Below are 72,089 nucleotides of genomic sequence, written 5' to 3' on the forward strand. Positions count from 1 at the left end.
ACTTAGACAGTTCATGATTGACATCAAACCAACAGAATTAACAGAGAAACCTTTTTTCGGCTTTGATGGAGGAGAGCTACTTCTCAGGGGGAGTAGTTGGTTATAACAATTGGTTATTGTAATTAGTTGTATCTAGTATTTATATTGCTTTGGCATTTGATGTCAAAGGGGGAGAGATATCTATGGAAAAACATTATCCTTTGGGGAGAGATTATTCATTGGGAGAGATATATATACTCTCTGCATTTGTATTTTGATTTTTGGTATTGATCTATTCTGGAGATTGTTGGTTTTTTATTTTTGGCATTCTGTTTTGGCACTTAGATGTTTTTTCATCTTGTGTTGCCATCAATGCCAAAGAGGGAGATTGTTCGTATTATGGATATGTTGCATTGGTTTTGTCATTGATGTCAACACTTATTAGCACTTATCCTTTTGGAGATCTTTGGTTATGTTGAACCGACACATTATGTTCACCGACAAGTTCAGTGACTTTTACATAGTCACCGGTATATCACTCATTGACAGGTTATATTGTTCACCAACACTGAGGATGACTTGTTATCTTCTGGAGATCACTTGGTTATGTCGAAGATATGGTTTGGACACCTCGTTTTGGTATTTTGGTTATTGGTCTAATCGAGTTAACATATTTGCTGTTACCAATAATTTGGTCTAGGTTATAGACCGACATACATTATCTATTCCAGATCAGCACGACACATCATGGAGATGATTTAATCAATTGGATATTGTTGTAAATGTATTGAGCCAACATGATGCATCACATCTTGACTTATTTGTAATTGATTTAAATTGCAACATTCTTAGTGAGCCGACCTACACATTTGGTCCTAGGTTTTGGTATATATGTAAGATCTCATTTATGAGATAAATGTAACAAGCAGAGGAACATGTAATAGGTATATGGTATATGGTTTTGTGACATGGTATGTGCAAATATTGAAGATCATATGAGCAGAGCATAGAGAAGGTTCAAGGAAGGTTTGAAGGTGATTATTAGAGCTTAACCAGTACTGAATCCAACATTGGAGATGCTACTTTGAACAGTACATTGTCATTGGATTTAATCATCCAATTGTAGTCAATGTGACTCCTATTTTGTGATTGAGCAGTGAGCTCTAGGCAGTTGGCCTTTCTACATGTGCAGACCCCATTTGTATACACATACTATCTGCAGTAGTATCATCTGATTGTGGGTAAGTTTTTCCATCGTGGTTTTTCCCCTTACAGGGTTTCCACGTACAAATCTCTATGTTATGTGTTGTGGATGTTGTTTCTCTTTCTGTTATATGCATTGAGTTTCACTGGTATTGATATTAACTGTTAATCTGTTAACTGACATTAAGTTTGGTTTACCAGTATTAAGTATCAAGTTTGATTAAATCATATTTGGGTTGAAATTAAGAGACAACTGATTCAACCCCCCCTCTCAGTTGCCTCCGGGTCCTAACATATTCACCATAAAATTCTTCCCTCATTGTTGGGATCCTCTTCTTAACATATAGTTCAGTAGTAAGTTGATTCCATCTATAATATATTTCATCGGGATCCCCTATTTCAACTCTCAATGACAAAGGAACAATCTGCTCCATGTCTAGGTATTTCCTAGCTTGCTCACTTCAATTATTCTCATTCTGAATGTAGGACATAAATGCCCTAAGGTGAATGTCTTTAATTTAGATTAGTGTATTCTACTGTGGAGTATATGGGATGGCCTAATTATGAAGATAAAATTCACATAGAAAATTCTTCTGCTGGGGAGAGGAGGTGTTATAAGCATTGATAAATTCTTCAGGGGTCATTAGTGATGAACTTAATCCAGACAAATCCTTGATTATCTTGTAAGAAAGATCTAATTCCTTCAAATATAGGGAGTATACCCTAGGAGGTGGCCTACACTCAATTGCTTGAGGTAGAAGAGTAGCAATATTGTCTATTCTATCCTCTAACCTATTTATTTCTACATCTTTCTTGTTGAGTTTTTCTTCTAACGTTTCCTTCTCTTTTTTCCATTCTTCCTCCCTCTTGTCTAATAACTTCCAAAATTCAATAGCAATTGAAGCCCAAGAAAATGAGGGAGGATTGTGTTTACTTACCACAATATTTTTCCTTTGTTTCTCTAGATTCACTTTTTTAGTAGCTTTAGCCAAATTCACTAACCCAGATGTAGTAGTCTGCTTCTTAATAGTAGGTTCCTCATGGCGGGTCTGCTAAGGGTTAGGAGTGTCTCCAATATTTAGGTCAATATGAATTTCTCCAGAATGAACCGACGCCTCCTCTTCTGCATCTTCTTCTTCTGCTATTTTTCTTCTTCTTTTGCATCATCCTGTGCCTCTTTTTCTATCATGAACTAAGTGATATCATGAGCTACATTCCTTGCTTCATAGAATGCCACATCTCATGATTCTCCTTCCTCTTCAGATAAGTCTTCAGAGGGACATTTTTTGCTCTTGGTTTTCTTCCGCATTAGAAGAGGAAGGTGGAGATGGAATTTTAGGAGAATCCTTTTGAGGAGCCTCTTCCTTTTTCAAATCTGAGCTCGGGATATTGATCTTCTCTCCTTCAACTATTTTTCTCTTGCATTTATTTTTCAACCCGTGACTGGTTCTAATAGGTCATTTGCTTGCAAAGGGTTTCTCTGTTTGTTTCCTTTTTTGGCTGGATTAGCTCGCTTCAACAATTGGTTTCTCCATTTTCTAGGTTGCTGTAGGGGTTTTAGATTTCTTCCCTTTTTAATTTTTAGAGACGTCTGTCTATGATACTGGTTCTCTCAAAGTAACACCATGGAGCTTATCCTTCTTTTTTTTAACCATAGTTTCCTGTGCTAGCTTCTCCTTCTTTTTACCCTTAGTTGCAAGCCCTCGTGCCACATGAGTTTTCCCTGCAACCTTTGGAGTGACATCCTCATCTTCACTAGAAGAACTTTCACTAGGAATTTCAGTAGGCTAGGAGAATGAAGCACCTGCACCTTCCCAAACGGTAGGTACCTACCTTAATGGCTAAGCCCTAGTTATAGCAAGAAAGTATACCCACTGCATTCCAAGATTTGTTTCCACTAGGATTTTTTTGATCAATAATTGAATTAAACAATGGTGGGAAACCGATTGGGGATTACCTTTTTGTACTTGAGCCGCCATCTGTTTCAACATGTTATAAATAAAATTGGGGACATTCATTCATTGACCATGCCTTAAATGACTTAGTAATTTGAAATGTATAGAGTGCAATTGTGATTGCCTTCCTTCATAGGTGATATACTTAATAACATAAGTTACTCCGTGAGCCCAAAGAGGTGGACATGACAACTTTGTCGTTCCTTGCTTAGTGACATACAGTTGAGGGCCACCATTTTCTATGAATTGAGCTTGAGCTAACCTCACATCTTTAGTTTCAAAGAAAGGTTCTCCATCCATTGGTAGGCCTAAAACTTGTACAATGCGTTCCTCTATGACATGAACCTTTAATCCTTTTACTACTACCATATTATCCTTTAACGATTGTGCAAATTCTAGAGCAACATCTTCATCATAGGCTTGCAACTTTAGAAAATAGTCTAGCCATCCATAACCTCTGAACTGAGGTTCACAATCTTGATCATTTAATTTCAGACTATGACATATAGGTTCTCATTTGATTGGAGGACCCCCCTATACCTTAAAGAAAACCCTTTTGTTATACTAAAATTCAAAATATGAATTTGTTTGTTTCCCCAAGTCTCAGGAAGAAAAAGAAGAAGATTCTTAGCTAAAAGAAAATTTAATTTTTGCTAAAAATTGAATAGACTAGACTTTAAATATTGGGGTAAAGTAAAAATTGACTCAAAAACTGACCTGAGTTAACATGTCTACTCGGATTTGTACAAACCTAATAATGAAAATATATTTTTAACATAATCTATCCTCCCCCGACTATAGTTAGACACAAGTGTCCACACATGCAGATAGGTAGGAGAGTGGAATGCAAGTATAAATATTTACAATCAATGCTATGATAGGAAATGCAGAACAAAAAGAATGAATCATGAAAGCAATTGAAAAGTACTTACGTTATTTGAAGATATTATGCTAGCGTGCTCATAAGACTGTTGACACATGCAAAGTGAAAGGATTGTATTTTCAAATATTCAAATAATGAGTGTGGCGACGAAACCGAAAATGGAAGAAAAGAAATATGAGTGAAATGGAGGTCACATGGAATGGAACAAAGGAAAGAACTCCATGTAGACATGGAGTTATTTATTATGATTATTGTGAACTGTGGTAAAACTGATAGTGAATCCAGAGGATCACTAGCAATGGCTGCAGGAGGATTGTGAAGTTCTTCAAATTGTTACAAAAATTCCTCATTATTGGGCTTGTGATAAAGACGAAGATGGTGGCCATTGACTAATAGTTTGAATCTTGCATTATCAATAGTTGCTAGTTTGACTGCACTATTAGAAAACACCTATTCAATTTCATATGGACAAAGTGTTGGCATGATTGGCATAACTGATGCAGATGAAGAATGACGACTAGACCGGTAAAGGACTGTTTGTGATGACATTGTGATGAAGAGATTGAGATTGCATGATTGAATGACTTTGATTAGTTATTTGTGTTTTCATTAATGGCAACTGACGTTTACTATGTTGTATTTTGTCATCTTAGTCTTTTTGGTCTATCGAAAAGAGCTTACCGACAAAGAAACATGAAACTGGGATTTAGGATCTTAACCGGTAAATGAGGAAATGTTTTGATTAGATTTGGCGATTGGTGATTATTGAAGTGTTGTGATTTGGAATGTGAGTTTGTATCATTGCAATATGTATCTGATTGGAACTGCATCATGTTTTGGTTACTGGAAGTCATGTTTATGATTTCTATTGTATTTTTGCTAGGGTTTAAGGACTGGTAAAGAATTATCTTGATTGGTAACAATTTTTGGTTTGGTAGTGATCTACATCAAGTCCAAATATTGGAGGTGACGTGGCACAACCCGTGTGGAAAGTTGAATTGCTGTTTTGGCACGTTTGAAGATGGAATTTCTTGGGAATCAATGAAGTGATTAGAAGAGTGTTCTAAGAGTTTAACTTTCTATCAGATTGAGTTGTTGTGATGAGTTACAATCACTCAACGGTTGATATTGTCTTGGAAAATTTTGAAATGATCTATATGATGATCTGATATGATCTGTATTGTAAAATTCTTGATGTATCTAGGGTTTAGTAAATGACACTATAGTAAAGGATATTTATGTTGGTATAGTTGTGTAAAGCGGAAAATCGAACCCTAGGTGTTCCCCCCACTCCAAGGAGAGAGAAAGGAGGTCACTAGGATTGACGGTTTTCACTTAGGAGAGACTTTACATTCAAAAGAGGGGATGAAACTCACAAGATCCAATCCCACACAATGCAAGATTGAATTCTAAATGAGTTTCAAGGGTTGAGACAACAAGGATACTCTCTTTTGTAAATAATGTAGATAGAAGGATTGAACTAGGAGTGTATGTGAAAGTAAGAAAGATTTGCTTGTAGATAGAGATAGAAACATGGGATGAAGCTACATACCTGAAATAGTAGTAAAATGTCGAGACGATGCTGTCCTGCAAGTTTGAGCGAAAGTTGACGGGATGATGGTGCTCGGAGTGCACACGGTCCTCCGAAAAATCTGCGAAACGAAGGGGGATCTGTTCGTCTCTGCACAAGGATTCCAGATCTTCAATTACAGTCGCGTACCTGCAACCTACACACAGAAAAGAGAGGAGGATTGGGGGGTTAGGGATTAGGGGTTTGCCTTCAGGTCAAACCCCAGTTTTGGAATTAACCAAGAAATAAGAATGCTGTAAATGTAAATGTTTGTAATGTAATCAAGTACTGATACCTTGTTGTAAGAATGTTTGTATTCTTACATGCGAAGGTGTAATGATGTTGTATGTTGTATGTTGTGTGTTGTAGGTAATCTCCTCTTCAATGGTTGAATGCTTGTCTTGAATGCAACACCTAGCCTTGAATGGAGACCTAGAATGCTCAATTGCTTGAAGGAATGCTTGAATGCTTGAATGTTTGAATGTTTGAATGTTTGCCTATCGCTTCCGCCTCTTGCACACATATGTTTTTCCTACTTTTTCTGAGAGGGGAAATGTAGTTTATATACTTGTCAATTAGGGTTAGAAGACTGATTTTTCCGACCTTAGGCTGACCTAGAAGCATTATTTTTCAAATTGCAAACTTGAAGACCCGATGCCCAACAAGAGACCGGGCCCAAAATAGGGCCAGGGACTAGGGCGCTGGGCGCCATGGTCCCACCTCCTGGGACAGCAGGGTGCAAGGAGGATCAGGCCAAGGTGTAGAAAGATGCAGTTTTTAATGTCATAAACAGGTTTCGGGGTCTCCATTCAGGTTCAACGTTGCGCCACCATCGTGAAGACCCAAATGCAGTCGAAATTGCAAGTGTCACAATTTTACGATGCTACATTTAGCCCCCACTTTAGTGGGAGTATAAGCGTACACCCATACTTCCGATAAAGTACAAGGAAACAACATTGAAAGACTTTCACCACGTCAAGGAGGCAAGATACACCAAGCCCCCAGTGGACTAAGGATCTTACGACTTCGATTGACAAAGTAAAAGGGAAGATCATGAGGGAGAACCATGACTGATAGTAGTACGGTTCCCTCACTATGAGTCATGCAAGAATAAATACCAAAAATTTTCAAGGCAAAGCTAAGTTCGCCAAGAAATTTTTAAGAATCTTGAAGAGATATGGACGGAGTGTATGCCCCCTACGTTAAAGCGATCGCACATGCCTCATCGGGGGTGATTGCTTTAAGGTAGTGATACACATAAGAAATGAGAAGGGAAAGGAGCATGTTATCACAAAGATTTAGCCCCCAAGTGTGAGATAAACCCAAGGATAATAGACACAAATCACGAGGTGACTTCGCTTTCCTTGGGGTCAGTATGCTGTATGATAATTCGTGTATATCATATGTATGTATGCATAATTGTTCTTCATTCCCCAATCAAGGAAGGTCACCTAGAAGAAGGGAACACATGTGTCTTTTGAGTCAACATGAGAGAGACCAAAAGAGATCTCAATGCTTTGCATCGTCCTCAAGTAGACAACACTAAGGACAACAAATAGAAGAATGAGAATAACACATAGAAGAAGTACCAAAAGATATCAAGAGAGGAGGAGAGAGTCTGCTGTGCTAATGAACTAGTCTAGCACGTCATCCACCCCCCGATCTTGCTGATCAATATTTTGGGAAGGCAGGAAACACGCTAGAGGAGGAACATCCGACACAGCAGATGGAGCTATCACAAGATCCAAACAAGGGCTATGTTCATGTTCCAAGCCACGTTGTTCTTGTCTAGGAGCTAAGATAAGTGCTTTAGAAAATTCGTTAGATAAATGGTTATCAATATCAACGTATTCATATTCACTATCAAAAGCAAGAGAAGTAACATTTTCATCATGAATAACATTTTCATCTATATCATCATCAAGATTTATAAAAATAGGATCTTTAACTCGCACAGGATCAAAACCATCATGCATCTTATACTTAGGAGATTTTGGCTCAATTTTCGGCTGAGGAGAAAATGGAATAATACTAGCTGAAGGTGTTTTTGGGGATTGCAAAGTTTGAGAAGCAGCTGCATGAGCTCTAAGACGACACTTTCGTCGGCGTTCATGTGCAGAATGATTTTGTCTAGTCTTAGTAGGAAGTTGAGAAGATTGAGGAGGAGGAATGTTCTCATCCTTATCACTTGGGTGTTTAGGTTGTGGTTTCTTAGGTTGGATAATAGGAGAAGAGGAAGGTCTCTTCTCTTTATAAGAGGAAGGAGGAGGAACTGCTCCATATAAAGGAGGAATATTTGGTTTAGGAAGGAGACCAAGTCCATCATGACGAGGAGGTATAGGTCTACTTTTAGAAAGTTTATTAGACAAGACATAGTCACATCCGTAGGAATGGGTTGGGAATCTTCTTGAGGAAAGACATTAGTTTTATCTTTCAAAGGAAGAACTTCCTTCTCAAGAACGATAGGAATATCAATTTTGGGTGTTTGAGGTTCACTTACAGATAGGATCATATCTTTTTTCCACTTTTGATAAGATTTGAAAAGATGATCACTTCGTGGTGGAAGAGATTGGAATTGTTTAGGCCAAAAATAATCAATAGGAACACTAGAAGTTCTTTCAACTGGTTTAAAGAGAGTATGATTGACAGTAACAACTTCACCATTATGGGGAAATTTCAAACACTTGTGAATAGGAGAAGCAATAGCTTTCATGGAAGATAGCCAAGGATAGCCTAGCTTCACATGGAATTGTTCGGATGAGGGAATAATAGCAAAGCTCACATCAAGGGATTTGTTATGGACCTCAATAGGTAATGTAATAGAACCAATTGCAGGAGAAGAAAATGCATCAAATAATTTCACAACCACATTTGTTTTGTCATAGATCACTTGATTCAATTGCAAAGTAAAAAGAAATTCTTCAGTAATGACATTAACCATGCAAGAAGGATCAATAAGCACTCCACGACAAGGTGTATTCTTGACTTTTGCAACTATATATAAAGGACCATCAGGTGCCCTGATAGTTTCACTAGAATCAAATGTGATGGAAGGTTCTTTAGGGATTCTCTTGTGCTCTACAAAGTTAATCACATTCGGAGTCATAGACACAAGACCATCAGGTGAGAAAGAGGAATCATTAGTCTCAATCACATTAGAGGTATGAGAAGGTAATGGATCAGTAAAAATCTTAAGATTTTGGTTAGGAAGAGCTACAGATGTGTTGCCTTTATCATTCACACCTGAAACAGAGATAGTATTATTATCAATCAAATCTTGAATTTTACCCTTTAAAGCAAAACATTTTTTAGTATCATGCCTAGGTTGACGATGAAATTGACAAAAAGATTTGTTATCAAAATAGGGTGAATTAATCTTTGCAGGATCTATTTGCTTTACAGTAGGGAGAGTAAGCACATTTTGTTCCAATAACTTATTCATAATACTATGCAATAATTCATTCAAAGGAGTAAACTCTCTTTCTTTCTTGAAAAACTTAGAAATAGGAGGCACACCTGATGCTGCATTCACATTGTTGTTGATGATGTTTTCATTGAACTTAACTAACCCTCTGTTCGGTTTAAACTTCCCAAATGGTTGTTGACTACTATCACCCTTATCACTCGGAGCCATAGGATTTGCTTGTTCCATTTGACTCACAGCCAGTTGATAATTGTGAAGAGTTGCACACAACTGTTGGAAAGAAGTAAACTCAGAAAACAGAAGTTTTTCTCTAATATCTTTTTGTAAATTAGAAATAAAGATTCTTTGAATATCATTGTCAGGTACTGGAAAAGAAATTTGAGCACACAAATGCTTATATCTACCAATGAAATCAATCACTTTTTCTTTAACACCTTGTTTACAATGCATTAAATCAATCAAAGTAACTTTAGGACTTATATTGTTTTGAAATTGTTGAATAAAAGCATTTGCAAGTTGTTGGAAAGAAGTAATAGAATAGGAAGGCAACGAGCAATACCATTGCAGAGCCTTATCTCTTAATGTTCTAGTAAACAGTTTTGCAAGCAACCTTTGGTCATGAGCAAAATCGGTACATATTGTTTGAAAGGTCTTAACATGTGTTAGTGGATCACCTTTACCATTACAAAGCTCCAACTGTGGGATTTCAACATGCTTAGGGGGGATAGCTCGAACAATGTCAAGAGAAAGTGGGCTTGCAACATCAAATGTGGGCACACTAAACTTAGATTGATTCATAGAGGCAGTTTGTTGCTGTAAAGAAGAGACAGTTTGTGCAAGATTGTTAATGGTCACTTCAGTCGAAGAGTTCATATTAGACATGTTAGATTGTGATGGAGGTATTCTGTTATTGAAAGAAGGTATTGATTGAGAGTAAGGTGGTGGGACACTATGATAGTTAGTCATAGGAGATGATTGGAAAAAAGGAGCACTACAAGGAGGAATGGAATGGTTGAATGAATTGCCACCTTGCGTCATGTTCATTTGTGGAGATGTAATAGGGACACTCATTGAAGGAATGAATGAAGAAGTCGGATTGAATGAAGGAAGAGGGTTGATTGAAGAGTAAGGATTGCCCCCATGACTGGTGATCATAGGTGGAATGTTTTGTATTAAAGTAGTTATTATGTTTGATGTAAAAGTAGGTATACTAGCAATAGAAGTTGTCAAAGGGATAGAATGATTGACTTGAGTAGGAGGTTGTGTATAACCTAAAGTTTCGGCACAACTCTTCATAGGCATCACATTCGAATCCACAATGTGTGCAATACTATGCAAAATATCAATTCCATTCTTATCACTTTGAACCATATGTTTTAGACCCTCAATTAATGAAAGAGCTTGGCTATCAGGGTATTCTTGAGACATCCATTGCTGAAAATCATCAAATTGGTTATCCAATTTCGAAAGTTGTTCTACAGAAACCTCATGGAGAGCTTCTTCATCATTAAGAGGATTAGAGGAATTACCCGTGTCCTCGTTAAAAAGGCCATTCAAATTAGGTTCCATCTCCTTGGTAATTAAACCTTGGAAAGACTTAATTCTAAGGCTTCATCTAACGGGAATAGTGTAAGTATGGCTTATTGTTGTAAAACTCATGCACTAGAGAGAGAGAGAAGATTTTGAATTTTGAAAATAAAGTTGGCAAAATTGAACAATGAGATAATGATTATCCAATTTGAACTTTGTGAAAGAAAAGGGAAACACAACTTCCAAGAAAGGTAGACACAATTGAAAAATTAGGGCCAAGGGGGTGGTAGCTCTTAATTTTAATTGTTATCTTGAAAATTGAAATCTTGAATTTTGAATTTATTTTCAAATTTAGAGTTAGCAAATTTCAATAAAATCAGTCAATCTCCTAGATTTAAGCTGTTAAATGCAATCATGACAATCTCCCGAAATTTTGAAAAAAATGTCGGGGACCGTGGCCAACGGAGTGCACACCGTCCTTGCAACTTTTTTGAAATTTTCAGGGATGAAGGTTATGATGATTTTAAAGCTAATTTGAAAAAATTGAGTGATTTTACGATCTGTAGATAGGCCAAATTAAAGTTGCAATCTCAAAATTGAATCCTACCAAGATTGTTGAAAAATGCACAATTTGAATTTTGAAAAAGAGAGGGAAACTGAAATTTTGAATTTTATGATTTTAGAGGGAATACTAAAAGCAATGCAAGCTTTGAAATTTAAAAGTTGACTCAATTTCATGCAAAATTCAATTTTGAAAGCGGAAATCAAAGTTGTTGCAATTAAACACTTAATTTCAAAAGTCACAAATTGCAAAAAATTGAATAAAGCACTGAAACTTTGAATGAATGCCAACACTTTTCAGATTTAGGATAGTGAGAAACACAAATTTGACACAAAATTTCAATTTCAACAATTTTTGAATGATTAGAAGCCTTAATCCAAGCAATCACTAGACCAACTTTGACTTTAATTTTGAAAGTATTAGAATTGATGAAATCAGCCAAAATTCTGGATTCTAGCAGAAAAATATAGTAAGATCTAGCTCCCGAAATTTCGAAAAAAATGTTGGGGACAATGGCGCTCGGGGTGCACACGGTCCTCGCAACTTTTTTCAAAATTTTCAGGGATGAAAGATATTATGATTTTGTTGCAGAATCCAAAGTTACAACCGATTTGGAGGTGTTCTGATTAGTGAAATCATCGGTCAAAGGTTGAATCAAGAGGGTTTTAAAAATTAGGGTTTTGACACTTAACCACTTAATTTTCAGAATTAAAGCACAAATATGAATTGACAATTTGCAATAGAAGGGTATATCTGAAACAAGCATTAACAATTAAACATTTCACAAGCTCAATTACTAAAAAGAAAATTTAGGGTTTTTATGCAATTAACCTCTAAAATTTGCAAAAGATCAAACATGGAAATGTAATTAAGGAAGCAATTTTTTTTTCAGATCTAATCATGAATAATCAGAATTAGGATGTTCACGTCGGGTTCACCAAAATGTAAAGCGGAAAATCGAACCCTAGGTGTTCCCCCCACTCCAAGGAGAGAGAAAGGAGGTCACTAGGATTGACGGTTTTCACTTAGGAGAGACTTTACATTCAAAAGAGGGGTTGAAACTCACAAGATCCAATCCCACACAATGCAAGATTGAATTCTAAATGAGTTTCAAGGGTTGAGACAACAAGGATACCCTCTTTTGTAAAGAATGTAGATAGAAGGATTGAACTAGGAGTGTATGTGAAAGTAAGAAAGATTTGCTTGTAGACGGAGATAGAAACACGGGATGAAGCTACGAACCTGAAATTAGCAGTAAAATGTCGAGACGATGTTGTCCTGCAAGTTTGAGCGAAAGTTGATAGGACGATGGCACCCGGAGTGCACACGGTCCTCCAAAAAATCCGCGAAACGAAGGGGGATCTGTTCGTCTCTGCACAAGGATTCCAAATCTTCAATTACAGTCGCGTACCTGCAACCTACACACAGAAAAGAGAGGACGATTGGGGGGTTAGGGATTAGGGGTTTGCCTTCAGGTCAAACCCTGGTTTTGGAATTAACCAAGAAATGAGAATGCTGTAAATGTAAATGTTTGTAATGTAATTAAGTACTGATACCTTGTTGTAAGAATGTTTGTATTTTTACATGCGAAGGTGTAATGATGTTGTATGTTGTATGTTGTGTGTTGTAAGTGATCTCCTCTTCAATGGTTGAATCCTTGTCTTGAATGCAACACCTAGCCTTGAATGGAGACCTAGAATGCTCAATTGATTGAAGGAATGCTTGAATGCTTGAATGTTTGAATGTTTGAATGTTTGCCTATCGCTTCCGCCTCTTGCACACATATGTTTTTCCTACTTTTTTTGAGAGGGGAAATGTAGTTTATATACTTGTCAATTAGGGTTAGAAGACTGATTTTTCCGACCTTAGGCCGACCTCGAAGCATTATTTTCCAAATTGCAAACTTGAAGACCCGATGCCCAACAAGAGACCGGGCCCAAAATAGGGCCAGGGACCAGGGCGCTGGGTGCCATGGTCCCACCTCCCGGGACAGCAGGGTGCAAGGAGGATTAGGCCAAGGTGTAGAAAGATGCAGTTTTTGATGTCATAAACAGGTTTTGGGGTCTCCATTCAGGTTCAATGTTGCACCGCCATCGTGAATACCCAAATGTAGTAGAAATTGCAAGTGTCACAATTTTGCGACACTACAAGTTGATGTTTGGAGTGTCGGTGGTTTTGAGAAGAGTGTGAAGCCGAAACAAAGTGTGAGAGATCTGCCAGAGAGTAGCAAATTTGGAGCAAAAATTGGATTTGATCAAGCAAGCAGTTAAGTTCTATACCTAGATCCCTAATAGTTGCAGTAGTCAAAATCCCTTAACCGAGTAGGTCCTAACAGGCCTTACATTTTAAATCCCCTAACATGGTGGCTCAACATATGAGTCCTAAATTGTTAGAACATAATGTTATTAGGGATCACATCCTTATAACATTTATATATAATGTTCTAATATAAGGTTATAAAACCTAATATATTATATGCTTTATAAGCATATCCCATTTGAAATAATTATAATCTACTAACTATTAGATTATTAATTATTTATGAGTGGGGGTTATTGAAAAGGTGTGACTAGTGAAGTCACCCTTCCTCCTATATTTAAGGAGGTTCTCTCTCATTTGAGAGGGGTGAGAATTTGGAGCTTTATGGTGAGTTGTATCACTATGCATATGAGGTATTATTGGCCATGTGGAAGTATTGGAGGAGTATCCCCAGGTTCATGTCTATTTTATTATAGACTATATTTGTAAGTGTTTTAATTAAATGATGCTTTATGGGGTTTTTTACCCGAAAGGGTTTTCCCCATGTATATCTTGTTTAATGTGTACATTTATGCATCTATGTTTCTCATTTCATTTACTTTATGATCTTATTTATAATGATTAGTATCCTAAGATCCTAATTTCTAACATAAATCCTCTTGCGAGGTTCATCCTAACAGATCAAAGCTCCTAACAGGGCTCATCATCTAAGTCTCTTAACTAGGTGACTCCTAATAGGGTCTGCTCCTAACAGGACATCATCGTAAGCTCCTAACCAGGCTAGGCTCCTAACAGGTCGCATTCCGAAAGAGTGCAAAATTCTTGTGGGTATCGATTCCCACCGTGGTTTTGTCCTATTTTGGGTTTCCACGTGAAAAACATGGTGTTCATCTGGTGAATGTTTTTATGTGTTGTTATGTTTCACTTTCAGTTAATGCACGGTTAATGAACATTTAATGTACATACTTGATAAATCAGATTAGCAAATGATTATTAGTAGATACCAGTACTGGTAAATAGTTTGTTGTTGGTTATTGTTTCATTTGGTGAAAGTTTTATAAGGTTGAGTTTTAGATTTGAATTTGTTGTTAATACTGATTCAACTCCCCCCCTCTCAGTATTAATTAGATCCTCTAAGATTAAAAATTGGTATTAGAGCATTGGTCCTCTGTGTGAAGAAAGCTTAACATCTTGAGGGAAAGATCCTGAAGAAAGATGATGAATAAGGAAGGTCCCAAGTTTACCAAGGACAACTATCGGATATGGAAAGACTGGATGAAGATATACATTAAAGGATTGGGTTCATAGTATTGGAAACATGTGATAAACAATTATGAAGCTCCTTCTACCAGCCCCTTGACACTAGATGAGCTTAAATAATAGCAAGAAAACATCTAGGTAGTTGAAGCAATTGTAAGTACTTTATATGATTCTGAGTATATAGATGTTCATGGATTAGAAACTGCATTTGAGGTATGGGAGAAATTAGACTTGATTTTGTTCGTATTTTTAGATTGTTGGCATTTTGCATGTAGATTGCATTAATGATATGTTGTCATTGATGTCAATTGAACCGGTGAATGATATTCATGATATTTGCGATGTTATTGTTGTTATTTCTATTGTCTTGTAACCGGTATGATAAAATTTAAGGAAGATGTTGTAAACCGATATATGGTAGTTTTTAAGATGAACCGATGTAAAGGGTTAAACCTTTCTATGTTATGTAACTGGTAAACCCTACCAATTGTTTTCTAGTTAAACCCTAACTGATCAAGTTTGTTGGTTTAAGATCTAATGTTGAGCGTTAATGATGGAGACAAATATGATCATTATATGAGGATAAGTTCAGATTGATTTGGCGCATTTGTTATCTTGGAAAGGAGCAAAGTGGATTACATCTAATGCATAGCGCGCGATGAGTTACAAAGTCCGATGAAGCGGTGTTCATGGAGCGGTTGGAATTTTCTTGAAGAATGTAAAGAGATTGTTATGATTTCTAACAGTCAAGATTGTACCGACATTTTTTTTCATCTCGATGATGAGAATTAGGTTTTTGTTGTGTTACCGACCTAGTTGATTTGTATTTAAGGTCAATGATATTGCTTTGTTAAGTGTTGGCAAAGTTGACAAGATTGGCAGAAACCAGTTGAGTGTGTGGCTGCCTAACTGGTGGATGGATCTACAGTTTGAGTAAAGGTAGATTGAAGCTTAAGAAGTTTTTGATCAAGCAGATGTAGTGCTATTTAGACAGATCAAGAAAACCTATTGTTTTCTAACAATTAAAACAAAAATTGAAATCCCCTAACCGGGTAAGCTCTAACAAGCTTGGTTAGTTTCTAAATCCTCTAACAAGGTAGTCCATTAGTTTGGATTCTCAAATCCTCCTGCGAGGTTACTCCTAATAGGGTATTGTGCTTTTCATCAAGGCATATTTGTAAATCCCTTAACCAGGTGATTCCTAATCGGAATTAATTCTTAACAGGACTTATTGTAAAAGCTTTAACAGGCTTGGCTCCTAACATGGAGAACTTCAGAAGAGTTCAGATAGCTATCCTTGTGAGTCTCATCTCACTGTGGTTTTTACCTATTTGGGTTTTCCACGTATAAATATTTGTGTCAAGTGGTGAATTATTTTGTGGTTATGATCTTATTTGTGTCAAGTGGTGAATTATTTTGTGGTTATGATCTTATTTGTTGATTTGATTAACTACTTAACTATTCTGATAAGGCATGATAATTGGAAGCATTGAGAGATGAATATGTTGATATATGATTAAGCATTTTTTATGTTTACAAGATTGAAGTTGTTTACGTTGTCATAACAATCAAACTGGTTGATGTTGGTTGATTGTTGAGTATTGATCTTGATAAGTGAAAGTTTACTTTAGTGAGTTTGAATTTGAGTTAAGGAGTTTGTATCAATTTTTCACTATACTGATTCACCCCCCCTCTTAGTATTCTACCAGATACTTATTCTTTCATCATACCATCAATTGGTATCAGAGCATCTCAAGTCATCTTTAACTTAAAGCCTAAAGATTGAGGAAAAGATCTTGTAGATCACGATGAAGAAAGAAGGTCTGCAGTTCAACAAAGGTAACTATAGGATATGGAGTGACAAAATGAAGATTTACATTAAGAGTCTGGGAAGTCAGTATTGGGATCATATAGAAACTAAGTATACTGCACCTACTAGAACTCTAACTGATGATCAGAAAAAAGAACAACAATAGAATCATAAAGAATTAGAGGCTATTATTAGTTCCTTGTTTGATGCTAAATATGTAGATGTTCATGGTCTTGAAACTGCATATGAAGTATGGAAAAAACTTGAAGAGATTTATAGCAGTGATGAACATGTTAAGAGTGCTAAAGAGGAGAGTGGAAGAGGAAAGTTTGATGACATGACAATGCCTAATGGTGAGAATATCCAACAGTATGGTCAAAGGATAAAAGAGATAGTTGGTGAAATAGAGAGTGCAGGAGGGAAAGTGGAAGATGCCACAGTGATTAGTACGGTACCGAGAACCCTGCTACCGGTCTATGCTATCCGAGTTGCAACTATTCAAGAGCTTAAATCCATTGACAAAACAAAGGTAACTCTTGACTCTATCATTGGGAAACTTACTACTTTTGAACTAAATGGCTATGATGGTAGTGTAAAAAAATTAGAATCTACATTCAGAGCTTCTGTCTCTAACCCATCTATGAGAAGAAGTAGAGATACTGGCCATAGCTATGAATCTAGATCCAACAGAGATGATGATGAAGACAGTCTAGTGGAGCTTGAAGCATTATTGGAAAAATGACTACCTAGAGGGACTAGGAAATACAAAGGTAAGCTACCATTGAAATGTGTTGCTTGCAATAAGATTGGTCATATAGCAGCTAATTGCCCTAATGGTGAAAATGAATACAAGAGAGACAAATTTAAGAAATATAAGGGTAAAGGCAAGAGAGATTGTCTTGTTGCTATTGATAGTGGTATTACTGATGAAGAATTTGATGATGATGCTAGTGAAGATATTGTGTTTGTAGCTATTAAGGAAGAGATATCAGATCATAAAGCACTAGTGTCTAGGATGGATAACTCTGATGATTGGATCATTGATAGTGGTTGTTCACATCACATGACCGGTGATCAGAGCAAATTTGTTTCCTTGAAGGAATTTGATGGCGGTGTTGTTAGATTTGGCAATGAATCACCCTGTATGGTTAAAGGTAAGGGAGTTATTTCTCTTAATGGGAAAAGCAATGTTGACGATGTCTATTGGGTTGAAGGCCTAAAGCACAATCTTCTGAGCATGGCACAACTTAATGATAGAGGATACCCACTGGAGTTTAGAAATGGTATGTGCAAAATCTTTGACAACAAAGGTGGATTGATTGCAACCGGGAAACAAACCAAAGGTAATCTATTTCATCTTAATCCTAAAGTTAGCAACTGTTTGATTGCAAAAAATAGATGATAGCGGGCTTTGGCATAAGAGATTTTGTCCGATAAACTTTGATAACATTGTTAAAGTGAGCAAGTCTAAGACTATAAGAGGTCTACCTCAGCTAGACAAACCAGTTAATGCTCTTTGTAAAGAATGTCAGTTAGGAAACATGACTTCTTCAACTTTCAAGAGAAAGTCCTCAACAGAGCACTTGTTAGATTTGGTTCATACAGATCTATGTGGACCAATAAGAACTAGAAGCATTTCAGTGATAGATATTTTATGATCTTCATTGATGATTGTTCAAGGATGATGTGGGTCACATTCTCAAAGGATAAGAATGAAGCTTTTGGTAAATTCAAGGCATTCAGAGCCTTGGCTGAGAAAGAGAGTGACAAAAAGATAAAATGTCTGAGAACAGATCAAGGCGGTGAATTTACTTATGAGGAATTGACTAAGTATTGTGATGAGAATGGTATCAAGCGGTAGTTGTCTGCACCAAGGACACCACAAAAAAATGGTATAGCAGAAAGGAACAACCGGTTAGTAGTTGAAGCAACTAGAACTATGTTGATACAAGGAAATGTAGCAAAAACATTTTGGAGAGAAGCCGTAAGTACAACAATCTATACAATGAGTTGAGTTTTGGTGAAAAGAGGTAAGGACAAGGCACCTTATGAGTACTGGTATGGAAGATCACTTGATGTTAGTTATTTTAAAATATTTGGTAGTAAATATTTTATTAAAAAAGGTGATTACATAAGCAAGTGTGAAGCTAAGAGTGATGAAGGCATTTTTCTTGGCTATTCCACCAAGAGTAAGGCCTACAAATGCTTCAACAACCAAACACAGAGAATTGTTGAGAGTGTTGATGTTCATGTAGATGAATGTCCTGAAATTTCAGAAGGAATGAGTTTAGAGAGAAATGATGAAGATCCTTGAATTTTTCTTTTGGAACCTAAAACTGTTAAATCAAAAACTGGTAAAGAAAATCCTGATGTACTTGTTCAACCAGAACAAATAAATCCAGAGGAAGAAGAAAATGAAGAAGCTGAACCTGATGAGAATGATCATGTTATTCCTAGATATGTGATACTGAATCACAGTCCTGAGCAAATTATTGGGGATAAGGATGCTAGACTACTAACTAGAAGGAAAATTAGAGATAACTCTTCCATGATCTCCACCATTGAACCCAAAAGTGGTAAGGAGGCATTTGGTGATGATCACTGGGTGAAAGAAATGGAGGAGGAATTGGATCAAATTGAGAAGAACAACACTTGGACCCTGGTACCCTGATTGGTAAACAAGAATGTTATAAGTACTAAATGGGTGTTTAGAAACAAGTTAAATGAAGATGGTGTTGTAGTTCACAATAAGGCAAGATTAGTTTGCAAATGTTATGTGAAAGAAGAAGGAGAAGACTATGGTGAAACTTTTGCACCAGTAGCAAGACTGGAAGGAGTTAGAACATTACTTGCATTTGCAAACCATAAGAAGTTCAAGGTATATCAGATGGATGTTAAGTTTGCATTTTTGAATGGGATATTGGAAGAAGAGGTTTATATAGAGTAGCTTGATGGTTATGCATCGACAGATAAGGAAGACATGATATGCAGATTGCATAAAGCTTTATATGGACTAAAGTAGGCACCCAGAGCATGGTATGAACGAATTCATACACATCTAATGAAGATAGGATTTGCAAGAACCAGTGATGACAACAAAATTTTTCTCAAGTTTGAAGGAGATGAAATACTGGTTAGTGAAGTATTTGTTGATGACATTATATTTGGAGGTAATGATGTCATGAGAAACAGATTTGCAGATGAAATGAAGAATGAGTTTGAGATGTCATTAGTAGGGGAAATAAAATGTTTCATAGGCTTGCAGATACAAGAGATGAAAAATTTTATTTTCATTACTCAATCTAAATATGTGAAAGAAGTTTTCAAGACTTTTGACATGAGTGACTGTAAACCAATTGGAACTCCAATGATTACAGGTTGTAAATTGTCCAAGGAAGATGCATCTAAGTCTGTAGATGAAAATGAATACAGGTCAATGATTGGAAAATTACACTATGTTGTTCACTGTCGACTGGATATTGCCCATGCAGTTGGTATAGTTGCTAGATTTCAGAAAAATCCAAAGGAAGCACATCTGATAGCAACCAAGAGATTTTTTAGATATCTGAAAGGTACTGTTGACTATGGGTTATGGTATCCATATGGAGGCAATTTTGATTTGAAGGCATACACTGATGCTAATTGGGCAGGAAATATTGATGACCAGAAGAGTACTACCAGTGGAGCATTCTTTCTAAGAGGAAGGCTAGTTTCATGGAGTAGTAAAAGGCAGAGTTGTACTTCACAATCTACTGTTGAAGCTGAGTATGTAGCAACTTATATGAATTGCACACAATCTATTTGGATGAGACACATTTTGAAAGGTTTTAAGATGAAGAGCTCAGAACCTATAAAGATTTTGTGTGATAATACAAGTGCAATAAATATTTCTAAGAATCCCATTTTGCATGCAAGGACTAAGCACATTGAATTGAAGTATCAATTTTTTAGGGAAAAAGTTCAAAGTAAAGATGTTATCTTAGAGCATGTTTCTACCCAGGAGCAACTTGCAGATATTTTTACCAAACCTCTACCTAAGGCCACTTTTGAGTATCTTAGAAGTTAGTTGGGGGTTGTCCCTCTTCACGAAGTCAGTTGAGCATGATGCTGATTGCATCAATCCCTGAATTACTTGCAAAATCTTACATGAATTGATTGTTTTTGGAAGTGGATGTATTCTACAGGGGGAGCATCAAGTGCAGTATGTTGATGCATAGTGAGAATCTAGAATTACATGTTTTACTTTCAATTTGGCATTGCTGTCAAAGGGAGAGAAGAATTATGTGTTTGATTAGGTGAACTAGCGATAGACTGAAGACAAAAAAAAATGGTGAATACTTGGTAATGTGAACCGAGATTCCTATTCACCAATCGAAAAACAACAATTAGAGGCGTTGATATTTGTATTGTCATCAATGCCAAAGGGGGAGATTATTGGCATTTTTAGATTGTTGGCATTTTGCATATAGATTGCATTAATGATATGTTGTCATTGATGTCAATTGTGTTAGGATTCCCATAGATATGAGAGGGGGGGTGAATCAATATCTAACCGGTGTATTAAATTTCTTAACTTAAAACACGTAGAACATATTAAAACAATGTATCGGTAAGCAAGAAGTAATGCAATAAATAGAGATAAAAGCAACCACATGAAAAACACACCATAACACAAAGGTTTAATGAGGAAACCTGGTGTGGGAAAAACCTCAGTGGGATTTGTGACCCACAATATTCACTTACTAGCCAATAAGAGAATATTACTACTACAAGAGGGGTCTGCACATGCAGGAAGGCCAAGTGCCTAGAGCTCACTGCTCAATTACAAAATGGGAAGTCTCACTGACTTACAAAATGGATTATACAAATCCAGTGTCTTGTACTGCTTCAAAATAGCATCTATAATGCCAGATCCAGTACCGGTTTCTTCTCTGCTTCTTACATAAACCCTTAACCTATAATTCGCATAATAGGTCTGCCTTATTTTGCCTAATTACATTCTACCATTCTCTTACAAATGTTCTACAATGATCTCTTATATAAATGAGTCATTTTACAATGTTATCAAGTCAACTTACAATGATTTTACAATAATAAACAAAATATATTACAACAAAAATCCTATCGGCCTCTGTGCTGGTATGCTTCCTTTCACTGCCGGTGTCGGTGGTCTGAGTGCCGGTGTAGAGTCTGATCTTGCTAGTGCCGATGGAATGCCTTGCCGGTGTCATATGATTGTAAGGTTTCCATCAATGACAAACCTTCAATCACCTACAATGTCTAATTGGAGTGTGCATATGCCAACAATCTCCCCCTTTGGCATTGATGGAAACACTCATGAGAAAATTCAAAAAAGTGTATCCAAAACCTGTAATCCAAAAATTGTGTACCAAAAATATATGAGCTCCCCTTGAGCAGATAAGTCTATTGCTAATTATTTTCTCATACTACTACTCCCCCTTTGGCATCAATGACAAAGGTTGTCAAATTGTCAATAGAGTTGTAGTTTTCTATCTCAACCTTGTAATTGGGTGGTTACAATTTGAAAAATATCTGCCAAAACCAAATTTATGCTTTCCAAAAAATTCTTACTGTCTTTTATTGTTGCCTCTGTTCTTTGAACTATATCGGTGAGGTGCTGCATATGCTCTCTTGGTGTTTTCTGTCCTTGTACTAATGCCTCAGATATTTCCTTCCTCAAGGATGCTAGATAGTCCAGTCTTGGACTTAGTCTTAGTCTCAGATTCTTAGCCTTGTTTATTATTCTCTCATTTTCTCTCTCTAGCTTCAGTAATTCTTCCTTAAAACTTGTTATCTTTTGCTCAAAAACTTATAATGTATCAGGTGAATTAACAAAATTGTCAGCAAGTTTATTTATTTCTTCTTGTACCTTGCTCATTTTCTTATCTATGTCAACTGTCAAGAAGTTTGTCTTGTAGATGTCTCTGTACAGAGTTTTAAATTCCTTCAATGAGCTGCATAGTTCTGGTAGAAGTGTGTCAAATTTCCTAGTACATTTCTTTATTTGATCCTCAAAGAATTTTTGTTTTTCAATTTCCAACCTATCTTTGAATGCCTCTTCCTTTATTTGTTCAACTGTCACTGTGTTGTCAGTAATGTACTTAGACAAAGTGTCGAGTTGGCTCAAAGAATCCTTATTATCTACATTGCAGTTTGGAGCTATCATCTTCAAAATTGGGATTGTGTCATCTATAGCTTTATATGCTTGTGAACTATAATTTGTTATTCTCTTAATGGAGTCCAAAAGAAATTCAGTTACATTTGTTGATTTATATCCCATAGAGGAGGAACCAACATTCTGAATTCCACCGATGGAGGAAATAACCATGCTTGTAGTGGCCTCTGGTAGGTCAGTCTGTGTTTCCATTTCCTTAAGCAAAGGTTTTTGTTTCTCTCTTGCTGTCGGTGGCATTGTTTCCACATGAACCTGTTGTTGTTCTGGAGCCTGTTGCTCTGCTTGTCTCTCTGTTTGTTGATCTATTTTAGTCTTTGTCCGAGTCTCTGCTTGTTGCTTTGTTTTATCATTTGCCTCTTTCCCTTCGGTGTTATCAATGTTATCAGTTGCCGGTGGCTCACTAGCCATATCTATGTTACCAGTTGTGTCCTAGTCTATCATAATGTTGACTTTTTGAGTACCAACATCAACTATGTAGAGTACCTCAGGATTAGGATTTGTATCATCTATATCCATATTCTCAATTGCCAGTTGATCTTTAGTTGTTGCTACCAGTGGAGTAATCAGAGGTGGCGGGGATAAGTTATCTCTTATTTTGATACTCAGAGGTCCACCAACCTTTCCTTTTCCTTTATCCTTGTCTTTTTGATATACTTTTATTGGTTTAGGGTTTCTATACTCTTCCTATTTTTCCTTCTCAATAAGGAATATATCCCATGCATTTTCAGTTTCTTCTGTTACCTCATTTACCCTTCCAACCATTAGTGCAATATGCCGGTGTGCAGTAGAGAATACTGAGCAGTTGGCTTTTGCAATTAGATCATCTATCTCCTTTGGCGAGATAACTGGGTAAACAACAAGTAATTTTTCAACTTTAATTTTCTTATCAAGCTCTACAACAACTTGTCTTCTTGCTTCCCTTCTTGCTTGTAGTCTTTTGAATAGTTCATCTGGTAGTTCATCTACCACTTGCATTAAGAACTTCTTATAGATATCCAGGTGTGAAATGACATTGTTTTCAACTTTCTCTTTCTCATCAGCTGATAGTGTATCATATAATTTTTCTATGTTCTTAAGCTTTCCTTCCTCAGTTATTTCATTCAGTAGTTTTTCAATTGGGGCAATGTTTTGTTGAGTCATTTTCTTCTTTGGTGTTAGCTTTTTCTTTGGAGTTGTCTTTTTTACCGGAGACCTCACTGCCTGTTGTTTTTGTCTGGTTCTCCTAGGTGAGGGTGTGGATGCCGGTGAAGGATCCCTTTTCCTTACAACTCTTTGAAATGTTGATGGCATATCATTCTCTGAAGAAGTTGCTACCGGTGATAGGTGAGTTTCAGGCTGTAATGTTACTAACTCATCCTCAATGATACCAGTTTGTTTCAGTACATCTTCTTTGATAGCCTTAGCCTACCTTGAATCTCTTCTCACAGTTGCTTCAACTTTCTTTACTCTCTTCTTAGATTGAATTTGGCTTTCAATAGTTTTAGCACTACCAAAGACCTCTTCCTTAGGTTCCTTGGGTGCATCCAGAAGGGCTTTTGCATATGTTTCAATGATGTGATCATCAGTCTCATAACCCATCTCAGTAACCCAAATTGTTCTTAGGATAACTGCTTCCATCCAGATCTCATCCTTTTTAATCACAAAACATATATCATCTTTGTATTTGTTAACAATTTCCTGTGATAGTCTGGCTCTAGAGTTCATTCTAGCCTTTAGTGTTTGAAAATACTCATCAATATTCTTTTGTTTGCTTTCACCCATGTTGTTGAACAAGTCTGATAACTTTTTCCCTACCGGTATGTCAAATCCAAGGTTCTTGTTACCTATACCAGGCACCTGTTTGGTTATGTGTAGCATTAAGCATACAAGTAAGTTGCCACATCTAAATGTTCCTTTCTTATCCTTCTCGATCTTCCCTAAATTGTCAATCAATTCATCTTTTAACCACTCACATACATCAATTTTCACATTTCCATTTACCATATCATGTGCACTTTTTATGCATAAACTGGAAACTGAGTTAAGTCTGTTTGTATGAGTTACTTTGTAACCTAGAATCATGCTAATGAATCTCACATTTATGTCAGTTACATCATTAACCCTCAAGGACCTTTTGTTGGATGTTGCACCTATTAGATTTGTTACTAGGTCATTTGAGACCTTCTTTGTCTTGTCTGGTCTGTTACCAGTGGAAGGTAACCCTGTTATAGCTTTCACAGCTTCCTTGGTAATTTTGTGAATCAAATCTAACCAAAAGAATGCACCATGTACCCTACTTAATACTATCCTAATAACTTCCTTAGGAAAGTTTGGAATGCTGAGGATTTCAATGAATCCTAGGGTTTCAACAATTTTATGTTCAGGTTTCACATTTCCGGAATCATCACATATAACAATTTTGTACATGTTTTTGATTTCTTCATCTCCTAATTCTTCTATATGGAAATGGATGTACATTCTAGGATCTTTTGCAAAAACAACTCCTTTGGGGATTTGGGAGAATGCACCAACATTGTCATCCTTTTTAGCTATCTCAGGAACTAGCTGAAATACGGGCCTAGGGCGTTTGATTACCTTGACTACAGTAAGGTTTGCTATGTATTCAGGTACAGAAGAAGATGCCATGTTAATAAATACCTTTCTCTGCCTTAGGATTGATTGATTTGCTGAAATGCTTTGCCTCTTGCTCGAGATGCCTTAGCTCTGGAAATTTCGCGCTCTTCGAATGTTTGAATTCTTGGTGAAGTGAAATGGAGTGAAAATCACAAATTTATAATGTTAATTTTCCATCTACCACATTAAATGCATGCTGGTTAAGTAGTCACTTAACTTTGTCTACCGGTATAGAAGTAATTTCAACTTCTCACCATTAACCGAGGGAATAATAGCATATGTCTCATTTGATTTGCCAAACCCTCAAAGAAATTTTCTTCAATTAGATGAAGAGCTTCGTACTGGTGGAGTACTACTCTGGTCTACCGGTGGAGTGTTGATTGGTTCTACCGATGGAGGAGTGTTCCCAACATTATTTAGGTCTGACTTTCTAATCCATTGTTTTGAGAATTTTTGCTTAACCTCTTCAACTTTTTCTTTTCCTTTCAAACTAGAACTTTTGTTGTCTGTCGGTGATGCTTTACTTCTGCAGAATTTTACAATATGTCTAATCTTGTTACATGCATAGCAAGTCACATTATTTTTATGAATAGATTTCCCATAACCTATGCCGGTTTGTGTTCTACATTGATTAGATAAGTGTCCAAATCTTCCACAAACATAACATCTCACATTCATTCTGCAATTTTTCAGAGTTATGACCAACTTTGTTGCATTTTGAACATTGACCGGTGGGGATGTTGATATTCTGATAATTTCTAGATCTACATTGATTTTCTTTATGACCATACTTATTATAGTTAAAGCATTTTTCATTAAATTTGTAAGGAGTAGGTTGTCTTACCGGTTTGCTATGATCCCGTGTGTTTGCAGTACCGGAGCTTTCTCCTGCCTCAAAGAAAATTCCACAAGTGTCACCATTAGGTTTCTGAATCTTCAATAAGTCACCAAGTTCTTCTGAGCTTTTCTTGAATTTTTCTTTGTGTTGATTTGCAATATCCAATTCTCTTTCTAAGATCTCTTTCTGCCTCATTAGTTCATTGGATTTATTCTGTGTATGCATCAGGTCTATCTTCAAAAAGTCATTTTCATAGCTAAGTCTTGTGTTCTCATTTGCTACATCATTTAGTCTTCTAGTCAACTCTTCTTCATTCTTCTTCCTATCTTCAATTTCCTTACAGAATCTCATAGTCATGTCCTGCATCTTACTCTTCATTGTTATGTTCTCTTGTTTCAGCTTGCATATCTGATCATTAAGTGATTCCTTTTCATCATTTTCATTTTGCATCTTTTCACATAGTTCTCTTCTCTTATTTATTGCGATGGTAAAATTTTCTTGAAGTGCCTAAATGATATCCTGAGTTGCCTTTAGATCATCTTCAAGTTTGATGTTTTTCAATTTTTCTGTATCATAGTCTAAGAGAGCTGCTTCTAGTTGCTTCATTAGATTTTCCATCTTTATCGGTGTCAAGATCTTCCTCAAGCTGCTAGGCTTCTGAAAATAGAGGACCAAGCTTTGATACCAATTGTTAGGATTCCCATAGATACTGAGAGGGGGGGTGAATCAATATCTAACCAGTGTATTAAATTTCTTAACTTAAAACATGTAGAACATATTAAAACAGTGTACCGGTAAGCAAGAAGTAATGCAATAAATAGAGATAAAAGCAACCACATGAAAAACACACCATAACACAAAGGTTTAATGAGGAAACCCGATGTGGGAAAAACCTCGGTGGGATTTGTGACCCACAATATTCACTTACTGGCCAATAAGAGAATATTACTGCTACAAGAGGGGCCTGCACATGCAGGAAGGCCAAGTGCCTAGAGCTCACTGCTCAATTACAAAATGGGAAGTCTCACTCACTTACAAAATGGATTATACAAATCCAATGTCTTGTACTGCTTCAAAATAGCATCTATAATGCCAGATCTAGTATCGGGTTATGCTCTGCTTCTTACATAAACCCTTAATGTATAATTTGCATAATAGGTTTGCCTTATTTCACCTAATTACATTCTACCATTCTCTTACAAATGTTCTACAATGATCTCTTATATATATATGAGTCATTTTACAATGTTATCAAGTCGGCTTACAATGATTTTACAATAATAAACAAAATATATTACAACAAAAATCCTGTCGGCCTCTATGCCGGTATGCTTCCGTTCACTGTCGGTGCCGGTGGTCTGAGTGTCGGTGTAGAGTCTAATCTTGCTAGTGCCGGTGGAATACCTTGCCGGTGTCATAGGATTGTAAGGTTGCCATCAATGACAAACCTTCAATCACCTACAATGTCTCATTGGAGTGTGCATATGCCAACAAATTGAACCGATGAATGATATTCATGATATTGTTGATGTTATTGTTGTTATTTCTATTGTCTTGTAACCGGTATGATAAAATTGAAGGAAGATGTTATAAACCGATATATGTAGTTTTTAAGATGAAGCGATGGAAAGGGTTAAACCTTTCTATGTTATGTAACCGGTAAACCCTACTAGTTGTTTTCTGTTAAACCCTAATTGATCAAGTTTGGTGGTTTAAGATCTAATGTTGAGTGGTAATCATAGAGACACATATGATCATTGTATAAGGATAAGTTTAGATTGATTTGGCATGTTTGTTATCTTGGAAAGGAGCAAAGTGGATTGCATCTAATGTATAGGATGTGATGAGTTACAAAGTTCAATGAAGCGGTTGGAATTTTCTTAAAAATGTGAAGAGATTGTTATGATTTATAACGATCAAGATTGTACCGACTTGTTTGTAATCTCGATGATGAGAATTAGGTTTTTTTTGTGTTACCGACCTAGTTGATTTGTATTTAAGGTTGATGATATTGTTTTGTTAATTGTTGGCAAAGTTGACAAGATTGGCAGAAACCAGTTGAGTGTGTGGTTGCATAACCGGTGGGTGGATCTATAGTTTGAGTAAAGGTAGATTGAATCTTAAGAAGGATTTGATCAAGAAGATGTAGTGCTATTCAGACAGATCAAGAAAACCTATTATTTTCTATCAATTACAATAGATATTGAATTTCCAAAACTGGGTAAGCTCTAACAAGCTTGGTTACTTTCTAAATCCTCTAACAAGGTAGTCCATTAGTTTGGATTCTCAAATCCTCCAACGAGGTTACTCCTAACAGGGTATTGTGCTTTTCATCAAGGCATATTTGTAAATCCCTTAATCAGGTGATTCCTAACTGGAATTGGTTCTTAACAGGACTTATTGTAAAAGCTTTAACATGCTTGGCTCCTAACAGGGTGAACTTTAGAAGAGTTCAGATAGTTATCCTTGTGAGTCTCATCTCACCGTGGTTTTTACCTATTTGGGTTTTCCACATATAAATATTTGTGTCAAGTGGTGAATGCTTTTGTGGTTATGATCTTATTTGTTGATTTTATTAACTACTTAACTATTCAAATAAGGCATGATAATTGGAAGCATTGAGAGATGAATATGTTGACATATGATTAAACATTTTTTATGTTTACAAGATTGAAGTTGTTTACTGTTAAGTTGTCATAACAATCAAACTGGTTGATGTTGGTTGATGTTGAGTATTGATCTTGATAAGTGAAAGTTTACTTTGTGAGTTTGAATTTGAGTTTGGGAGTTTGTATTAGTTTTTCAGTATATTGATTCACCCCCCGCTCTCAGTATTCTACCAGATACTTATTCTTTCATCATACCATCAGATTTATGGAGGAGATGAACATGTACAAAGAGAAAAAGAAGAGAGTTTAAGAGGGAAATTTGATGACATGAAAATGGTTGATGGTGAGAACATTGCACAATGTGGTCAAAGGATTAAAGAAGTTGTAGGTGGTATTAAGAGTCCTAGAGGTAAGATTGATGATGTTGTTGTTGTTAGTAAATTTCTTAGAACTCTCCTACCATAGTATGCTATTAGAATTTCTAGAATTCAAGAACTGAGATTTATTTCTAAGGATAAAGTCACTGTTGATTTTCTTATCGGAAAGTTGACTATATTTGAGTTAAACAACTTTGATAATAGTGTTTCAAAATTGTCTGAATCTGCTTTTAAAGCTTCTGTAACCAGTACAATTGTGAGGAAAGGAAAGAATATTGTCATAATCATGATTGCAAGTCTAGGCATGGCAATAGCAGAGGTGATGGTGATCAAGAAGATCATCTGACAAAACTTGAGGCATTATTGGCTAAAAGACTTCCTAGAGGCATCGATAAGTATAAAGGTAAACTTCCTCTGAAGTGTTTTTCCTGCAATAAAATTGGACACATTACTGCTAACTGTCCTAAGACTGATAAGAAAGAGAAGTTTAAGAAATTCAAAGGAAAAAGAAAGAAACAATGCTATGTTGCAGTGGATGAAGGCATGACAGATGAGGAATCCGAGGAAGACAATAATGAATAGATAGTGTTTATTGCTATGAAGGAAGATTTGACTGATGAAAAGGCATTGGTGTCTCACATGGTTAGTACTGATGAATGGATAATAGATAGTGGATGCTCACACCACATGACCGGTGATAGAAACAAGTAATTATCCCTTGAAGAATTTGATGGCAGTGTAGTAAGGTTTGGTAACAACTCACCCTGCATGGTTAAAGGTAAAGGATCTATTTCATTGAATGGAAAAAGTAATGCAGATGATGTCTTTTGGGTTGATGGATTAAAACATAATATTTTGAGTGTTGGTTAATTAAATGATAAGGGATATCTTCTAGAGTTTAAAAGTGGAGTATGCAAGATTCTTGGAAGTGATGGAGAATTGATTGTTGCCGGAAAGAAGACAAGAGGTAATATTTTTCATCTGAACACTAATGTGAATAGTTGTTTGGTGGCAAAGATTGAAGACAACTGGTTATGGCACAAGAGATTTTGTCATGTTAATTTTGACAATATGACAAAGGTTAGCAAATCTAGTATTGTGAGAGGTTTTCCCCAACTTGTTAAACCGGATAATGTGTTACGTAAGGACTGTCAGATGGGTAAGATGACTTCTATATCTTATAAGATTAAGTCCTTAAATCACTGATTCAACCCCCCTCTCAGTGATCCACTGTGTCCAACAATTGGTATCAGAACATAGGTACCCTATTTTGTCAAAGCACTCTCTAGCTTGGGTAGATCCTGTCAAGTGTTCAAAATGGCAAGAAATGAATCCACCTCCTCAAAAGCCCCTATGTTTGTTCAACTATGCATTTTAGAATAGAATAATGGAAACCTATTTGTCCTCACTAGGCTTTGATGTTTAGATGTCAGTCAAGAATGGGTATACTGTTCTCAATGTTCCTCCTACTAATCCAAATGCGAAAAGGGAATATCAAAATAATGACAAAGCTAAAAATGCCATTCTTAGTGGTCAGTCTGACAATGAGTTTGTCAAAGTCATGCACTGCTCATTAGCCAAAGAAACATGGGATAAGTTTCAGAAAATATTTGAAGGCGATGCTAAAGTTAAGGAGGCCAAGTTTTAGACCCTGAGAGCTCAGTTTGAAAGCTTGAAGAGGAGAGACGAAGAAAAAATTGCTGACTATCTCCAAAGGATTGATGAGATTGCAAACACCATTAGAGGGCTTGGAGAAGAAGTGAAAGATGAGGTAGTAGTGAAGAAAGTACTTAGATCTCTCACATCTAAGTATGATACAAAGGTATCCACCATAGAAGAAGCTAAAGATCTGAAAACTTTGACTATGGATGAGCTATTTGGTTCCTTAACTGCATATGAGATGAGGACTACAAATACAAAGGGTGTGAAGAAAGAAGATGCATTCAATTCTTCAAGGAAAGGAAAATAAGTTTGTCCCTGATGCAACCAGAGAAGACTCTGATGAAATTATAGCCAACTTTGTGAGAAGACTGAAAAGAGGTTCTGGGAAGTACAAAGGGAAATTTCCTTTGAAATGCTTCAATTGTGGAAAGATTGGAGATTTTACTGCCAAATGTCCTTATAGTGCAGATGATCAATCAAGTGGTAGCAAATCTAACGGTAAAGACAAGAAGAAGAGTGCTCACTGGTATGGTAAAAGAGGAAATTGGAAACAAAGCAGTCTCTACACTCATGAAAATGAAACCTCAAACGATGATAGTATCTCTAATGATTGCTATAGTAAGGATGAAATGAAAGAAAACCTTTTCATGGTCCAAGATGTCCTGGTACAAGAAGAAGAAGAAGAAGAAGAAGAAGAAGAAGAAGAAGAAGAAGAGGAAGGAGAAGTAGATCTAGAAGCTAAACTCATTAGTGCCTTGGATGAGCTAAAGAAAATAAGAAGAGATTTGAAGAAGGTAAAAAGGGTTATAGCTGAGGAACAAGAGTTACTAGAGCACTCTCTTGAAGAGTCCAAGGAAACTATTGCATATCTAAAACTCAACTAGAAGAAGCCAAAAGGATCCGTGAAATCACTAGTACTGGTCTGAGTGAAAAGGAAAAGGAGCATTAGAATCTAGAAGCAGAAATAGTGAAGCTTCGGAAGGAATTAGAGAAAACTCAAGAAGAAATAAAAGTGAGAAGTAAATATGAAGGCAACACTGAAGCCCTAGACAAGATGTTGAGCAAACAAAAACAATCTAAAGATACCGGTGGCTTAGGTTTTCAAGAAGTTCAAAATCCAAACAACAAAGTCACATTCAATAAGGAGATGCAATTCATCTCTTCAAATGAAGGTGAAGAAAAGAAGACGTTCACGGTAATCAAGGATACCAACAAGAAGACATATGCAGATGCTACTAGAAATCACCACACAAATTGGTAAACTCAATTAATGAACCGAAGATCATACTCAATGTATCGACATCCAGATCCAAGGAGAAATGCAAGTGTTGATCATGAGGGATTCATTAGAGTTAGCAGTATGAAAGGAAGACCCCCAACGAGGCACCCGGTTGCAGGATCAAGACAACCAAACCGATATGTTTCAAATTTTCATGGTTATTGTCACCAGTGTAATAAATTTGGTCATAAAATGGCAGATTGTAGGAAAATGAATGTCAACCCTAGTTTTGAGAGTCGAAACCCATTTGCTACATTACAAAGTACAAATGTCACATGTTATAATTGTAATAAGTTAGGTCACAAGAGTTATGAATGTAGGAGTAATATGCAAATGTCCTATATGAATGCCTTGAGTACTTCTTACATTGCTAATGTGAAATGTTATAAGTGTCAAAATCTTGGTCACATAGCAAGGTATTGTAAACTGATAACTGAAAAGCAAAAGAAGACAGTTGCAGATGAGAAGTTAGAAACAAAATTGGAACACAAAGTGACAGAAGAGGAAAAGAAGGAAGAGAAATAGGTTTGGGTAGAGAAGGAGAAAAACAAGACAGAGTCTAGCCTGATTGTGCAGACTAGTGTATGTGTTGAAAGAAGGAATCGATGGGTAGTTGATAGTGGTTGCTCAAATCACATGATTGGAGATAAGAAAAAGTTCATCAAGCTTGATGATTGGAATGGTGGTTCAGTCCAGTTCGGTGATAACTCCTCCATCAAGATCAAAGGCCGGGGTACAATGAATATTAATGGCAAGCTCAAGGCTCATGATGTGTACTATGTGGAAGGACTAAAGCATAACCTGCTGAGTGTAAGTCAAATGTGCGACAAAGGGTACAAGTTTACATTTGACTCTACCAGTTGTCAGATAAGAAAGCAGAGTACCGGTCAGGTTGTTGTAGAAGGAAATACGACAGATGGTAATGTCTGCAATCTGAAAGAATGATATGAGTCCCAATGCATGATGGGATAGGTTGATGAAAGTTGGTTGTGGCACCGGAGATTAGGCCATGTGAACTTCGATAACCTAGTTAAGATAAGAAAGAACCGATGTGTGAGAAACATACCTCAGATCATAAAACTGGCAAGCACATTCTGTGATGAATGTGTCAGAGGTAAGCAAGCAAAGGTCAGGTTTAAAACAAAGGAATACAACACCTCAAGACCTTTGGAGTTGACACATACAGACTTATGTGGGCCAACAAGGATAAGAGCATTGGTCGATGAAAGGTATTTCATGTTGCTCATAGATGATTATTGAAGAATGACTTGGGTAACCTTCCTGCATGATAAGTCACAAGCATTTGAGAGATTCAAGATTTTTCAGGAAGATGGTAGAAAATGAAAGTGGGTACTGGTTAAAATGCTTAAGATCAGACCGGGGTGGAGAATTTTCCTCCAATGAGTTTGCTCACTACAGTGAAAGACATGGAATCTGAAGACAGTATTCAGCTGCAAGGACACCCCAGCAAAATGGGGTTGTTGAAAGGAAAAATAGAATAGTGAAGGAGATGGCTAGGACAACGTTGAATGAGGCCATCATACCAAATATATACTAGAAGGAATCAGTTCATACTGTAGTCTACACATTAAACCGGGTACAGTTGAGAGTGAACACTAGAATGCCTCCTTATGAGTTATGGCATGAAAGGAAACCATCACTCAAGCACTTCAGAGTATTTGGAGGTAAGTGTTTCATCAAGAGAGATGGTGATGGATTAGGAAGTTTTGATTCCCAAAGTGATGAAGGAATCTTCTTGGGATACTCAACCAACAGTAAAGCCTACAAATGCTACAACAAGAGATTGAGAAGAGTGGTTGAGAGTGTAAATGTGAGAATAGATGAAGACTCAGATAAAGGAAAATATGCACTGACATATTACATTAATGATTGAAATATTGAATATGAAGATCAAGTTGACAATGTACTAGTAGAAGATGCACCAAGAAAGATCCCCAACTGGTGTATGCAGAAGAATCATCCAGAAGAAAATATCATAGGAGATAGGAATGAAGGTGTGCAGACCAGAAGGAAATTAGCTCGGGAAAGTGAGTAGGTAAATTTATGCCTCATTACTGAAGTAGAGCCCAAAACATTTGATGAAGCTAACAAAAGTGAGAAGTGGGTAGATGCCATGGATGAAGAGTTAAGACAAACTGAGAAAAATCAGACTTGGGAACTTGTTCCTAGACCAACAAACAAGAATTTCATAGGTACCAAATGGGTGTACTAGAACAAGATGAATGAAGAAGGTAAGATAGTTCGACATAAAGAAAGCTTGGTTTGAAAATGGTATACTCAAGTGGAAGGTATTGACTTTGAAGAAACCTTTGCACTGGTTTCTAGATTAGAGGCAATAAGAATGTAATTGGCCTTCTCAGCCTATAAGGGATACAAAGTGTATCAGATGGATGCAAAATCTGCCTTTCTCAACGATAATCTTGAAGAAGAGGTGTATATGGAACAAGCAGAAGGGTACTTGTTGCATGAAGATGAGAGTTTTGTATGCCAGTTAAAGAAAGCCTTGTATGGTTTGAAGCAGGCTCCTAGAGCATGGTATTCCCAGTTAGACAAATACTTGAAGGAGCAAGGATTCCAGAAAGGGAATGCAGACAACAACTCGTATGTCAAGGTAAATGGAGATCACATGATTATAGTTGTTGTATATGTGGATGATATTATCTTTTGTGGAGACAAGGACATCATGTGCAGGGAATTTGCAGATCAGATGAAGACAAAATTTAAGATTTCCATGCTAGGTGAGTTGTCCTATTTTCTTGGTTTATAGATCTCATAGCAGGAGAAAATAATTTTCATCTCCCAAACCAAGTATGCGAAAGACATGCTGAAGAAATTTCAAATAGAGGACAACAAACCGGTAAGTACTCCCATGGTTACCGGTTGTAAGTTGAGCAAACTAGATGAGTCTCAAGAAGTTGACAAAAAACTGTATAGGTCTATGATTGCTAGTCTGTTATATCTAACAACATCTAGACCAGACATTGTACAAGCTGTGCATGGTAGCAAGATTCCAAGCTGGTCCTAAACAGTCTCACCTAAATGCAGTCAGAAGGATCTCCAAGTATCTGCAAGGAACTATCAATTATGGTTTGTGGTATCCAAAGAAAGGAGACTTTTCTTTGCAGGCTTATACTGATGCAGATTGGGTAGGAAGTATAGATGACCAGAAAAGTGCAAGTGCACGTGCTTTCTATTTAGGAGACTCGCTAGTATCATGTCACAACAAGAAGCAAGATTCGGTGTCATTATCTACTACTGAGGCAGAGTATATAGCAGCTGCTACATGTTGTTCACATGTTTTATGGATGAAGCAGACACTAAAAGACATACAGGTGGAGATACCAAAACCTATTCCAATCTGGTGTGATAAGTCGAGTGCAATCAACATCTCCAAGAATCCAACTTAATTTACTCAAGAACAAAACACATTGCAATCAAGTATCACTTCTTGAGGGAGAAGGTAGCAGACAAAGACGTCATAGTAGAATATGTTCCAACTGGTGAGCAGATTGCTGACATATTTACCAAGCCACTTTCTTTGGGCCCATTTGAGTACTTAAGACAAAAGATGGGAGTTGTCCCACCATCTGGCAGTAATTAAATGCATAGGAGAATGTATGATTCAGGGGGAGTCAACCATTGTTACTATCTTATGACTCTTGAATCATGAAGCATGGACACAGAGGGAGATTGTGTCCTAACCAGATGTAGTCAAGGGAGAGATTATTGGTGTCAGATTAAGGTTCACTTTGCCATTGCAGTCAAAGGGGGAGCGAAACTGGAAAAGACAATGTTGACATCAATGCCAAAGGGGGAGATTGTTGGTATTGAGTTGTCATTGATGTCAATTAGTATTGCAGGCTACCAGCAGAGATATGTCACCCGGTATGAAGAAGATTGAACCGACATAAGGAAGACTAACATGAAGGCTTGTTAACCAGTATGGTGGAAGACATGTAGGTAATAAGACCATCAGTGACTTCACCGGTATGAGGTAAGATACATGTGTGTGTTAGCATGTTGATTGATAACTGGTAGAGCATAAACCGGTTTTGAAGGTTGGCTGCTTGATTATGATAAAGAGGTAGAATGTTAAAATGATCTCAAACCACCAGAGGTGAAGATTTACTACCGATGTAGTATGCAATACCGGTCAACAGAAGGAGAAGATCTCACTGGTAAGGGCTTGTGCCGGTATGAGTTTTTTGAATGGTCAAGTGTAAACTGATCTTGTGTTAGTGAGCTGAGTGTATGACTGATGTGATGCCATGTGAAGTTGAGGTGGCAAGCATGCAAAGGTCGGTGAAGTTTTCATCGACATAGTTGTTGGAATAGTTAGTTGACATAAATGAAACAACCACAAATCATAGGATGGTAACAGATTGGTGCGGCTCGAGGAAGAATGAATGATAGAGAAAGATCAGGGAGTTGTTGGTGCTTGGATTGAAGTAAAGAAATCATATTGCAAAAGGACCTCGAGAAGGAAACAACTGGGCTATAAATGAGTCGACAGATTTCAAGGCCGAAAATCATGGTCAGGATTGCTATCTTTAGCAAATATGCATTGGATGATGGAAACCATGTACATATACAATCCTCTAATGCAGGTGATCGAACCAAGATGGATTGGATTAGATCAGATGCAGATTTGGTCAAGAAAAGGAAACCCTAATTGTCCTTAGTTTAAATTGATTCTTGGCGGGAAAGCTCAAGATTAAATATGATGACTTCAGACTATGATCGGTGCTGCTAAAGAGGGAAGGCAAGAGTGAAATTGTTGTCTGAGAGCCAAAGAGATAAACACTTGAAGTGTTTATGAGAAAAGATGGTACTAGTAAGGAGAAGAAGGATAAACCGATGTAAGGAACAAACCGACAGAGTTAGCATAGGATGCAGAGGTGAAAAAATGAAGGAAGCATTATCTGATAAAGAGTGATCGGTGTGAGTTAAATTAAAAAAAAATTTTGAGAGGAGACTAAGCAAAGCTGTAGAGTGCGTGGAGGAAACACAGACCAATAAGGTTGAAACCTGCAGAGAAGAATATTGTAAGGTTGCAAAAACTTCTTTTGCAACAGGGATCTCTTTTGTATAAGTGAGTTTTATATTGTTTTCACTGAGTTGGTGTTTAGTGTAGGGTTTGTAGCTCCTTAGGTTGTAGCCTATAAATTGTGTAGGGGTTGGTGCTCCTTTGAGTCTGTGCTCATAAATTAGGGTTGGTGCTCCTTGGGTTTGTTCCCTAAAATTGTAATCAGATCCTTTACATTGTGAGGCTGAATTGGAGCAAAAGATCTCTAACAACTATTCTCACTTAGTTTTTTCCCACATTGGGTTTTCCTCATAAATCTGGTGTTGTGTGATGCATTCTTGTGTATGAGTTATGTTGATGTTGTAGCAAATCCTTTCACACACTTAGTTTTCACTGTTAGAGCTACTAGTTATTATTAAGTGCATTTTATATATTACCAGTGTATCCCTATTGAAGGAAAAGTGTTTAAATCACTAATTCACCCCCCCTCTTAGTCATCCATTGTGTCCAATAGAAGAGGGATTTCACCTCAACCTTCTCCCAGAGAAGGGTGCATTACCACCATGCCTACTCGTAGAGGGTGGCTCCACCATGCCTACTTGCAGAGGGTGCATCCATCATACCTACTTGTAGAGGATGGAATGAGGGATTTCACCTCAAACTTCTCTTGCAGAGAATAATGCATTAACAAGAGATTGCATCTCAAACTTCTCCCTCACAAAGAAGAACTCATTAACAAGGGATTGCACCTCAACCTTGTCTCTCACAAAGAAGAATTCATTAACAAGGGATTGCACCTTGAACATCTCCCTTACAGGGAATAACTCATTAACAAGGGATTGCACCTCGAACTTCTCCCTCATAGAGAAGAACTCATTAACCGAATTTTTATGATGACGTGGCTCCCTTTGAAGCTGAAATGTCAGGCTCCCTCTGAAGCTGAAATTTCAAGCTCCCTCTGAAGTTGAAATGTTAGGCTTCCTCAAGCTCCCTCTAAAGCTGAAATGTCAGGATTCCTCTAAAGCTGAAGTGACAAGCTCCCTTTGAATGCCGATTCTTCCTTTGCAAAGAAATGCAAGCAATCTTCCTTCCTTGAATGCAATCTCTGATTCGTCCTATTTCCAGTAGTGCGCAACCTCTGCCAGGCCATTGCACTCACAAATGTATACCGAGTTCAAAATATCTTTATGAAAGTAGTATCCACCAAAACACACACTTACATTCAAGAATCTAGGGCCTATGTGTGAGTCTTTTCCCACAACATATGCAACCTTTGACACATCAACACCAGTGGTCTCATAGAGAGCTGACATAGCATTAACAAATGAGATTCATTGAGCTAGGAAGGCATTAGCTGCTAGCTTTGACAACTAAGCAGACCAGAGATTCATGGTAATGATGCGGTCTTGTGGGATCTAGTGGGCATAAACTATTGCAAAATCCAAAACAATCTTCTTCTCCTTAGTTGTTTCACGACCCTTGATAAGGACTCTATCTGGCCGCATCAAGTCCTCTATGGCAGTCCCTCCACAAGAAACTCTGGATTCGATAGGATCTGAAAGTGAATCCCCTTGTTGTTATGCATCAAAATCTTTTCAATCACCTCATTTGTCTTAACCGGAATGGTGAATTTCTCAACAATGATCTTATCAGACTTGGAGATATCAACAATCATCCGAGTGACCGATTCCCAGTAGGTCAAATTTGCGGCCTTGCCAGTGCCCAAGCCGTGGGTTTTAGTGGGCGTATTGATAGAGACAAAAGCGATCTCAGCTCCAGTGACATGCTTCTCAACCTTAGAGTTGAAGAAGAGGTTGCGACTACGATAGGCCTTCACCACATCATCTAGCCCTGGTTCAAATATCGGGAGGCGGTCACTAAAGTATAATCTAATCTCCACAATGAATAATCTTCCTCATAGTCGACATCAAACTTGTTGTGTTGGCTGTACCAATTTGAAGGTTCTGTCTTATTGCTGACAAAGACAGTTTTGTGTTCTTTGATGCCTTTCCTAGATCGATAAAATTCTCCTTCTGCAAATTACTTTGATTGAACTCCCTCAAAGGTATATGATCTACCTTTAAGTAGTTAGGCTCTATAGAAGAAACCCACTTTGATACCATGTTTATTTTATGCTAGTGCTCGTGAACCACAAGCAAACATCAGATCCCTTGCCTTCCCAACCATAGACGATAAGCTCTTATCGTCACCCCCGAGAACACTACATGTCCTTCATTTTGTTGAATTCATATCTATTGATGCAATCATGACCTTGCATACATATGAATTAATACTTCCTAATAGACCTCAAGTCGGCCATATACTTTGGTGCCAAGGATAGGGTCAAACCTATATATTAGAAGTTACATATGAGTCTCCCTTAGTTGCAAGTTACATGTAACTTAATCTTTAGTTACACACAAGTGGTTTGCCCAAATAGGGCCTACCCCAAATTAGACTCATACAGTTGAGATATCCAGATGCCAAGGCCGACAAACCACTTGGAATTTTGTACATTGGGTCGGCCCTAGAAGGGATCTGACCTAGCTACACAACAACACTATCCCCATCTCTCTTGAAAATCTATTTAAACAACATCAATTTATCAATTCAAGCTAAATTGCACTCTTTAAAACAATTTCCATCTTATGCAAGAAGTATCAGTGCAATACTTGAGAGTCATGCCAGGAATCTGGAGAAGAACAATGTAAGTACAAATGTGGAATAGGGAGTTTAATTAACATACATCTTCTGCTTCTTTCATTTATTCTATTGCCTTGTGTTTGATTTTAGCTAGATTAGTTAAGGATTTGTGATCGTCCTTATTCCCTAATTAGCTTAATTTTATGATTTCAAGCATGAAAACAATGGTGAACCCGATGTGTACTTTACAACTACTGATTTGTCTTTTTTTATTTTTGTGATTTGCAAGGCTGTACAAAACAAAAAATTGAATGCACAGTACTGCTTTCACAGAAATTCATAATTGCACATATTATTGCACAATTGATAGTATTTTGATTCACATTTTCTATTATATTAATGGACAATTGCTTTAATTAATGTGCAATTGCACAGTTAACCCATAATTTTAATTTTTTATTATTGTTTTGGCTTTAATTGTATTTGCTAGATTAACCCATCAAACTTTTTCAGTTCTAGAAAAATTGATTTTTTGTGCATGAAATGTCTAACCCCATAGCAGGAAGAGTAACCTTCAAAATTTTAGGGTCCAGAAAGAGGAAAGAACACAAAAGACAACAAAAAGCATATCAAATACTTGTGAAGGCGGAAAAGAAGATCCGAGAAATTGAAGAAGAAGAAGCTATCGCTGAATACCAATGCATTGTGCACAAAATCTTGGACAAATTCAATATTTACGATGATATCGAAGTGATGGGCCAGCTTACCTAGATTGAGTTCATTGAAAGCAAAAACTTCAGTCCTTTGTCTTTTTCCTTTGTTTAAATTAATTGCCAAAACTGTCAGTTTAAGTGATGCGCAATTGATTTGTTAGAAATTCACAATTGATTTGACAGTAATTCACATTTGCTAATATGTTAGTTCATATTTTTTTAGAAGGTAGTTCGCACTTGCTGGGAAAGGTTAGAATGTCTCTATTTCATTTTCTGTCTGTTTTCTATCAATAATTAGCTTTGTTTCTACAAACAGAGAAGTCAAAAATTGTAGCCAAAGCAAAGACTAGGCTGGAAAGCCCACCATGTGGTAACAATTCTCATGTTTTCTTGTAGGGATAACTGGACATAGACTAACTAAATCTTTCTTTTAGTGCTCTTAAAAAGAACAACACAAATTTCATCATTGCTATGACAGTTAAAATGAACACCATGTATTTTGGAGCAACATCTCCAAGTAGTATAGACAATTTTGAGATGAAGGTTTTAAAAGAACTTTGCTTTCGGTGTTTTCAAGGTGGTAGGCATATGCTCTACCCTCAACTGGGTGACCAAAAAGCTAGACCCACCTTTTTCATGCTTTCTGTCAATTCTGCATTGGGATAAAACATCTAGAAGGCCTGCCTCCTAAGTAGACCATAAGGCCAAGTGAGAGGGAACAACCTAAGTGATAACAACTAATACCAAGTATTCTAAACCACTATAAATAAATGTGTTTGCAATAAATTTTTTTAACAATGAGTGATACATGTTGTCATAGCGACGTTATGCCTCCCTCAATGCCTATATGATATGATAAAAATTGTAGAGCGTAACCTCTATAGACTGGGAGACCTCCTTAACAAAGCATAACACGCTGCTAATTATGACCACCTGAATGAAAGCTTGATTAAATACCTTAGGATCTAGAGACCAAACTGAGTCAATAACCAGACACTTATACTATCATAGTGCAAGGGTGGGGAAGAATCCTCCCCCAAGACACTCACCATATATCTCCCAAGATAATGAGCCAATTCAGGAGCCATCTTCTTTGGTTTAATTTTTGAACAAAGGCAAAAAAAGGGCACACCTTAGGGTATGACAGGGCTGTTTGAGATGACAGAGTATCAAGATGTGGGCTGTGGTAATATTCGTGGCCTTTTGACCTTAGGAGATTCTTCTTGATGTTCTATTGAATGACCAAAATTTTATCGAAAACAAAATGAGGTTTTGAAAAAGATCTCAACATCCACAAGGGTTTGAAAAAATCCTTTACATAGTGCTCTCTTTTGGTTTTGTCAAGTTATTTTCCATTGCTTTTCTATTGTGTCTTTGCTACATGACCAAACATTACAAAGTGGAATATCAACCAAGTTTTGTCAAAAACATCAAGAAGAATATCAAATCTCAAAGAAAACTTCAAGTATCAACATCAACATCAAAATCAAAATCAAACATTGCCACTTTTAGAGAAATTGAGAAAATATCTTGCATGTTGTGATCTTAGGTCCAAACCAATAAAGCAAACATCATGGATTGACGTTATGCCTTACATAGGGAAGGTAAAGAATTCATCCCTTCCATTCCTATTCCATCGTGATCCATAGGGATTTTAGCTCAATAAATAGCAACAACAAATGAGAGACATGACTATTCCTAACAACCATAGAGATTGGTTAGAGAAAATGATGAGGGAAGTGATAACCATAGGGGTATCATTATCAGGCCAACCTTATTTTTATTGTGAGACCATTCAAACATGCCAACTTTCATTCTTCAATAAAATCACTCCTACTTTAGTTCAACCAACATTAGAGTCATGTCAACCTTCTTTTTCTTTCAACCCATCATATCAATCATATCAATCACATCAACCCAACATTCAAAGTTCCCCTTTCAACCAAAATCAAACCCCATTCTACCAAAGTCCAAATCAAAATTCATTCAACCAAACCCAAAATCAAAACCTAACCATGTCAAAGCCTCAAAACAATTCATATGATCATCCAAAGAAGATTCTCATAGGAGGTTCCCAAGTCATGTTTTCCAAGCAAGATCAAAATCATATAGTAGTTCCTAGAAAGTGTTGGAATCCACAAACATTGAGGGGGGTGAACTAGTGTTCTACCAGAATGATCAATTTTAACCTTATTAAAACATGCATTCACCAACCAGTATACCGATACATATAAGATTGAAATAAGTAAAGCAATCAATAAGCCAATCACACAAATGAATACCATAACACAAAGAATTATATGTGGAAAACCTCAAAGAGGAAAAACCATAGTGGGATTTGTGACCCACAATATCAATCCACTGGCCATATGAAAAAATATTATTAAATATGGAGGCCTGCACTTTCAGGAAGGCTTACAGCCTAGAGCACACTGCTCATCACAAAAGGAGTCTCACTGACTACATACAAATCCAGATTAAAAACTAGAGAAATGAGTGAACTGCAATGATAACATCTTCTATGCCTGAATACAGTTTTGATTAAGCTCTGTCTTTTCCGGTTCTGAAACCCTAAACCCTTACTGGAATAACCTCTTACATAATCAAAATTCCTCTCATTACAATTGTCTCTCACTCACATTACATTCCCTCTCATATCACAAAATGATCTAATCAACTAACCTATATACCCTTACAATCCTTCATGCCTTATGTCATCTTACATAGATAATTACAAAATGAATATACAAGTTGGCTCAATTACATATATACATAAATATCAAAATCAATTACCGATGATGGATCTCCCAAATGATGCCAGCCTCCTATACCGATATCCTGAATGTGAACCATGTCGGCCTGCAATTTTGATAACCAAATAATTCCTTCCTACTTGTGCATCCATTACTCCGCCTCCTCTAGAGGAATGGATGCACAAGTAGTTAACAACACATGAATCTTTATGTGCTTGTCTTCCTCCATAGCTGATAATCTTCTAGCATCTAATTTGTCATATAATTGTGATGAGGTTTGATTCTCAATTTCTAACAAGGCTTTCTTATAAATATCCAAATACAATAAGACTACTTCCTCAACTTCTCTCTATTCACCATCATCTAAATGCTCATAATAGAATTGTACATTTTTCGACATACCATCCTTAGTTATTTCATCTACCAATTCTGCACAAGTCTTGGGTGGAATAATAGTTACATTACCTGATACAAGTGCAAGATCGGTGTCATCCTTCTTCTTCTTCCAGTACCGGATGGGACAGAAGGTGTTTCCTTTGGAGCTTTTGTTTTTGCTGGTACCTTGATTGTAATATTCCTAACTAGTTGCTTCTTTGTTTCCACCTTAGTCTCTTCAACTTTCTTCCTCAATACCCTCTTAAATGCTAAAGGTGTGTCATCATCAGTTCCAGAGTATGATGGAATAGGCTCAATAAAAACTTCAAGTTCTTTTCTCTTCCTTCCTTTTCCGAAACAACATCTATTAATGCTTTGATGTCCTGAGGAACACCTATTAATGCACTTGCAGAAAGGCTTACAGCCTAGAGCACACTGCTCATCACAAAAAGAGTCTCACTAACTACATACAAATATAGACTACAATCCGGAGAAATGAGTGAACTACAATGATAGCATCTTGTATGCCTGAATATAGTTCCGGTTAAGCTTTGTCTGTTCCAGTTCTGAAACCCTAAACCCTTACCAGAATAACCTCTTATATAATTAAAATTCCTCGCATTACAATTGTCTCTCTCACTCACATTACATTCCCTCTCATATCACAAAATGATCTAATCAACTAACCTATATACCCTTGCAATCCTTCATATCTTATGTCGGCTTACATAGATAATTACAAAATGAATATACAAGTCGGGTCGACTACATATATACATAAATATCAAAATCAATTGCCGATGCCAAATCTCCCAAATGATGTCGACCTCCTATACCGATATCCTGAATGTGAACCATATCGACCTGCAATGCTGGTAACCAAAGAATTCCTTCCTACCAGTGAAGATACCTGCTGGTGCCGGTGCCGCTGAAGTGTCTGCTGGTAAACAACCAAACCAAAATATAAAAGTCGGAACACGTTGCCATCAATGACAACATATTGAAACCAATCAAATGAGTGTCAATTTCCAACAATCTCCCCCTTTGGAATTGATGGCAACACTCATGTGAGAAATGATAATGGTTTCCATTTGTCGGTTTCATCCTGGGATTGCTCCCCCTGAGCTAAATATCCATCTGTGACCATGATCTAAACAAAATAATCTATATCTACATATCTCCTGAATATTTTTCACCTATACCTCCCCCTTTGACATCAATGCCAAGAATACCAAAAACCAAGATGAAGAATGAAAAGACTATACAAGGAATGTCCTTAATATCTTACCGGAGCTGAATATACTTGAAAATTTCCAGATAAGATTTCTCCAAAATCTCTAGATAGGTATCCAACCTGATTTGAAAGTGTTGGAAATAGATACAATTCTATTAAGCATGTGATCATATGACTCTTTCTCATTAAGCTCTTCTGGTGTAGACATACCAACCAAACCAATGGATTCTTTCTTATGTACACTCAATGAGTCCAATCGGGGACTCACCAATCCTCTAAGACCTCTTTCTCTCCTAATGATTTTATCTTTTTCTCTCTCAAGAGCTAAAACTTGAGCTTCCAAAACCAAAATCTGACCATCAATAGATGTAGTTAGAGGATTTGTGCCATCAAAAGAATTGACTATACCTACAATCTTCTCCTGAATATCCTTGATCCCTTTAGCTGTCTCTGCTGTAAGTAAACCCGTGTTGCAACATACTCTGTAAATATTAGTAAATTTCCTCAAAGCAGTATCAATCAACTTCAGTTTATCATTAATCTCCTTCTTCTTTGACTCAATCATCTGATTAAATATAGATCTCTTAGCTTGTGTAAACCTCTCCAATGCCTACCAGTTTAATATCAACCATATAGATTGAAAGTCCTTAGAAATGTGCTCTATAATTATTTTGAGCTTGCTAGATGGGCTTGCTCCTTTGTCAAATTTGCACTCTGGGACAAGTCTATGTAATACTAGGATTGACTTATCAATAAATCCTTTGTCCATAGATCCTTCCTTCATCATCTTCTGCGCAACCATCATCATGAGCTCAGTAGAACTCATCTCTGTTAATCTTTTCTGCTCTACCTGTGAGGTGTCAATTGACAACAATGATGTTCTCACTACCGGATCCCTACCAGATCCTTCTTTCTTCTCCTATGATGGTTTATTAAATTTTATAGCTTCCTATTTTGCACCAGTGGCTTCGCCACTTGGTGGAGTATCAGTTATTGCCGGTTCCTCCTTAGGAACTGTGACCTCAACTTGTACATTCTGATCCAGAGGACTATTGTCCTCAACATTTGTAACCTGTACACTCTCTGAATCTGCTGGTATATCTACATTTGCCGATATCACCTCTGTGTCCTATACATTAGATTCTACCCAGGGGCTCTATATATAGTATCTTAATATCCTTCAAAATTGTACCCATTATACCTTTACCTTTCCCTTCAACCGTGATGTCTGTAGTGATAGTTTTAGCTTTCAGTGAAGTGTAAAAACTAGGGTTTGTAGCAAAGAATTGAACCCATGCATTGTGGGTCTTAGTGACTATCTCATTAACCCTACCTAACATAAGACTAACTATCCCGTGCTTGCTGTGAAAGATCTTTATGTCTGCAACCTCAAGAGTCCTTTGGAGTAATGGATGCACAAGTAGTTAAGAACTCTTGAATCTTGATATGCTTGTCTTCCTCCATAGCTGATAATCTTCTAGCATCTAATTTGTCATATAACTGTGTCAGGATTTTATTCTCAATTTCTAACAAGGCTTTCTTATAAATATCCAAATACAATAAGACTGCTTCCTCAACTTCTCTCTGTTCACCATCATCTAAATGCTCATAATAGAATTGTACATTTTTCAACATACCATCCTTAGTTATTTCATCTACCAATTTTGCACAAGTCTTTGGTGGAATAATAGTTATATTAATCGATACAAGTGCAAGATCATTATCATCCATCTTCTTTCTTCTTCTTCTAGTACCAGATGGGACAGAAGGTGTTTCCTTTGGAGCTCTTGTTTTTGTGGGTACCTTGATTGTAACCTTCCTAACCGGTTGCTTCTTTGTTTCCACCTTAGTCTCTTCAACTTTCTTCCTCAATACCCTCTTAAATGCTAAAGGTGTGTCATCATCAGTTCGAAAGTTTGATGGAATAGGCTCAATAAAAACTTTAGGCTCTTTTCTCTTCCTTCCTTTTTCCAGAACAACATCTATCAATTCTTTGATGTCCTGAGACACCTGTTCCACAAATTTGCTTGCCTTGCCCTACTGCTTCTTCGTCTTCTTCTGGTTAAACTCACTTTTAACCTCTTGCTTCTTCTGTTTAGCAGTACCAAAGGATTTCTTAGCTTCATCAATAGGTGCATCAATTAGCAACTGTGCATAAGCATCCAAAATCTGTGCATCAACTTCATAACCCATTTCCTCAATCCAAATCTTTCGGGGCTTGACTGCTTCCATCAAAGTTTCATTTTTCTTAACCATAAAGCAGATCTCGGTTGAGTATTTCTCAACAATGTGCTTTGAAACCCTCTCTCTAGATTTCATAGATTTATAGAATGCCTTGAAGTAACCCCAAACTTTATCATCTTGCTAACTACCCAAACTAGCAATAGATTATTTTAGTTGTCTTCCTACTGGGATATCAAATGCCCATTGTCTCTTCCCAAAACTGGGAGTTTCATTAATGAAAAATAACATCAAACAGACAATAAGATTCCCATACCAGAATGTTCCCTTCTTGTACATTCTGATCCAGAGGACTATTGTCCTCAACATTTGTAACCTGTACACTCTCTGAATCTGCTGGTATATCTACATTTGTCGATATCACCTCTGTGTCCTATACATTAGATTCTACCCAGGGGCTCTATATCTAGTATCTTAATATCCTTCAAAATTGTACCCATTATACCTTTACCTTTCCCTTCAACCGTGATGTCTGTAGTGATAGTTTTAGCTTTCAGTGAAGTGTAAAAACTAGGGTTTGTAGCAAAGAATTGAACCCATGCATTGTGGGTCTTAGTGACTATCTCATTAACCCTACCTAACATAAGACTAACTATCCCGTGCTTGCTGTGAAAGATCTTTATGTCTGCAACCTCAAGAGTCCTTTGGAGTAATGGATGCACAAGTAGTTAAGAACTCTTGAATCTTGATATGCTTGTCTTCCTCCATAGCTGATAATCTTCTAGCATCTAATTTGTCATATAACTGTGTCAGGATTTTATTCTCAATTTCTAACAAGGCTTTCTTATAAATATCCAAATACAATAAGACTGCTTCCTCAACTTCTCTCTGTTCACCATCATCTAAATGCTCATAATAGAATTGTACATTTTTCAACATACCATCCTTAGTTATTTCATCTACCAATTTTGCACAAGTCTTTGGTGGAATAATAGTTATATTAATCGATACAAGTGCAAGATCATTATCATCCATCTTCTTTCTTCTTCTTCTAGTACCAGATGGGACAGAAGGTGTTTCCTTTGGAGCTCTTGTTTTTGTGGGTACCTTGATTGTAACCTTCCTAACCGGTTGCTTCTTTGTTTCCACCTTAGTCTCTTCAACTTTCTTCCTCAATACCCTCTTAAATGCTAAAGGTGTGTCATCATCAGTTCGAAAGTTTGATGGAATAGGCTCAATAAAAACTTTAGGCTCTTTTCTCTTCCTTCCTTTTTCCAGAACAACATCTATCAATTCTTTGATGTCCTGAGACACCTGTTCCACAAATTTGCTTGCCTTGCCCTACTGCTTCTTCGTCTTCTTCTGGTTAAACTCACTTTTAACCTCTTGCTTCTTCTATTTAGCAGTACCAAAGGATTTCTTAGCTTCATCAATAGGTGCATCAATTAGCAACTGTGCATAAGCATCCAAAATCTGTGCATCAACTTCATAACCCATTTCCTCAATCCAAATCTTTCGGGGCTTGACTGCTTCCATCAAAGTTTCATTTTTCTTAACCATAAAGCAGATCTTGGTTGAGTATTTCTCAACAATGTGCTTTGGAACCCTCTCTCTAGATTTCATAGATTTATAGAATGCCTTGAAGTAACCCCAAACTTTATCATCTCGCTAACTACCCAAACTAGCAATAGATTATTTTAGTTGTCTTCCTACTGGGATATCAAATGCCCATTGTCTCTTCCCAAAACTGGGAGTTTCATTAATGAAAAATAACATCAAACAGACAATAAGATTCCCATATCAGAATGTTCCCTTCTTCTCTCCTTTGATCCTCCCTAGGTTAATTAACAATTCATCTAACATCCATCCACATAGATCTAACTTCTCATTTTCCCTCATCATCTTATGTGCAGCATAAATGAAAGAGCTAGAAACAAAATTCAAATGGTTTGATTGAGTTACCTTGTAACCAATGACCATGCTTTCGAATCTAATATCTCTGTCGGTGATAGTGCTAACTAGGACCATCACTGGTTTGCCGCAGATTGGACAACGTCCAGAGAAATTTTTTTCTAACAATCAGGTTAACAAGCTCACCGACGCAACTTCAAACCGACACAGTTTCTCCAGAAGCATTCATGTAAATATATCATGGACTATGGAAAACTCAAGCCAACTATCATGTATATTCTCAAATATCTGACACCTTGAAAAATAAGTGTGATCCATATGAAGCAAGCAAAGAAAAAATAGCCAATACTCTAGCCAAGCCTGCATTACAAATCCCAATGAACAAGGCTCTTCACATTATTCAATTCACCCTAAAAAAACTACCTTGTGTTGTAGAATTAGAAGGCAATGTTTTTCCCAATAATAAAATAAGTGTCAAGAACAATAGGCAAGGAGAAGAGTATGGTGAGACATTTGCACCAATTGCTAGATTGGAAGGTGTTAGGACTCTACTTACATTTGCAGCATATAAGGGATTCAAAGTATATCAGATGTCTTGTGTTTTTGCGGAGGTATGCGAGCCCATGCTAGACACCCAAAGACTCTGAAATGTCTCACAATCGGTTTCCTACCAGCCCAAGCTTCAAAAGGAGTAATACCTTGCAAAAATTTGTGAGGAACCCGATTCTGGATGTGTGTGGCACAACTGATAGCCTTTGCCCAAAAGGCGAGATCAAGAGAACGTGCATGTATCATACAACTAGCCATTTATTTGAGAGTTCTATTCTTGCATTCTGTAACTCCGTTCTGCTATGGAGTGTATGCAACAGAATGCTAAAAATCAATTCCCTCAAGTGTACAAAAATCCTCAAGCCTCTTGTTCACATATTCCCTTCCATTATCTGTACGAAGAATCTTGACCACTTTCCCGGATTGCTTCTCCACACGAGTCTTGAAGTCTTGAAACCTATCAAATACTTCACTCTTATGAATTAGAAAGTAGACCCAAGTGAAGTGGGAGTAGTCATCAATGAAGGTGAGGACATAGCGGGCCTTGCTAAATGAAGGTGCTGGAAATGGACCTGCTACATCGTTGTGAACAAGTTGAAGAACTTCCAAATCTCTCCAAGATTTCCCTTTATCAAACTTCTCCTCGGGATGCTTTCCCATGGAACAACCTGAACATACACCCTCTGAAAAAACTGATTTGAGGTAGACCTGTGACCATGTCTTTAGTGCTGAGCTACTGAAGATAGCGGTAGTTGAGGTGACCAAACCGCTCATGCTATAGCTTACTTTCGGAATTTGAATGAGTAAGCAAGGCCCTAGAAGGTGAACTTGGCACAAAGTGGGAGAATGAATAAAGCCTTGAGTTGTCATTGACTTGTCCCACTGCTACCAAGGCATCATCATCAAGTTCCTTTACCACAACTGAATCTGGTGTAAACTCAACCTTTTTCCCATTCCCATAGTGAGTGATCTAGTAGATAGAGAGAAGGTTGGTAGACAAGTTAGGAACATAGAGAACATTCTCAAAAGTTCCATCATCCATTTCAACTGAACCTTTCCCTTCAACTTCTACTTATGTATCATCACCTATGTAAATGTAAGGTACCTTAGATGGCTCCAATGAAGAAAACTACTCCTGTGTAGAACCCATGTGATATGAGGCACCCGAGTCAAGTATCCATTGCTGTGAAGAACCTGTTGTAGCCACAAATGCTTGCCCTTTTCCCTTAGAATGTGCAGAAGAGGAAGAAGATGAATCCTTCTTTGTGTAGGTGGATGGCAAGTTGATGTTGTTTTTCTTAAGAAGATTAGTTAACTCATCAACTTGTTTTGTGTGGCATCGATGCTCATCATGACCATACTTCTTGCAATATGCACAAGTTGGTTTATCCTTCTTAGGTGGTGTCCCCTTCTTGGAAGAGGATGAAAAATCGCCTTGTGATGGAGAGGATGATTGTCCTTTTTCTTGTTATGGCTTAGACTTGGAGTGCTTCTTCTTCTTGTTGGAATCTTTGCCTTGACTTCCTTGATTCCCTTGATTAGCCACCAAAGCCTGGGACTTTGAAGACTTGAGAAGCCCCATGTTCAACAACTTATATTGTTCCAATATCATCATTTCTGTGAAAGCATCAAATGAAGGCATAACATCGGAACTCCCCACTGTCAAACGATGAGTTTGGAAGCTAGACCACAAATGCTGCATATTCTGGTGCAAGCTTGTCCAACAAGTTGAATATCAATTGAGCATCCTTTTTGTCAATTCCATAATCCTTAAGCTTTGCTCTTAGCTCATTTGCTTTGGTGACATAATCTTGGATTGTATCAAAACTCTTGGGATCCAAGTTGGTGAACTCATTGTCAATCTTATAACCTCTGATTTCATCAACTTGACCATACAATTTTTGAAACATATCCCAAGCATCTTTGATTGTAGTACACTTCTCAATATGAAAGATGAGGTCATCTGATACATACTTGCGCAAAGTTCCAAGAGCCATGCAATTCTTAGTGAGCCATTCTAACTGAGCATTAGGATCAGCCTTAGGATCAGGTGGTGTTGCTATTGTTCCATCTATGTAATGCGTGAGACCTTTTTCCATTAATTTGCCCCATACTTTAATTTTCCATGATGCATAATTATGTGGAGTTAAAAGTGGAAATTTATGAGGACTCATTGCAACAAAAATAAAAGAGCACAAGGAAAGAGAGGCACAATCACACAAGACACCCCCCCAAATTCACTCAATCAAAGAACCCCCCCAAAAGTGATGATTTGGCACTTTATACTTAGTGCATGTACAATGGGCCACTTGCAAAAAATGGCAAAGTGGACTTTTAATTTCAATTTTACAACTGTCTCAATAAGGCAAAAAGAGACTCAAACTAATAATGCAAGAGATCTAAACTAAGATCCAAGCAATTTACAAGTACCAAATAGGCCAAATAAGACCAATATCTGAAAATACAATTTCCGCTTAAAATCTCTGAAATATGATCATAGATTATGAAAGTAGATGAAAAAACATGCACTTTCAAAAAAAATAGCACCTGAAAAGGAGGTCGTATGAGCTCAAACGAGGCATTTGAGGATTGGACAAGTACAACTGAGAGAATCTGAAAATTCCAAAAAACATGTGCACCAAAACTAGAAAATAATCACACCACTATGAAGAGCACGAAAAAATTAGCCCAAATAAAAATAAATTGCACCAAAAAAGGAGCAAAATCGAGCAAGTTATAGGCCTCTAAAGTTGACCCAAAAATCCAAATTGCTCAACGGAGAGGGGTCTAAAAATTTCCAAAGAAAATGCTGACTAGGCGCTACTGACTGGGCAGAAGGTACAGATCTCAAAAATAATTTTCAATTTGTTTTTTTTCAAAAAAAATTTCAAACTGGAAAATAATTTTCAAAAAAATATATATATATATATTTTTGAAAAAAATCCGAAAATTCAGTACCGTATTGCCCGAATTGGGCAGAAAATTTCCGCCAAACCCAAAAATCGATTTTTGCCAAAATAGGTCGAATTTATACTCGATTTTTATGGAAATGGCCTACCGGACGCAATGGTGAGGTTGAAAACGCTCTAAGATGCCTCCAAAAAATGCAGTCCCTCAGATCCAAAAATAGAAGCCTTCCATGATGTCTCCAAAAACCAATCAATGAAGCCCCAATGGCTCTGATACCATGTGAGATTTTGCCAAGATCAAGGGCACAATGAAAAGCATAAAAAAGGAGACAATAGAATGACAAGAACAAACTGTATTCTTATCAATATGCAAATGATCAACTGGATTCTCCAATACAATGAATATAGGTCTACTTATATAGGCAAGGCCATATGGATGTACGAGCACCCAATCATGACATGTGGCTCAATGAGAAACAAGGGTAGGTAATAAATACTAGGGGTAGGTAGGAGAAATAATATAATATTCCACAAGAGGTGGATGACCCACCGAATGTGGAGTGTAACAACAAAATAAGACCATGAAAGGTGGAATTTCTCCTACAAGCTCTATCCCTATGTGCACACTTCCCTAAGCATCTCAAATCCAAACTACGAAGAGATGCATTATCCTAAGTTAACTTAAGTAAAGTGTAATAGTATTCATAATGAATATTTATTTACAAGAACAATTATAAAATAAAAGCAATGTGTCAATACTTCTTATAAAAACTTTTGATTTCCCCCAGAGACCAAGCATGAGGTTTCAAGGTAGAAAGTATAAAACAATATGCCCCCTTGAACCAAAAACTACACAAAAATGGTTAAGTGCTAAAGGTGGGTGGAAGAACACCCAATTTTGTCTCAGATATTTAAAGTTATCTTTGGGCAATGGCTTAGTGAAAATATCAACAACTTGTTCACCAGTGCATACATACTCAACTTTTACCTCTTTCTCTGCAACCTTTTCCCTGAAAAAATGATATTTGATTGCAATGTACTTTGTACTAGAATGCATGACATGATTCTTTGATATATTTATTGCACTTGAGTTGTCACACATGATGGGAATAGGATTTGAAAACTCTACTTAAATGTCCTTCAGTGTCTACTCCATCCATAGCACTTGTGAGCAACATGTAGCAACTACAATATACTCTGCTTCAGTAGTTGACAAATATATTGACTCTTGCTTCTTACTATGCCATGAAAATAACCTGTCTCCAAGGAAGAAATCACCACCACTGGTTCTCTTCTTGTCATCTACACATCTTGCCCAATCTACATCAGTATAGGCTTGCAAAATGAAATCTCCTTTCTTTGGGTACCATAAGCCATAAGTAAGAGTCCCCTACAGATATTTGAATATATTCCTAACAAAATTGACATGTGATTGCTTAAGAGCTTCTTGCAATCTTGCAACCATGCACACAACTTGAACTATATCAGGCCTTGAGGCTGTAAGATGTAGCAGGCTTCCAATCATGGATCTATACAAGGTCTGATCTACACTAGGTGACTCATCATCTTTGTTTAACTTGCATCTTGTCACCATGGGGGTACCAACTAGTTTGTTTTCCTCCATCTGAAACTTCTTCAACATAGCCTTAGCATACTTGGTTTGATAAATGAATATGCCCTTATTCTACTGTGATATTTGCAAATCATGAAAATATGATAACTTCCCAAGCATGGACATTTCAAATTTTGACTGCATCTGATCAAAAAATTATTTGCATAGAATATTGTCATTGTTGTTAAAGATATGTCATCTACATATACCAGAACTATGATCATGTGGTCTCCATCCACCTTAATGTACAAGTTGTTGTCATCATTTCCCCTTTTGAAACCTTGCTGATGGAGATACTTATCCAACCTAAAATACCATGCTCTAGGTTCCTACTTTAGACCATATAATGCTTTCTTCAATTTGCAACTAAATTTCTCATCTTCATTCAATTGAAACCCTTCAGGTTGTTCTATGTACATTTCTTCTTCAAGATTACCATTTAAGAAAACAAATTTGACATCCATTTGGTATACCTTGTATCCTTTAAATGTAGAGAATGCCAAGAACATTCTTATTGCTTCAAGTATTGCAATAGGTACAAAATTTTCTTCAAAATCTATGCCCTCTACTTGAGCATATCCCTTGCATACAAGTATTGCCTTGTTCCTTATTACCTTACCTTCTTCATTCATCTTGTTCACGTAGACTCATTTAGTCTCAATGATATTTTTGTCAGTAGGTCTAGGAACCAATTCCTATGTTTTGTTCTTTTCAATCTATTGCAACTCTTCTTCCATAGCCTTTATCCACTTCTCACTCTTATTGGCTTCATCATATGTCCTAGGTTCCATCTCTGTCATGAGGTAGAAATTAACTTGCTCATTATTCCTTGCTCTCCTTCTAGTTTGCACACCATCATTCTTGTTGCCAATAATTTGATCCTTAGAGTGATTCTTTTACACATGTCTATCTAGGGCTTTGCTTGGTGCTTCATCTTCATGTTCACTCTCATATTGATCTTCATCTTCAACATATGATTCTTTCCTCTGAGTCATTGAGTTTTGATTTTCTTTTTGCATATCCTCATCAATTCTCACATGTACACTCTCAACTACCTTCTTTAGTCTTTTTTTGAAACACTTATAGGCCTTGTTGTGAGTAGAGTATCCTAAGAAGATACCTTCATCACATCTTGATTCAAAGTTACCTAATCGCTCGTCATCTCTTTTGATGAAGCATTTGCTGCCAAACACCTTGAAATACTTGACTGAGGGTCTCCTATCATACCATAGTTCATAAGGTTTCATATTGTTGTTCACCCTTAGTTTCGCTTTGTTTAAGGTGTATACAGCTATGTGAACTACCTCTTTCCAATAAACATCAAGAAAATTTGCCTCATTTAACATTGTTCTTTCCATCTCTTTGATTGCTCTATTCTTCCTTTCCACAAAACCATTTTGGCATTAGTGTCCTAGGGGTTGAATATTGTCTTCTGATTTCATGCCCCTCATAGTAGTCTTCAAACTCATTTGATGTAAACTCACCTCCATGGTCTGACCTTAGGCTCTTTAACTTGTATCCACTTTCCTTCTCAACCGTTTTCTTGAAGACCTTGAATCTCTCAAATGCTTGTGACTTGTCTTGCAATAATATGACTCATGTCGTCCTTGAAAAATCATCTATGAGCAACATGAAGTATTTTTCTCCATTTAGTGCTCATCTTGGTTGGCCCACACAAGCTAGTATGCACTAGTTCTAGTGGCCTTGAAGTTGAGTATGCCTTTGTTTTGAAGTCGACCTTAGTTTGTTTTCATTTTTTACATTCATCACAAAAAGTGCTTGCAGGTTTGACAAACTATGGTATGTGCCTTACATATCCTTTCTTGCTCACTTTCACCAAATTGTCAAAATTAATGTGTCCTAAGCTTCTATTCCACAACCATCTCTCATCAACTTGTCCCATCATGCATTGAGACTGAAAACACTCCTTAAGGTTGTATACATTGACATTTGTCCTTTTGCCTTCAACAACAAGTTGTCCATTACTTTCCTTTCTGATTTCACATCCTTTGGAATCAAATGTAAATTTATATCCTTTATCACACATTTGACTCACACTTAGTAGATTATGTTTCAAACCCTCTACATAATAAATATCATGAGCTTCGGCTTGCCATCAATGTTTAGTGTACCTTTACCCTTGAATTTGATTGATGAGTTGTCTCCAAACGTTACTGAGCCTCCATTCCAATCTTCAAGCTTAATAAATTTCTTCCTATCACCAATCATGTGGTTGGAGTAGCCACTGTTTGCTACCCATAAGTTTTTTCTTTCAGCATGTAGGGCAGTTTGAACAATCAAACTTGACTCAGCCTTGTCTTTTACTTTTTCTACCCAAACTAGTTTTGATTCTATCTTGCTCTTTGTTGTTGTTTCTTGATCTAGATTAACTCTTGGTTCCAAGGTTGACACTACTTTCATTTTCTTAGAAGTTCTAAGCTTACAATGTTTTGCAATGTGGCCAAAGTTTTGACAATGATAACATTTCACATTTACATTGAATGATAAATTTGAAAAACTGTTGTGGGATTGAGATACATTTCTCCTACATTCATAACTCTTATGACCATACCCATCACAATGATAACAAATAACATTCATATCCCTAAGAGCGGCAAATTGATTTCTACTTAAATAAAACTTGGTGGAGACCTATGCACAAGCTTACAATCAACAATTCTATGACCATAAGTATTTATAGCAGTAGCCATGGAATTGAGGTACATACCAATCACTGTTGAAGTTGTTTCTCATTGGTCTCCTTGGATCAGCATAGTTCAGTCTTCTTGAGCTCTCCCTTCTTGTATCATTGACCTTTGTGAAGCCTCCATCATTAACATTTACTTTTCTTTTAGGATCAACATGTTGGTTCATTGACTGATTCTTTGTAGCAGCAATATATGTCTTCTTCTCATTGGGCTTGTTGACTATGAATGTTTTTTGGACTTCACTTTCACTTGAAGAGGTGAAGTGTATCTCCTTGTCTGATGAATCTTTATTGTTAGAACATTGTCCCTTCTCAAATCCAATGCCATTGATTTCCTTATTGTGCTATTACATACTTAACATTTTAATTAATACTTCAATGTTGCCACCATACTTTATCCTCATGTTGAGTTCATCCTTATTCTTTTCCAATTCCTTTCTTAGATTTACAAGATCTTCTTCCAATTTTTGACACTCCTTATCCTTCCTTTCTAATTTTGATTTTGTTACTTCATACATCAGTTTTGCTTATTCCAACTAGTTTCTCAAATTAGAACTTGTTGTCTTTGACTCCTCAAGTGATTTTTTTAGTAGATTTTGTTCTTCAGTGGCAGCATTCTTGTACCCTTTATATTTCTTTATCACTTTTCTAAGTTCTTCTAGTACACTCACAAGTTCACCTTCAAGGTCTACTTCAACTTCAACTTCCTCTTCTTCATCATAAACATTATGTTCATCAAATAACTCTTCTTGTTTCATAAAGAGGTTGACTTCTCTTTCACCTTCACTACAACAATCTTAAGAGAAACTTTCTTCATTAGAGGCATTATCTTCAAATGTGTAAATACTGATCTTTCTCCTAAAATTTCTTCTCCTTGGCTTATAAGCATTCTTCATCTTTTCATTGCCAACAACCTTCATGGTTTTATTTTCATCTTCATCATTCTCTACATAAGAGCACTTACATGCAAAGTGTCCAATCTTGTCACAGTTGAAACATTTGAAGGGTAGCTTACCTTTGTACTTTCCTAAACCTCTTTTAAGCTTCCTTAAAAAGTTTGCTACAACACCATGAGAGTCATTTTCATCCTCATTTGTAGCTTGTCCTTTTCATTTATGTGTGGTATTAAAGGAAACCTCTCTCTTTGTAGGTTCAATACTTACTATCTTCATATCATAGGCTGATAGAGAACCAAACAATTCATCCATAAAGAAATCTTTTAGATCTTTTGCTTCTTCAACAACAGAATTTTTTGTGTCATACCATGTAGTTAATGATCTCAAGACCTTTTTTACAGTAACTTCATCTATGGCATCTTCTCCAAATCCTCTTACTGCGCTCACAATCTCATCCACGCTTTGCAAATAGTCTGCTATCTTCTCTTCCTCTTTCATTTTTTATTTTTCAAACTAAGTTCTTAGATTTCACAGTTTGGCTTCTTTCACTTTAGTATCTCCTTTATATATGCTTTGTAGCTTATCCCATGTTGCTTTTACAAAAGTGTGATGCATGAATTTAAAAAACTCTATATAAGACATACCACTTAAGATAGCATTCTTATCTTTTGCATTGTTTTCATATTCTTGTTTAGCATCAAGATCAGTAGAAGGAGTGGATGGAACTGTATATCCATTCTTTACTGACATCCAAACATCAAACCCAAGGGAGGACAAGTATGTCTCCATTCTTCTACTCCAGAAAGAATAATTTGTGCCATCAAACATAGATTCTTTAGAGGAGGATTCAATTCTAACCATTGTGCTCACAATATAGGATCTACCAAAGCTAGAGGAAACTTTATATTAAGGGAACCTAGTGCTCTTATACCAATTGAAGATCACAAATGGACACTAAGAGGGGGTTGAATTAGTGTATTTTAAAAAAATTAACTATGTGTGCAAATACTAAAACTGCAAATTAATTAAGAATGTACACACACACACAAATTAATTCACAACACCAGATTTATGAGGAAAACCCAATGTGGGAAAAACCTCGGTGAGAATAGTTGTTGGAGTTTATTGCTCCAATCTAGCCCCATAGTGAATAATAGGCTACAAAATTTAGGGCACCAACCCAAGGAGTACCAACCCCTGATTTTATGAGCACCTACTCAAAGGAGAACCTACCCCTACTCAAAGCACCCACTCAGAGATTTATAATGATAATCAAAATTTACAATGCAATGATAAAAACTTGTTACAAATGAGTTTTGTAACACTTAATTTCTCATATCTTGAGAATGATTTTATCTGCTTCTTGAAGTTCTTCCTCTATCTCGTTGTCTTCTTTTCTCGGCTACAACTTTACCTTATAGAATACTTTGATCGTGATCTCTCTACTTCTGTAGATTGCTCTATTTTCTCTCAACAACAACAACCACTCTCTACACTTCTCACATATAGTCAACTAGTTAAGATATCTTTTTTTTCACCTCTAGCTCTATCTTAACAACCCTACTTCTATCAAATCACATTTACTACCCTACACAATTAGCTCTGCATAGAAGAATGTTTTTCCCTTTGAAACTGCAATTTAAAATTAATTGATTTGTCTCTCTGGGATTTAGTCTATAGAAGATTGGATTTTCTTTCTTTGATCGACCATCTGCATTAACTGGATCTTCTCTGCCTTTTTGAATGTTCTTTGTACTGGGTTTTTATATTTAGGAAACTCAATATATCCAATAGATTTGATTTTGTCTTTGTCAATCACCTCTAGCCCTTCAACCATCTGCAACTCGGTCGTCATTAACGTGTTTTCCATCCTCTGTCGACCTACCCTAAAAATATCGACAACTACCACACTTCAATCCCTCATCACCAACTTTTGTATATAAGATATTCTCAATGACAAGCCAGTGAGCCACAAGTCTCCATATTCTTCATCTAGATTACTCGGTCAAGATCGATCAGCTACCATGTAAAAATCTATGACTATCGACATGCACACATGTCATAAAAAGTCTTCTTAATTGACATCCAAGTCACCTGGTCAACCTTAGTCAACTACCACATAGTCCACTGATCCAATCGGGCTACCTCATTATTTCCCTTCATTATCCTCCATCACCATTTATGAGCCCTCTTTACTTGTGCGAGCTGGTGGGATGCATTATTTTTTAATTTATCTTACCCCACAAGAATTCTATCCTATGGTCTTTCAAATCGCGAGATAGTGGGGGACATGTCTCCCTTCACCTTTGTTAGCCCACACAACTCTCAGCATGACCTTTTAACCCATGTGGGATAAGAGACTTTGTTGTTCTCTTGTTTCTCATTTACCTAGCAGGGTCCTCTTTTCATCCCTCTGCATGTTGTGGGATAGTGAGAACCTTCTCTCGCTTCTCCTTATGTTACCCCGCATGACCATCACTTCTCACATTTTGACAATGCAGGATAGCAATGAGCCTTAGTCCTTCCATCAATTTCTTATCTCGCAGGACCAATTTTATTTGGTCATCAGTTGTGCGGGATGGCGGGGGATACATTTCATTGACTATTTCTTGTCTTGCATAGTTATATCTTTTAGGTCTTCTGCAGTGCGGGATAGTAGGGAACCTTGTTTGCCTTTGTCAATGTTATCCTGCACAGTCACAAATCTCTTGTTCATCATGCCACAGGATAGCGAGACAACTTTTGTCCTCTTTAATATTCGTATCTCGTAGGATCACTTTGTTGTCATCCAACATGTTGTAGGGTAGAGGGGCATACAATGGGTCCCACACAAACATATCACAACATGAGAAAACCACTGAGCTACCAACACGTGTACACATGCAAACACCTGGATAGATGGGGACCACTCAAATCCAACTCATCCTTCCTATTTAAGCATGCTACTTTGATAAGAGACAAAGGTTTTCTAGTCGAATTGCCATGAATCAATGAATTTGAATCTACAGTTCTCTTGAATCAAACTTGATGGGTCCAATACACTTTAAGGCATATGTAGATCAGCTTCAACATCATTTTTCACTCTATAGTCCATATTCTTTTGCATCCTGCAACATTATTGCATAACCTGCATTTTATGCACTTCTCCAGTCTTCGTGTTATGCACACCTGCTACCTACTTCTCTGCAACCTCTTGTTCTCTTGTTGACATCAATGACAATAATGCCAACAATTTATTCCTTGAAGAGAAACTAAACAAGTCTAGGGAAAAGAGAAAGGAACTTTGTGAGAAGCTAAAATTGAAAGAAAGAAAAAGCATGGAAGATGATCACCTGATTCAAGCCTTGAAGGACAAGATAGAAGAATGTGAAAAGCTTGCAAAAGACAATATAGTTCTGAAAAATGATATGGAATCTATGGTGATGGGTTTAACCAAGGGAATTGAAAGAAGAATGAATAATGAAGAGAATCTTACTCAATCCTTTAAAGATAGATCTTAAAAATATTGTAGGCTAGACTGTGAGATTGATCAACTGAAGCTTGACTTGCAACAATCCAAAGACCATGAGGAAGAGCTTGAAAGGAAGATTGTCTCTCTTAGGGATGAACTTGTGACTACAAATGAGTAAAAGGATAATTTCAAGATCATCTCAGTGAAACTTGATGAGATGCTTGGAAGCTAGAGGAAGAAAGATAACAGGCGAGGTCTTGGATTTGGGAAAGCTAAAAGTTCTAGATCTAGTCGAAGAAATCCTAAGTTAGCAAATCAGAAGAACAAAGCTAAAAGGTCTCTAGTAAGACAACCTAATGATCAAAAGTTCAATATAAATTACTTTGTTTACAATAAATTTGGTCATAAAGATAGTCAATGCAAAAATAGAATGAATCATAATGGCCCATCTTTCTTCGATCAATGTTTCAATTGCAATAAGTATGGGCTTAAATCAAGTGAATGCAGAAGTATGATTAATAACTCTTTTAATAGAAGGAACACTAGATTTTATGCATGTGGTTGGTTTGGACACATTACTAATCAATGTATATCAAGAGGAAATTAAGGGAATAACAAGTTTGGACAGAGAAATGTTTTGTTCTACAATTCCAACAAATCTGGTCACATTGCAAGATTCTAGAGAAGCAGGAATGTGAATAGGTATGGTTCGGCAAACAAGAAAATGAATGTGCAGACAGATGAAAATAGAAAAATGAAAGTGGAAGAGATCAGGAATCAAATGAAGAAGAAATGGGTAAAGAAGAGTGATCCAGATGTAGGGAATGGGTCTACACTTGAATCCGGTGCTGCAAATTCCTCCGGGAATTGATTTAAGGCTTCTGGCATAGGGGGAGTTGTCAAGAAAATCCTATTCCCGCTATAGAAGTTGGTACATGAATATGGTAGGTTGCCAGAAGCTGTATTAGGGTATTGCAAATGATATGGGATGATTTCTAGAAGAATTTGAGGGATATTGAAGATCCACATATGAATTTTGTGAAGCAGTCTAAGAAAGCAAGGTATTTAGAAGGTTTAAGGAAAACACATTTATTGCACCAAAAAGTTAGGTATATGAATGATAAAAGGCAACTTAACCCTCTCATTTGTCACTTTACATTCAAGAGAAAGAGGTTTGGAGTGCTTTGCAAGCAAATTTCCAAGAGTTCAAGGTGTGAAGAACATTTTCATGTGAAACCCTAATCCGATGAAGAAGGTATTTATCTGTGAAACCTTTCAAATTGTAATTTCTAAAAAAGGTGACACCACTAGTCGTTGATATCACTGAGAGAGCTCCTTCTAATTTCAAGAAGTATCCATTTAAATCAGTAGAAGTAGATCCACTTGGTGCTTTTTCCTTGATCTCATACAGTTCTCTTCATGTCGAACATATTAGGGTTTATGCATGCTAATATTGAGGAGTTAGGAAGCTCGCATTTGTTAAATCTGTACTCCAAGCAACTGTTAGATAAAAATTTCAGACTTAAACAAGAATTCAAGGTGCTGGAGGAGAAGAATTTTTCTTAGTTTGTCAAATTTCCGATGTTCCATGAAAATGAATGGTTCTAGTATGTGCTTAGCAGCATTCATGATAATTTTATGTGGTTGAGAAAGCCATTTAAGATTACCAAGAATGTCATCAGGGCTATAACAGACCTATGCTCATCCAGTGATTTGCCTACAATAAAATTTGTGAAGAATCAACTCATCACTGATACAACTGGAACAACATTTGATAAAAGGGCAATGACGATCAATGGCATACTTGAACATGATGTAAGATTCGCTTCAATGGTAATTGGCTACAAAATTTACCACTCTAGTTGGGAGAATTCAGTATCCGGTACCGTAATTTATGAAGCCTATGAGATGGTTAGAGAAATAAACAACATCACTAACATGAATTTCTCTAAAGTGAGCTAATGAAGAATCTGACAAAAAAAAGTAGGATAAGAACACATTCAAGTATGGTACCTTGATCTTGTGTTTATTCTTTTACTTTAAGAATAAGGTTCTGGGAATTGGGATTGTTCAATGGGCATATGACAAACTGGTGGTAGTTCAAATCAGAGAAATCTTGCACAACATTGGTGACAGAAAGACTCAAAAAGCTACTCTTTGGGGATATTTCAAGAACTTCCAAAATCTGATGTAGGATAGGGAAAGGATCCCTAAATCAATTGTTGAAAAGTATAAAGATACAATATGCTTCATGGTTGATATTGATCAATGCCTAATGAAAGAAATCGAGTGAAGGACAATACAGATCATGCCCACGAAGTATGAGGTGGGTGCTCAGATTCTAGATATGTATGCTCAACACCTCTTGAGCAAGCCTTTGGATACCTCAGAGGAGATATTCAACACATTTGCAAAGAAGGACCTGCAATTGCATAGGCAATTCAAGAAGCCTAAGATAGCTCGAAAGGTTAGAAAAGAAGTAGAGGAGTACATAGAGAGTATTGGGATTACAGAAGATGCGGTATGGGAGGTAAGGAAGAGAAACCAACAAGGTGTAGAGGAGAGGCCAATGAAAGTTGAATCTACTATTCTGGAAGCCTCCATCCCCAAACCAACACAAGCTAGAAGCTCTACACCCTCCTCTGGTTCTCATAAGCCATCTAGTTCTGAGAAATATCAAGCCAAAAAATTCAACAAAGGTGAAAAGAGAAAGAAGGAGAAAAAATATAAGGTATATGTCACTGTGAAGGATGATGAAGAGACTTAATCAGATAAAGCAGTAAAGGAAATCAAGACCAAGGGCAAAAAGGCATCAAAAGTCTCTAAGGACAAGCCCTCTAGTTAAGAAAAAGCAAGTAAGAAAGTGAAGTTGGATACAAACAAACCTAGCATGCTAGTTAATGATATTGAAAAAGATCTTACTATGCATGGTAACTTAAAACCTCTCTTTGAATTTTATGACAAATTTGATGCTGCCAGCAAGAGAACTATTGATGAAGCTGGAGTTAAGTATTTGAACATTTTCAATAGGGCTATTGTTGAATCATGTCTAAATTTTCTAAAAGTTTGTATAACCTTCTAGAGATGAGGAGAGGTAGTGCTAAGGCAAAAGATGAAAGATTAAAAGAATATATGATAGTCAATATATGCCCGGTGATAGTTGTATAATAAGTTAATAGAATACTCAAAGAAGCCAAAAAGGAGTTTAGAAGAAAAACAAGAATAAACAAGCTTATGATTGGGAAAATAGATGAATTAATTAAAGATACCGAGAAGATCTTGAAACGATTTATAGGAAAGAACAAATATGATGTTTCAAAGGAAGTCCATGGTGGTGGTAATTCATCAGTTTTGAAAGTGCAAGCAGTGCATTCAAAAGATGAACAAGTTAAAGTGAATGTTTCCCTTGTTCCGAAAGAGAAAGGTGTGGATAAAGGAGAGAAAGATGTGATTGGTCAAGGTGGAGAAGAGATAGGAAAAGGAGATAAGGTTGAGGATACTCAAAATCCTCTAGATCAGTCAATGGACCCAATGCCATCTGGGGAGACTCAAGCTCCAATTGATAATAAAGGTCTTAAGGAGATTAAATCTGAAATTGACATTGAATTCAAAAAGGTTGAGATGATTGGTGTTGTCTCTGAAGCAAGAGACATTGTGGAAGATGTTAAGGATTTTCTTGAGAAGGATAAACTGATTTTTGATGATCTGGTAGTGTCTCAAGGACCAATAAATTTGTCCACCCTCTCTCTCCTTTAAAAATTGAAGCTAGCATCATTTTCATAGGCAAAGGAAAGAAAGGAGGTCCCGAAGTCTCCCATGGAGGATGGTGAGCTGCTAAATCTTGCTTTCGGTATCCTAGAGAAAATAATGCCTACATTTCATAAGGACACATCAGATTCTCCCTCTGGACAAATGAAGAGCATAGTTAACTTAGTAAGTACTCATTTTGATTCAATAGAAAAGTCAGTTGAAGTTAGAGTCCGTCCAATGAGTTCAATGATAAGAGATTCAATGAATTAAGGAGGATGATTGCTCATGATAGAAGTTTGTTAATCACTTGTGTTAAAAGTATTCAAGATGCCTTATCTGAAGGAGGAAATGTCTAAAAATCCTCTCTATAATTTTCTAAGTTTGTTGTAGATATTGAGAAGGAGATTAAGGAGGATGAGAATCAATTAGCAGGTATCTCTCAATCCTTTAATCCTCTGACTACTTTTGTGTCCATTCAAGAAAGTTAGGTTATATCACCGCTTGACAAGATTAAGAATCTAAGCCATGATAGGGAGATGATTATTGGTAGAGTTGGTGAGATTCAAAGTCAAATTACTCCAAACATGGATGCAATGCTCAGTGCTTTCAAGGAAACATAGGATGTCATAGCCACAAATGATCCCACAATCTCCAATGAGCAAAGATGTAGGCATTTCTCTTCAGTGGTCTCATCTCAATTTTGTAGTGTCTCAAGAAAGGTTGGGACAGTCATTTGAGCTCATTGGAGATCATTTTTGCAAATATATTTAAGTATATGTAAATTAAAAAAGTCTGTCTGTACATATGTAGTCTCTATATGAAGTTTTGTATGAATTTTTGGCATGTGGATCCCTACCTTTGCCATTGATGTCAAAGGGGAAGTGTCGAGAAGTGAAAATGTTATGTTCATCTCAAGGGGAGTTCTAGAGTTTTGGAATTTTGGAATATTTGTTTTGCAATGAATATTCATATGTTGTTAATAATTCTGACACAATCATTTTTCACTAAGTGTTGTTATCAATGCCAAAAAGGGGGAGATTGTTTGCAAGAGACACTACATAGCTAGTCAAGTGTTGTCATTGGTGGCAACGCAAGTCAGTGATCCCATCTACATTACTTCATTTGTTTATAACAGATGTATGATTTGTGATTTGGTTAAGTCTGACAAGCTAGAATAGAGTATTTGATAGAGCTTGGTATTTTGGTTAGCACTTTATTTCTATCTTGTATTTGACATAAGTTGCTCTAGAGTGAGCTGATGAAGAATCTGACAAAAATAAATTATGATAAAAACACATTCAAGTATGGTACCTTGATCTTTTGTTTATTCTTTTACTTCATGAATAAGGTTCTGGGAATCGGGATTGTTCAATGGGCATATGACAGACTGGTGGTAGTTCAAATCAGAGAACTCTTGTACAACATTGGTGACAACAAGACTCGAAAAGCTGCTCTTTGGGGATATTTCAAGAACTTCCAAAGTTTGATGCAGGATATGGAAAGGATCCCTAAATCAATTGTTGAAAAGTATAAAGATAAAATATGCTTCATGGTTGATACTCATCAATGCCTAATGAAAGAAATAAAGTGAAGGACAATACAGATCATGCCCACGGAGTACAAGTAGGTGCTCAGATTCAAGATATGTATGCTCAACATCTCTTGAGAAAGCCTTTGGATACCTTAGAGGAGAGATTTAACACATTTTCAAAGAAGGACCTGCAATTGCATAGGCAATTCAAGAAGCCTCAAATAGTTCAGAAGGTTAGAAAAGAGGTAGAGGAGTACACAAAGAGTATTGGGGTTACAAAAGAAGCAATTTGGGAGGTAAGGAAGAGAAACCAAAAAGGTGTAGAGGAGAGGCCAATGAAAGTTGAATCTACTATTCTGGAACCTCCATCCCCAAGCCAACGCAAACTAGAAGCTCTACACCCTCCTCTGGTTCTCATAAGCCAGCTAGTTCTGAGAAATCTCAAGCCAAAACATTCAGCAAAGGTGAATGAAGAAAGAAGGAGAAAATCTCTAAGGCATATGTCACTATGAAGGATGATGAAGAGACTGGATCCGATGAAGCAGTAAAGGAAATCAAGACCAAGGGAAAAAGGGCATCAAAAGACTCTAAGGACAAGCCCTCTAGTTAACAAAAAGAAAGTAAGAAAATGAAGTTGGATACAAACATACCTAGCATGTCAATTAATGATGCTGAAAAATCTCTTATTGTGCATGGTAACTTAAAACCTCTCTCTAAATTTTATGAAAAATTTGATGATGCCAGCAAGAGAACTCTTGAGGAAGCTGGAGTTAAGTATTTGAACATTTTCAATAGGGCTCTTGTTGAAATCATGTCTAAAATTCCTAAAAGTTTGTATAACCTTCTATAGATGAGAAGAGGTAGTGCTAAGGCAGAAAATGAAAGATTAAAAGAATATATGATACTCAATCTATGTCCGGCGATAGTTGTAGAAGAAGTTAATAGAATACTCAAAGAAGTCAAAAAGGAGTTTAGAAGAAAAACAAGAATAAACAAGCTTATGACTGGGAAAATAGGTGAATTAATTAAAGATACTAAGAATATCTTGAAGTGAATTATAGGAAAGAACAAATATGATGTTGTTTCAAAGAAATTACATGGTGGTGGTAATTCAACAGTTTTGAAAGTGCAAGCAGTGCATTCAAAAGATGAACATGTTAAAGTCATTTTTTCCTTTGTTCTAGAAGAGGAAGGTGTGGATTAAGGAGAGAAAGATGTGATTGATCAAGGTGGAGAAGAGATAGGAAAAGCAGATAAGGTTGAGGATACTCAAAATCCTCTAGATCAGTCAATGCACACAATGCCATCTGGGGAGACTCAAGCTCCAATTGATAGTAAAGGTCTTAAGGAGATTAAATCTAAAATTGACACTGAATTCAAAAAGGTTGAGATGATTGGTGTTGTCTCTAAAGCAAGGGACACTACAGAAGATGTTAGGGATTCTCTTGAAAAGGATAAACTCATTTTTGATCATTTGGCACTATCCCAAGGGCCTATCAATTTGGCCACCCTCTCTCTCCTTCAAAAATTGAAGCTAGCATCATTTGCATAGGCAAAGGAAAGGAAGGAGATCCTGAAGTCTAACATGGAGGACGGTGAGCCGCTAAATCTTTCTTTCGGTATCCTGAAGAAAATAATGCTTGCATTTCATAAGGACGCGTCAGATTCTCCCTCTAGACAGATGAAGAGCATAGTTAACTTAGTAAGTACTCATTTTAATTGAATATAAAAGTCAGATAAAGTCAGAGTTCATCTAATGAGTTCAATGATAAGAGATTCAATGAATTGAGGATGATTTCTCATGATAGAAGTTTGTTAACCACTTGTGTTAAAAGTATTCAAGATGCCTTGTCTGAAGGAGGAAATGTCTACAAATCCTCTCTATAATTTTCTAAGTTTGTTATAGATATTGAGAAGCATATTAAGGAGGATGAGAATAAATTAGCAGGTATCTCTCAATCCTTTAATCCTATGACTAATTTTGTGTCCATTCAAGAAAGTCAGGTTATATCATCGCTTGACAAGATTAAGAATCTAAGCCATGATAGGGAGATGATTGTTGGTAGCTTTGGTGAGATTCAAAGTTAAATTACTCCAAATATGGATACAATGCTTAGTGCTTTGAAGGAAACACTAGATGCCATAGCCACAAATGATCCCACAATCTTCAATGAGCAGAGATGTAGGCATTTCTCTTCAGTGGTCTCATTTCAGTTTTTGAGTGTCTCAAGAAAGGTTGTTTGAGCTCATTGGAGAACATTTTTTCAGATATATTTAAGTATATGTAAATTAGAAAAGTCTGCATGTACATATGTAGTCTCTATATGAAGTTTTGTATGAATTTTTGGTATGTGGATCCCTACCTTTGCCATTGATGTCAAAGGGGAAGTGTCGAGAAGTGAAAATGTTATGTTCATCTCAAGGGGAGTTCTAGAGTTTTGGAATTTTGGAATTATTTATTTTGTAGTGTATATTCATATGTTGGTACTAATTCTGACACAATCATTTTTTATTTTGTAGTGTATATTCATATGTTGGTACTAATTCTAACACAGACATTTTCCACTAAGTGTTGTCATCAATTCCAAAAGGGGGATATTGTTGGCAAGAGACACTGCATAGCTAGTCAGGTGTTGTCATTGGTTGAAACCCAAGTCAGTGATCCCATCTACATTACTTCATCTGTTTATACCGGGTGTATGATTGGTGATTTGGTTAAGTCCAACAAGCTAAAATCGAGTATTTGACAAAGCTCAGTATTTTGGTTAGACTTTATTTCTATCTTGTATTTGACATGAGTTTATCTAAAGTGAGCTCATAAAGAATCTGACAAAAAAAAGGTAGGATAAGAACACATTCAAGTATGGTACCTTGATCTTCTGTTTATTCTTTTACTTCATGAATAAGGTTATGGGAATTGGGATTATTCAATGGGCATATGACAGACTTGTGGTAATTCAAATCAGAGAACTCTTGTACAACATTGGTGACAACAAGACTTGAAAATCTACTCTTTGGGGATATTTAAAAGACTTCCAAAGTTTGATGCAGAATAGGGAAATGATCCCTAAATCAATTGTTGAAAATTATAAAGATACAATATGCTTCATGGTTGATATTGATCAATTCCTAATGAAAGCAATGGAGCGAAGGACAATACGGATCATGCCCATGAAGTATAAGGTAGGTTCTAAGATTCTAGATATGTATGCTCAACATCTCTTGAGAAAGCCTTTGGATACCTCAGAGCAGAGATTGAACACATTTTCAAAGAAGGAACTGTAATTGCATAGGCAATTCAAGAAGCCTAAGATAGTTTGGAAGGTTAGAAAATAAGTAGAGGAGTACACAAAGAGTATTGGGATTACAGAAGAAGTAGTCTAGGAGGTAAGGAAGAGAAACCAACAAGGTGTAGATGAGAGGCCAATGAAAGTTGAATATACTATTCTGGAAGCCTCCATCCCCAAGCCAACACAAACTAGAATCTCTACACCCTCCTTCGCTTCTCATAAGCCAGCTAGTTCTTAGAAATCTCAAGCCAAAACATTCAGCAAAGGTGAAAAGAGAAACAAGGACAAAAGCCCTAAGGTATATGTCACTATGAGGGATGATGAAGAGACTGAATTAGATGAAGTAGTAAAAGAAATCAAGATCAAGGGCAAAAAGGCATCAAAAGTCACTGATGACAAGCCCTCTAGTTAAGAAAAAGCAAGTAAGAAAGTGAAGTTGGATACAAACAAACCTAGCATGTCAGTTAATGATGTTGAAAAATCTCTTACTGTGCATGGTAACTTAAAACCTCTCTCTGAATTTTATGACAAATTTGATGATGCCAGCAAGAGAACTCTTTAGGAAGCTGGAGTTATGTATTTGAACATTTTCAATAGGGCTCTTGTTGAAATCATGTCTAAAATTCCTAAAAGTTTGTATAACCTTCTAGAGATGAGGAGAGGTAGTCCTAAGATAGAAAATGAAAGATTAAAAGAATATATGATAGTCAATATATGCTTGACGATAGTTGTAGAAGAAGTTAATATAATACTCAAAGAAGCCAAAAAGGAGTTTAGAAGAAAAACAAGAATAAACAAGCTTATGATTGGGAAAATAGATGAATTAATTAAATATACTGAGAAGATCTTGAATTGAATTATAGGAAAGAACAAATATAATGGTGTTTCAAAGGAAGTCCATTGAAGTGGTAATTCATCAGTTCTGAAAGTGCAAGCAGTGCATTCAAAATATGAATAAGTTAAAGTGAATGTTTCTTTTGTTTCGGAAGAGGAAGGCGTGGATAAAGGAGACAAAGATGTGATTGATCAAGGTGGAGAAGAGATAGGAAAAGGAAATAAGTTTGAGGATACTCAAAATCCTTTGGATCAGTCAATTGACACAATGCCATTTGTGGAGAATCAAGCTCCAATTGATAGTAAAGGTCTTAAGGAGATTAAATCTAAAATTGACATTGAAATCAAAAATGTTGAGATGATTGGTGTTGTCTCTAAAGCAAGAGATATTGCGGAAGATGTTAAGGATTTTCTTGAGAAAAACTGAGTTTTGATGATTTTGTATTGTCCCAAGGGCCCATCAATTTGGCCACCCTCTCTCTAATTCAAAAATTGAAGCTAGCATCATTTGCATAGGCAAAGGCAATAAAGGAGATCATGAAGTCTCACATGGAGGACGACGAGCTGCTAAATCTTGCTTTCGCTATCCTACAGAAAATAATGCCTACATTTCATAAGGACACATCAAATTCTCCCTCCAGACTGATGAAGAGAATAATTAACTCAATATGTACTTGTTTTGATTCAATAGAAAAGTCAGCTGAAGTTAGAGTCCGTCCAATGAGTTCAATAATAAGAAATTCAATGAATTAAGGAGGATGATTGCTCATGACAGAAGTTTGTCAATCACTTGTGTTAAAAGTATTCAAGATGCCTTATCTGAAGGAGGAAATGTCTACAAATCCTATCTAGAATTTTCTAAGTTTGTTGTAGATATTGAGAAGCAGATTAAGGAGGATGTGAATCAATTAGTAGGTATCTCTTGATCCTTTAATCCTCTGACTACTTTTGTGTCCATTCAAGAAAGTCAACTTATATCATCGCTTGACAAGATTAAGAATCTAAGCCATGATAGGAAGATGATTGTTGTTAGATTTGGTGAGCTTTGGAGTCAAATTACTCCAAAGATGGATACAATGCTTAGTGCTTTGAAGGAAACACAGGATGCCATAGCCACAAATGATCCCACAATCTCCAATGAGTAGAGATGTAGGCATTTCTCTTCAGTGGTCTCATTTCAGTGTTGGAGTGTCTCAAGAAAGGTTGGCACAGTCATTTGAGCTCATTGGAGAACACTTTTGGAGATATATTTAAGTATATGTAAATTAGAAAATTCTACGTGTACATATGTAGTCTCTATATGAAGGTTTATATGATTTTTTGGCATGTGGATCCCTACCTTTACCATTGATGTCAAAGGAGAAGTGTCGAGAAGTGAAAATGTTATGTTCGTCTTAGGGGGAGTTCTAGAGTTTTGTAATTTTTGAATATTTGTTTTGAAGTGTATATTCATACATTGGTATTGATTCCAACATAGTCTTTTTTCACTGTGTTGTCATTAATGCCAAAGGCGGAGATTCCAACACAGTCTTTTTTCACTGTGTTGTCATTAATGCCAAAGGCAGAGATTGTTGGCAAGAGACACTGCATAGCTAGTCAGGTGTTGTCATTGGTGGCAACCCAAGTCAGTGATCCCATCTACATTACTTCATCTGTTTATACTGGACATATGATTGGTGATTTGGTTAAGTCTG

The 72,089-nt window shown here is 36.7% G+C and overlaps 1 pseudogene; it reads right to left on the reverse strand.

Moving 5' to 3' along the window:
* Nucleotides 1-38,171: 38,171 nt before the first annotated feature.
* LOC131046636 (UDP-glucose 6-dehydrogenase 5-like) lies at nucleotides 38,172-58,037 on the reverse strand (annotated as a pseudogene).
* Nucleotides 58,038-72,089: the final 14,052 nt, after the last annotated feature.

This window comes from Cryptomeria japonica, chromosome 11 (genome assembly GCF_030272615.1).
Source record: "Cryptomeria japonica chromosome 11, Sugi_1.0, whole genome shotgun sequence".
Classification (NCBI taxonomy): Eukaryota; Viridiplantae; Streptophyta; class Pinopsida; order Cupressales; family Cupressaceae; genus Cryptomeria; species Cryptomeria japonica.